The sequence below is a fragment of the Thalassophryne amazonica genome, chromosome 8 (assembly GCF_902500255.1).
Source record: "Thalassophryne amazonica chromosome 8, fThaAma1.1, whole genome shotgun sequence".
Classification (NCBI taxonomy): Eukaryota; Metazoa; Chordata; class Actinopteri; order Batrachoidiformes; family Batrachoididae; genus Thalassophryne; species Thalassophryne amazonica.
The window spans coordinates 73197400-73269488 of NC_047110.1; the positions used below are offsets into that span (position 1 = coordinate 73197400).

Genomic DNA, 72089 nt, shown 5'->3' on the forward strand with positions numbered 1-72089 from the left:
ACTTTAGAACCATTTTTCCTGACTATGTTGTTGCTCCACTAACTCAGCATATAAATGACTTCAAGAAGAAAGAAAATAAGAAAGATAAATATCAATATTGATTATGTACCATACACACTGCCAAAGCCAGGTTAATAGCCTCTTTGCAAAATGCAGTTGTGTAACAAGCCAAGTTGGCTTCATTTGAATTCAGAAGAGAAAAATTGTGAATGTTTGTGCATTCAAATAATGAGATAATACAATAGTGGCAGATTAAACTACACAGGTATATGGGGGAATCACAGAATGTTTTCTATCCAAACTCTGACTTGAGTGATGAGATTCAATTATCGTCACCATGGGGAATCCAAGTGAAGTGTATATGTGACGGTATTTATGAGCCTCATAAACAAGGTGATCATTATCTTTCACTTCAAAGGTCATGAAGCTGTTTAACTAGTGCACTGCTGTTTTTTTTTTTTTTAATTAAAGATGCAGTAGTAATCTAATTTACTAATGTAGTATTACAGCGTGTCATGTGTGTATGCATTGGCTCATTGCGCTGTTGTATTTTCTCTTTTATTACTCTACAAGTAAGACCATGATTAGACTAGCACAGGTAAGCTTGTTTTAAATGGGTGTTTGGCAAGCATGGCCTTGTTGAAATGGATCAAGGATCACCTCCATGTCCACAACAAGACAAAAACAGATTAAGAGTCCATCCAGCATCCATTAAAATATTCTCATTGACACTGAGCTTTCATCTCAGGTCTCAGTCTGTCCGTACAGATGGGACATGGAAAAGAAACAAGGAAGGTCTCGATCAGATTTTTACACCCGCCAAGGATGAAATAAAATCATCGACATTTATTTATTTGTCTGTCTGTCTTTTAGCAGGATTATGTCAAGACTACTGCACAGATTTTGACAACATTTTCACCACAGATAGATATTAGGCCATGGAAGAATACATTAAATTTTGCAGGTGATCCACGTCCAGATTCTGGATCAACATTTCTTTTGATATAGGCTTTGAAGGATTACGTCAAAACTACTTCACGGATTCTCATCAAATTTGCACCACAATAGATATTAGGGCATGGAAGACTCCACTGAATTTTGGAGATGATCCGGATCTGGATTGGCAGAAGTCGGAAACCTCAGATTGCTCTTGTTGAGTAAATGTCCCGTAGAGCAGCAGCAGTTGTATCTTGTCATTTGATCACATTCTTCCAGTGCACTTGCTTGTAGCTACAGGCGCCGGGACGTTCGGGCCTGATCGAGTATTCACTCTCCCTCCTCCAATCTCAGTAACATCGTTTCTCGTAACTATGTGTGGAAAAGTATCACATCGTGAGGTACTCTGAAAAACAATATCCTTGAGAAATGAATGAATGAAAGAAGGAAAAGGAAATGGTGGTGTGATGAGAGGATGGATGTACTTACACGGCACAAAAGAATATCTAATATGAGTGCATGGGTTACAAAAGGAAGAAAGAAGACTATGTAATGTTGCGAACAATCGATGCATTACATTAGATTGGCAGTAAAAAAAATGTAGAATAGAAGTGGAGCTTATTTATAAATTCTAGCTGCCTATGCTTCAAATGAATGCCTAATTTTTGGATTTAATACACAATACACTGCACCAATTTACACAATGTAAATAGAAGAAATAAAGAAAAGATGAAACATGAAGATGAATGATGACCCAAAGCTGGGAGTCTGGAACTAGACTTACGAATAGAGGCCATGGATGCCTCCCTCCATCTGGGCAGACATGGTTCTCTTTTCAAACTTCAGCTCTCCTGAATACATCATAGACCTGAAACGAAAACATGCAGATTATAAAAGTCAATTAACCACAAAAATGAGACCCAGAGTGTAATTTATGCAGTGACAATCGACTGAGGGTAGGAAGTACTTACCTATCAGGGGTCCTTACCTACGATTACTTAGCTAGTGCTCTGTGAGGCTAATGTTAATGTAATGTTTAGCTAGCTATTAATAGTTAAATTGTAACTTAAGGCCCTAGAGATTGCCTAATGTTAGCATTCATCTGTAGAGAGTAGACACAATCTAATTTAGATCCTTTGAAGGTAAGAACAAGCTTGGCATGAACATGAGAAATATTAAAGGATTATTAACCTCGCTTGTTTGGTATGTACGGGAAAATATCAGATGTAAGTACGGACCAAACACAGAGTTCTGATAATCCCGTATAGACTGAGCAATCAAGGTTAATAATTTGTTTATTATATGGCTATTTTATAGATAGATAGATAGATAGATAGATAGATAGATAGATAGATAGATAGATAGATAGATAGATAGATAGATAGATAGATAGGATAGATAGGATAGATAGGATAGATAGGATAGATAGATAGATAGATAGATAGATAAAAACACACAAACTTTTGGTATCACCTGAATATGAAAGATGCTGACGGTTATGGGCTCGTTGTCAGACCTGTTCGCTTCACTTCCATGAAGAACTTGCTAACAGACGGTCTGGTTGTTAGCTTTTAAGCTTTCAATCTGTGTGTTTTTTTATGATGCTGTTTAGATATTTATGAAGTATGCTCCTGTCCAACTTAGTTTTTCCAATCGTATTTTTAGCTTTCTGGTTTGTAACGAATGGGATACGTGTTTTAGACTGATTGCTATGGTAACCGGTCGGATATGGGAAAATGTCAGACCGGAAATCAGCCAATCAGAGTGTGCGTAGCATCACGGCCATATAATAAATAGTAATATTTACATTTATTTATATTTATATAAAATGTTTTGAAACACTCTTTTTCTGCCACCCAAGAAACTGATGTTTTTACCTCTTTTGGGGGGTGAGGGGTCGAAGTCTTAATTATGGGGACAGACCAGACCTTCCCATCCCCACCTAGGATTAGCTGCACTTTGAACTACAACAAGCCCTATCCTCTGATCGATTCTCTGTTAAGAAAATCATGAAGGCCCCTTGAGCAAGATCCTCAATAGCCAAGCTGCTCCCAGTGTACAGTTGAGTGACTTGCAGCACATTGACATCTGTGTGTGTGTGTGTGTATGAATGGAAAGAGGTGATGGACACTCCCTCTTCAACTCCTGATGTTTTGTAGAGATTCTTTCTGTGTGTGGACCCAGACTTATGACAGGCCTGCAGCAAGCTACCTCTAGCAGAACATGAGGCTGTTTGTGTTTAAAAGGCTTTGTTCACGTCAACGCACAGCTGTTTTCCCTCAGCTCACACTTTGATTTACTGCAAATGCATCAAGATTTACGCATTTACTACTTTCAAAACAAGTGATCATGTCAAGAAATCTGTATTTCAAACTATGATAATTTTGTAATTCATCCCAAATTCACTTATGTGCCACATTGCAAAGGGGGCGGTTCATATGCATGACAGATCAGCTATGATTGGTTCCACCACTAATTAAAACACTTACCGTAAAATCGACAAGCTTTTTGCTCCGATGTCCTGACAGCCATGCTGGATTCCCGCGATGAGGTAAGGAGCAAACTTATGGATGGAGCCTTTATCTTGCACTGATCCTGACACACCCTGAGCCACCTTCACCATATCACCCTCACTGCAAAATCACAGGCAGACAATCATTTACACATCGTAAAATATGTCGTAATCACATTGCAGCACACAGTGCAGGGTCTCTGAGGCCCACCTGAAGTAACGCTTCTGACTGTTGTTTTTCTCCATGGCATCCAAGGATCCCATTCCCCGGTACTTCTTCAGGCGCACACCATCTGAAAAAAAGTACTCTCCAGGTGCTTCAGTAGTTGCGGCAAGTAAGGATCCCATCATCACTAAAGGAAGAATGTTGTAGGTGAAACAAACAGAGATTACATACTAATCACACAAGGCAACTGTGATAGAGAAAGACAACAAAAATTAAGACAAAACATTGACAAAATTGACAGCTTCTGTGGTGAATAGTGGTCAAAAGACAAAAACAAATAAATAAAGTAGATAAATCAACACAGCACAGGCATGTAAGCAACAAACATGCGATGAAGTCACTGGGTAAAGCAAGTTATGCCAAGGATCAAGAGACGGTATACCCTGTTGTATGTGGTCCACACTTTCCATATAAGCTCATGGTACCTTCATGTGAATGTGCTTGTGTTGCTTTGGGTAAAAGTACATATCAAATGTTCCTGTATCCTTCTTGAAATGTATGTTTACAATCCTTCCATTGAATGATCCAACTTTAATTCACCAATATGACAAGAAATAGTGAGATACTACATTGCTTTAGTACCTGTAGATGCTCCAAGGGCCAGAGCTTTCACCACATGCCCAACAGTCTGGATGCCTCCATCAGCTATAACTGGTACTCCAAAACGTCTGGCATACTCTGCAACCTTGTACACTGATGTACCTTGGGGACGTCCACATGCCATCACTGAAGAACAAGAATATCTTCTGTGTAGAACAAGACTGTTACACAAACAGACTAGACTCCTCAAAGCACTTAAACAATAACTAATTTGACTTTGTAACAACTTGAATTTAAATCATGACTGTCATTTTTTTATGAAGCATTAGCATTGATGAGAGGTTTTTGTAAAGTTGAGTGAGTTTGATTTATGAGGTACCCAACAGGCAGCACGGTGGTTTAGTGGTTAGCACTGTTGCCTCACAGCGAGAAGGTCATGGGTTCTATTCCCACCTGTGGCCTTTCTGTGTGGGGTTTGCATGTTCTCTCTGTGTTTGTGTGGGTTTCCTCTGGGTGCTCCGGTTTCCTCCCACATCCAAAGACATGCAGGTTAGGTGGATTGTCTGTTTGTGGCCCTGCGACAGACTGGCGTCCTGTCCTAGGTGTACCCCGCCTTGCGCTCTATGACTGCTGGGATAGGCTCCAGCCCTCCCGTGACCCTTGATTGGACTAAGCAGTTGAAGATGAGTGAGTGAGTGAGAGGTACCCAACAGAGCGATTGCATGTATCAGTGCACATGCATGGAATTAGCCCTCACAAAATACATCATGGGATAGTCTGTATTCCTACAGCTGGTGTCCGTGGATGTAAACAAAGAGAGATGCAGTACTTTCAAGCCAATTTTGAACCCAGAAGATAGACCTGGAGTTGTTATTAACTCACCATTCCAGACAGAAACAGCAAAAAAAGCAAGTTTTTTCAGCTGCTCCCTTGTTTTCACTCGGGGTCAGAACAGCAGATGCAACATGGATCTATGTGCTGGTTTTGGCACAAGTTCCACACTAGACGCCCTTCCTGACGCAACACCACATTGCATGGTTAAATGTGGCAGTCATGGGGTTTGAACCAGGAACCTTCTGCACTGAAACCAAGTAAAATAACCACTTGTCCACCACCCCTGTCTTGGGGCATCAACAGTAGAAGAACTAAAAAATGGTTAAACTGCAGAACTACAAGTTGAAAAGGCAAAGAAAATGATTTGACAGAGAGATAAGTTCAGACTAACTTGCTTCTAGGAGTCAATGCCATGTGAGTGACGGGGTAAATTTCACATATTTAGAGGTTTTATATCAAATGTTCATAAAATGCTTAATAGTTGGCCTTTTTTTAAGGATAAAAAAATCTGTTGACATGGAAATAATATTGGCTATGAATCTTTGAGATCATAGTGTGCACTGCATCATCTCTGTGCCAAGCTACGCACATATTTATCTCAGTGAATGGGACTCTGAACCTCTGGGGACGGATGGATGGACAGACAGAAAGAAAGAAAGATAGAAAGAGAGTTGTTTCTGCACTAAAACACAGCAGAAGAAAGCTGCTCTTGCTGAGTAGGATTTCGGCAGGGATTTACTAAATTACACATCAAATGGCGGCCATGATTTTGACACAAGTTGTGGACAAAACTACTGTATAGGTGGTTTTGATTTTGAAGTGGTTTGAGTGGAAAAACCATTGGTGTGTCTACCATATAAGTTTTCTGGCTGCTGCATACTCAGAGGGTTGATGTCGGCTTGAACGTACTAAGCTTTCACTTATTTCCGGGCCTTCCAAAATTGTGAATCCGCTTGTTTCTAAGCGTGGCATTCTTAGGAAAAATACAACTTCGAATTTTTATTCCTAAAATGGTTACTGAAGCATCTAGGGACACAACAAGTAGTTGTCAAGATTCTGAGCCTTTTGTTTACATTCTGAGTGTTTGTGTGTCCTCAGCAGACACACATTTCCCACAATCACCTGTGCAACTAAAATCCAATATGGTGGGCAAGGTTGGGTAGGATTACTTTGAAATGTAATCCAAAAGTAATCAGATTACAAGTAATCCAAATGTATGTACATACATACATGTAATCCACATGTATTCTTTCAAGGTAATCCTACCCAACCTTGATGGTGGGTATGGAATCCCCTACTGACATCACCAATTATTCCCTGAAAAATAAATAAATCAACAAATCAATGAAATCGTGTTTCTTTAATTGTTTGGGATGGTACATTTAGACAGATAGTCAGAGGGTACTGTGCAAAAAATTTCAGGCACTCATCATTCCTACGAGAGCAGGAAGGTTAGTGGGGTCGGACTTGGCGGTACTAAAATGTCAGCCTGGGTTTGATTCTTGGTCACACTACCTACCTGTGCCCTAGGTCAAGACATTTGACCCAGTCCACCCAGCTTTATATGGGTACCAGCCTCAACTGGGGAAATAACCCACAATGGACCTACATTCCAGGGAGATTTCTAGTGAGTTGCACACTCTCATCATGCTCCAGAATTTGGAGATCCACACTAATAGCCCTCAAGGCCTATACTGTACTTCTTCACACGTCAACTGAAAATCTAATTTGAACTGTTCAATCATTTCCTATTTAAAAATAGAATGAGATTTAATTTAATATTTTATTTTAATGAAACAAAATTATCAATACATTTTTTAAAATACATAAAAATAACAGTAAACAAACACTTTCTTTGTTGATATGAAAATGTCTAAAAAAAAGAAATTTTTAAAACCTGATTAAATTTTAAAGGGGTTAAATTTACATTTCAGGAACATACTTGAAATAAATTATGTAGTTTTATCACTTACAAGTCATATTTTTTAAATGTGAAAATAGTAATGCAGATGAAAACATCCCTTTTTTTTACATGTTCAGTTGTTGATTTTATAGAGCCAATATGCACAAATATACAGTTTTGCTGACTTTGAGGTTGTACACGGTTTAATCTGGAAGCAGCAAAAACTAACAGCACTGCTCAGCATACCTTCCTGGGTGATACAGATGGAGCCGCACCCCATGCCCACCCTCAGGGCATCCACCCCAGCATCTATCAGGTTTTTAGCCTGAGCAGCCGTCACCACTAGAGAGAGACAAAGTTAAAGAAATTAGTCAGGTGAAAGTTAATGCCAGTAATTCAGAAAGAAGTTCTGATGGCTTACCATTCCCTCCAACTACCTGCAGGTCAGGACACTTCTGCTTTATATAGTTTATCATATTGATTTGATACACTGAGTTGCCTTGGGAGGAATCCTGCAAATCAATAACCCAGATAATTAGACTGAAGGCAGCTCCTGCATAAGTCTATAATGGCTGCTTTAGTTAATTAAAAAATATTAGCCAGCATAACCCAAAATTTATAATCATTGCTTCATCAAACCATATTTTATAAATATCTTATTTATGTGCTTTGGTAGAATGTAATCATAAACAAAAGATGTGATTATCAGTTGACACTCAAACCCACCAGCACGACCACATCCACACCAGCCTGCATGAGGAGTTCCAGTCTGTATTTATCATCCTCCCTGGTGCCGATGGCAGCGCCGCACAGTAACTGTTTGCGGGAGTCCTTGGAAGCCAGAGGATAATCTCTGTTCTTCTTCAGATCAGTTCTAGCAATGATCGCAACCAGCTCATCACTGTCATTCACGATGGGGAGCTTACCTAAAAGAATCCAATGAACAATGGGTTAAATGAAGGGCATCAGGATGCCGATGCCTACCCCGTTCACTGCACACCCCAATACAAATGTACAAGCAAATATGTATATGTTTTTAATGGTGTTTTTGACTATGTACGACTTTATCATGTGACTTTTGTGTGACTCATTTTGGATTCATTCACACCAATCAATCACAAACATGTTGCTGATCAATACATACTTTAGATCATCCATCTAGGCTTCTTGGTTTTTGATGTACACACAAATAAAGGGGTTTTCGGCCCATGTTTTCCTTGACCTTGATATTTGACATTTGATCAAAGTACTCCAAAAACTAATAATCTATTAATCTATAAATATCGAAGATCCATGCAATATTTACACCAAGTTTCATTCATCTAGGCTTTTTGGTCATTGGGATATACAAAAAAAACAAAACAAAAAAAAACAACAACAACAAAAAGTGTCGATGCTTTCCTTCACCTGGGCCTTTGACCAAACTACTCCTAAATCTAATAGCTTCTAAATATCTGTTCAAGTAATATTCTCCCCAAGTTTCAAGGAAATCTGTTGAACTATTTTTGAGATACCTTGTACAACCCCCCCCCCCCCCCCCCCACACACACACACACACACCACCTTGTTGACATGTAGGGCAGTAACAATGAAAAAAACCCTCTAACACATGAGTCCAGGTGCTAATTAGATCTGCTCTACAGTAGAGTGACGTACACCTGTTCAGCTGATCATTAAAGCAAATATCTAACCAGCCAATCATATAGGAGAAACTCAATGTTTTTAGGCATATTGACATGGTTGGGAGGAGCTGGTTAAGTTCAAACCAAGCATCAGAACAAGGGTTAAAGGTGATTTCACTGAACATGGCACAGTTACTGGTGCCAAGTGGGCTAGTTTGGGTATTCTATATTGTGCTGGTCTATGAGGATTTTTAGGCACAAGCATTTCTAGGGTTTGCATAGAGTGGTCCAAAATAGAACAAGCATCTAGTAAGTGGTGGTTCTCCAGGTCAGAAGTGTCAGAATTTGGCACAAATAATACAGAAACATGGATCCATTCATCAATCATCCATTCAATGACTGCTGCGGGTGGTGTAATGCCATTGTGCCATATGGACCAAAATCTCAGGAATGTTTCCAGCACCTTCTGTGTTTACATCAGGTCTGGGACCATGCACCGATACTGTGTGTTGCCACACTGACCACACCAAGGGACTACCTCAAGTCCTAGATAGCAACCACACAGGCAAATGACCAGTCCATCCTCACCTCTCGAAAGTAACCATCTATCTGCTCCTGCCAGATCAAATGTGAGTCCTCTTGGCCTTTTCCAGTTGCTTCCATCCTCAACACTGAGGCACCTGGATACTGGATCATTCGGTACTTCAGCATTTCACACAATTCCCCTGGCGGCCCCCTGCGCTTTCCAGAATGCACCGTGGCGCCAGCAGAGTTTCGCCATCTCACAGTGCATGTAAACAATGGCAAAGCAAGGGTGTGGATGCCATTGATTTAGCGAGTTCACGGGCGATTATGATGATGACATGTTCTCTCAAGTTGAGAGGGTTATCTAGAAGAGATGTAGCACCTGTAATGGACTTCTGCCATGCCCAATGTTGTCTTGTTGTCCATACTTCATGAGGTGTGTTTACACTGTGAGTGCTGAGCTCCTGACACTGGAACTCTGCTGAAACTGAACTCTCGTGTGAGTCACGGATCGTGAGACGGCATGAGATTCATAACTACAGAACACCAATACATCAGAGAAGCATGCCACATAGCCAAAATGTCATAGCTGGCATTCCCTCACCACGCAAGTGATACTCCTCATCTGAGTCTCCCTGTATAATATGTCATTTGACCCAAACTCATTTCACCTGTTCTGAAGGATTCTCCAAAAAGATTCAAAAGCATCCAGTTGTTACCTTAGGTCACTGGTGAACAGTCATGTCTCACAACCACAAAGCAAGCAGGAAGCACCAAGACCCTAAAGACATACTACATTGTTTTCCTGTTTATGGACCTCATGACTGCATAATAGCTTCCCAGAAATCTCTTGACCTCAGCACCTTGTAGCATAAAGAAATAAGGCAGTCATGGCATTGTGAAGGCATAAATGGGCCCAAAACCATACCAGCAAGGTTACCCTAATATAACCCCAATTCCAATGAAGTTGGGACGTTGTGTAAAATGTAAATAAACACAGAATACAATGATTTGCAAATGCTCTTCAACCTATATTCAATTGAATACACCACAAAGACAAGATATTTAATATTCAAACTAATGAACTTTGTTGTTTTTGTGCATATATTTGCTCATTTTGAAATGGATGCCTGCTACATGTTTCAAGAAAGTTGGGACAGGGCAACAAAAGACTGGGAAAGTTGATGAATGCTCAAAGAACACCTAATTGGAAACAGGTGAGTGTCATGATTGGGTATAAAAGGAGCATCCCAAAAGTCTCAGCCATTCACAAGCAAAGATGGGGTGAGGATCACCACTTTATGAACAATTGCATGGAAAAAATAGTTCAACAGTTTAATGTTTCTCAACAAGGAATTTAGGGATTCCATCATCTACAGTCCATAATATAATCAGAAGATTCAGAGAATCTGGAGAACTTTCTCCATGTAAGCTGCAAGGCCGAAAACCAACAATGAATGCCCGTGACCTTTGATCCCTCAGGCGGCACTGCATTAAAAATCAACATCATTGTGTAAAGGATCTTACCGCATGGGCTCAGCAACACTTCAGAAAACCACTGTCAGTTAACACAGTTCATCGGTACATCTACAAGTGTAAGTTAAAACTCTACCGTGCAAAGCGAAACCCATACATCAACAACATCCAGAAACGCCACTGCCTTCTCTGGGCCCGAGCTCATTTGAAATGGACAGATGCAAAGTGGAAAAGTCTGCTGTGGTCTGATGAGTCCACATTTCAAATTGTTTTTGGAAATCATGGACGTCGTGTCCTCCGGACAAAAGAGAAAAAAGACCATCCAGATTGTTATCAGGGCAAAGTTCAAAAGCCAGCATCTGTGATGGTATGGGGGTGTGTTAGTGCCGATGGCATGGACAACTTACACATCTGTGATGGCACCATCAATGCTGAAAGGTACATCCAGGTTTTGGAGCAACACATGCTGCCATCCAAGCAACATCTTTTTCAGGAACATCCCTGCCTATTTCAGCAAGACAATGTCAAACCACATTCTGCACATGTTACAACAGCGTGGCTTCATAGTAAAAGAGTTCGGGTACTAGACTGGCCTAGTCCAGACCTGTCACCCTTTGAAAATGTGTGGCGCATTATGAAGCACAAAATATGACAATGGAGACCCCGGACTGTTGAACAACTGAAGTCGTACATCAAGCAAGAATGGGAAAGAATTCCACCAACAAAGCTTCAACAATTAGTGTCCTCAGTTCCCAAACACTTATTGAGTGTTGTTAGAAGGAAAGGTGATGTAACACCGTGTTAAACATACCACTGTCCCAGCTTTTTTGAAATGTGTTGTAGGCATCCATTTCAAAATGACCAAATATTTGCACAAAAACAAAGTTTAGCAGTTTGAACATTAAATATCTTGTCTTTGTGGTGTATTCACTTGAATATAGGTTATAGAGGATTTGCAAATCATTATATTCTGGTTTTTTTTTTTACATTTTACACAATGTCCCAACTTCATTAGAACTGGGGTTGTAAGATGACTGGTGAGTGCATTGACATATTTACCTTTTTTGCTACGCTGTAGTATATCATTAGCTTCTTTGAGTGTGACTCCTGCTGGTGCAACAACTAAATCTTCCCGTTTTGTCATTGCCTGGATCATAATAAGGATCATATGTGTTAACCAATGAACAAGATAAAATTACAATTCATTATTTTTACATCATGTACAACAAAATGTAAAGAAAAAGTCAAATGCTTGCACCTCCTCCAGGGGTTTGTCATGGTCCTTCTCAGAGATAAAATCAATATCTCTGGAGGTGACTATCCCAACCAGCTTGCTTCCCATTTTGCCAGTCTCTGTAACAGGGATTCCGGAGAAGCCATGGCGTATTTTGGCCTCAAAAACATCCCCTACGGTGTGGTGAGGACTCATTACCACAGGGTCTGTAATAAAGCCCTGCTCAAATTTCTGCCAAAAACAAGACCATCACTGTAAGTAGAATGGCAAATGGGAATTTTCTTAATTTTACAATTATGTCTTATTTTGAGGGTATCATGTCAGTTTTTTAATCACTGTGGCAATTGTTTTTGCTGACTTTTCCAACGTACCTTTACTTTGCGCACCTCATTGGCCTGAAATTCTGCAGTACAGTTGTGATGAATTATTCCAATTCCACCCATCAACTAAAAAGATAGAAAACATATAATGTGCTGAGTTTTTTTTTTATTGCATATTTTTCAGTATGTGCAGCTCTGTCCCAAAACAGAATACCAAAATTACAGAAGTTACGAAATACAGTATTGTGCTGTTGCACTCACTGCCATGGCGATGGCCATGGATGATTCTGTAACTGTATCCATGGGAGATGAAATAAGAGGAGTTTTCAAGGTGATTTTCCTTGTCAATGCAGAAGTTAGATCCTGAAAATAGGGTGCAAAATGCAAAATATTTTAACGCAGGTTTGAAAACAGAACAGAGAATTTTTTTTAAAACAGAGTGACGACAAATGTGAACCTCATGGGGCTGTACTGGGTCCACTTCCTCCTCACACTTTCCACCTCAGAAGCCTACTATATCTCCACATGTTTTCATAAGAATAACAAGAGAGATTTGACACAGAGATTAAATATTTGGGTGTTATAACAACGACCTGAAGCTCAAGATCAGCAAAACCAAAGATTTGCAGAAGTCCTCATGCCATGCTTGTTATCTACGAAGAGGAAGTAGATATGTTTGACGCTTACGAGTGGGGGTTCCAATAAAAAAAATGAAAATCAAAATTTTCACGGCATATGTGGTATGCGCATATGCATCATCTGTAAACATCTGGGTCAAAGGAGAGGTAAAATAGTGGCAATATGTTGCATCCCAATTGCTTCCCAACTCCACACTCACTGGCACATACACCAGTAACAGTTGGGTAGTATATACTAACCAACGTTAAGTACGAGGTCTGTTAGAAAAGTATCCGACCTTTTTACTTTTTTCAAAAACCATATGGATTTGAATCACGTGTGATTGCATCAGCCAAGCTTGAACCTTCGTGCGCATGCGTGAGTTTTTTCACACCTGTCGGTTGCGTCATTCGCCTGTGAGCACTGGTCCACCGTCGTTTTGTTATTGCGAATAAATGTCTGAACGATTTGGAGCATTGCTGCATCAATTTTTTTCCAGAAACTGTGAGAGACCTCCAGGTGGACACCGTTCGGAAAATTAATATGGCTTTCAGGGACGATTTTATGGGGATTACACAGATTAAGGAGTGATCCAGATGGTTTAAAGACCGCCCACAACTGCTGAGAGCGCGCCGCGCTCCAAGCGCCGATGGACAGGCTCAAACCCCGCTGAAACAACCAGATCATTTCCAACGTGAAGGCTTTGTTGATCCGGGACGTCGTCTGACTTTCACAAAAAGGCAGAAGGCATGGACATCAGCACTTTTTCGGCACATTCCACTGTTACAGGAGTTTTTTCATGGAAAGAAAAGCGGAGGGACGCGCCACGGAGCCGTTCATGACGTGGCACAAAACCACCTCCGTGTTGGTCTTACAGGACGGCTTTCAGGTGGATTTCAGATGGCTGTCGGCTGCTTTTCAGTCGTGTGATTATCCGAGAAATTGAGCATGAGCTGGACATGCCCCAACATGTCCCGTGAGGCTTCATCACGGCGTTGCTTTGCGCCATGCGGCTCCACCGCGACGCGCGGAACTCCTCCGCATGTCTGTCTCAATGTGCCGAAAAAGTGCTGATGTCCACGTCTTTTCACAATTCCTGTGCTAGTCAGACGACATACCAGATCAAGACAGCGTCCAGTTTAGAAATGAACGGCACATTCCACTGTTACAGGAGTTTTTGTCATGGAAAGAGGAGCGGAATTCCGCGCGTCGCGGTGGAGCCGCATGGCGCAAAGCAACGCCAAGTGAAAAAGCCCTTTGCTCCATTGCCATATTCTCTCACTTCTATGCTTGCTCATATTTACTTCCCATTTTCTGACTAAAGCTGCTTTCCCCTGTTTCTGAAGTCTTGTCTTCCTTTTGTTTTGTTTTTTTTTGTTTGTTTGTTTTTTTGTCACCTGGTATGTTAATTAACTGTGCTTTGACCCTCAGCCTGTTTTTTGTTTTTTTGACTACAATTATTGCCAACTCACTCACAGATACTGCTGATTTTTTTTCACTGTCTTCCTGTTGCCAGAAACATTTGCTTTCAGCCACAGTTAATCCAGCTCTCTCTGTTTTCACCTGGAAAATTTCATGAATGCACTGTTTTTCCTGTATCCGTTCAACTGCCTTTTTGTGGCCGAAAATAAAGACTGCTTTATAAATCTGCTTTGTTCTCTACTCAGAGGTCTTTGACAATTCTGCCATACTATTCATTAATTAATTTTCTGCTGCTTATCTGGGTTTGGGACATGGTGACAGTAGGCCAAAGAGTTAAATGCACACTTTCCAATGCTTGGGCAAGTCCTAACTCTTCCTGGGGGATCCCCAACAGTTCCCAAGCCAGATCAAGAAATATAATCTCTCCAGCAGGCCCTGGGTGTTCCATGTGGCCTGCTACCTGTTGGACATGTGAGGAAGACCTCTTTAAGGAGACAACCAGGGGGTGGAGGAATCTCCACTTGTTCTTCAATCATTAGCCACAGTTTATGACCATAGGTGAGGATAGGAGCATAGCTTGACTGGTAAATCAAGAGTCTCACCATCTGACAGCTTTTTCTTCATCATGATGGTCTGGTACAGAGTCTTCAGGATATCACATGCAGCCTCAATCCATCTATCGATCTCTTACCCCACTCATGAACAAGATACTTGAGCTCATCCACTTGCAGCAGTTAACTCTCCCCTCACCTAGAGAGGACAAGCCACCCTTTTCCAACAGAGGATCACAATGTTAAAATAATCAGGGTGATTCAACTTAAAGACTCAATTGCTCAATTGCTGCCTTAAAAACACAAGTCCAACTCAACTTCAAGAAAAGCTTTTATTAAACTCAGGCAGGTACACTGAAAAAAGAGAATATTGCAACCAGCTTAAATAAATTGTTTCAATTGGTAAGGGCCCTGTCCCACTGGTGTTTAGGAGGATTTGCGCATGAAATGAGGAGACAAAAGCTGAGTGTCCGCAACAAAGATGGGCAGAAATGACAAATGTCCCAGGGTGGATCAGCGAATACATGAGGAAGAAAAGCGGATATAACAGGGAACAGAAGCGAAGGCGACTGCGGAGGCGCACCCATGAGGGGCACAGCAGCCGTGATGCACTCGCTTCATCTGTGCCTACTCTGTCTGCATACACAACATACCATTTGCGACCATGATGTGGCCGTGCTGGGCACGCGTCATATCTGTTTTGCACACTGGCCCGGTCCGCCGCCAAGCCGGCCAACCCGTCAGTTGCGGATATCAATCAATCAATCAATCAATCAATTTTTTTATATAGCGCCAAATCACAACAAACAGTTGCCCCAAGGCGCTGACAGGGGATATGTGGCACGTTGGTTGTGTATGCCCTGCGTATGTCTTCGGTATGTGTTCAGGCAATGATGCGGATCTCATCCGCAGCAGGATTTTTGAGCTGCTCAAAAATCCTGGCTGCGGACATGCGTGCCTCTGCGGATGATCACGGACGTGTTCGGATGGCGGCCGACTCATGCAGGAATGTTACACGGTTATTGCAGTTGTTTGGCAGATGTGGGCCACTTTTGTGCGCATTCCATCCGCAAATCCTCCTAAACGCCAGTGGAACAGGGCCCTAACATCTAAATGAATTAAGTTGTTTGAACTTACATTTGTAAGTTAGAGTTGATCTAACTTAACTTAAGTTCAGACAACTTAATTCATTTAAATGCTACCAGTTGAAACAACTTTTGAAGTTGGTTCTTTTTTCAGTGAATTTATAGAAGTTGCAAACTTATAACTTACCTTCCTGAGTTTAATAAAAGCTTTTCTTGAAGTTGAGTTGACTTGTGTTTTTAAGGCAGCAAATGAACTTAAGTTTTTAAGTTGAACACCCTGATTAGTTTTACAGTGCATGTTCTCAGATTTGGAGGTGCTGATCCTCATTACAGTTACTTCACATTTCAAACCTGCTCAGTGCATATCAGAGGTCACTGTTTGATGAAGTCAACAGAACCACATCATCTGCATAAAGCAGCAACCAAAACCAAAACTGTGATATGACTGAAAGAGCCAGTAATGTGCAGACTTATTTCATACTCCAAAATAAAGACAACAGCAAACACACTGTGTAGAATTGATGATGCAGCATGTACCTTTGCTACATTGTGCTACCCAAATGTTTCAGTCCATTTTTAGTCTTGCCAATTGACGTCTGATGTCCCTAAACGCTAATTTGAGGACCTTCAAGATTCATTGACGTCACCTCCTTAGTGTTAAATAATGCAATTGTAGACCTGTTTTGAACACCTGCTTTCCAATAATAACCTGGATTACCTCAGTGTAAAAATAATTTCATATCCCGGCAGAGCTTGCAAAGCCAAAAACAAACCTCAACAGTTAAAACACCACTGAGCTCAAGTAGTGTTTGTTTGAAAGAACAAAGCTGCAGATACAGCAGAACAAATTATTTCCAGGACTACAATGAAAATGGATGAGACAGCTTTTTGCTAGGCTTTGGAAAAACCTGCACATTCAAAGTAAAACGCAGTGAGTAAATACACTGTAAAATAATACAGTAAAAATACTTAATTGCCTTTACAGAAAATTCTAGAAATTTTACTGTATAAAATTACTGTAATTGGCAATTAATAAATAAAATTACCAAAAGGAGAGTGGCTGAAGGTAATCTAGAACATGGGCCATTCGGTTTAGGATGCAAGCACAAGTGTTTGTGCTACCATTTTTTTTTTCACATTGAATGAATTAGTCTGAAAATGTAATGAACTGCTGAATCTATATTATACTATTGATGTAAATCCCACTCAATACAAAACATGATTTCTTCCCAACTCCTCATATGAACAGTTTGTACAAAAACCTAAAAAAAATGGTTAAAATGGCAATATTATACACAATTAATTATATATTCAGTCATTCCTAGTGACAAATTTAGTGCACGTGTATGTGTTACCTTTAATTCTGATGTGTGCCATTATTACGGTAAACAAGTAATAATTGTGGACTAATTGCTGTCTGAGGTAACTGGAGTGTAAGCATAATTTCTCCTTTGTGAGATCAATAAAGTATATATCTATCTAATGGTTGCACAGTGGTGCAACCATTATTCATGCTTGTCTCCCAAGTAAGATATCCAAGGTTTAAGGGTATCTGAGCCCCTTTCACCTCATAGTGAGCTGGCTGGATTGACATACTTTTTCAAGCACTTATCCACCAGGAGACCCCAAACTTCCCTTTCCTGGGCCATACTAACCACTTCTGACTGGGGGATCCTGAGGTGTTCCCAGGCCACTGTGAAGATATAATCTCTCCACCTAGTCCTGGGTCTTCCCTGGGGTCTCCTCCCAGTTGCCTGGAACACCTCCCTAGGGAGGTGTCCAGGAGGCATCCTTGCCAGATGCCCAAGCCACCTCAGCTGGCTCCTTTCAATGTGAATGGGCAGCAGCTCAACTCTGAGCTCCCCACAGATGACTGAGTTTCTCACCTTATCTCTCAGGGAGACATGAGCCACCCTCCTGAGGAAACCCATTTTGGTTGCTTGTACCCGCGATCTAGTTCTGTTGGTCATGACCCCCTCATGACCATACAAGAGTAAGAACGAAGACTGACCGGTAGAGCGAAAGCTTCACCTTTGGCGCAGTTTCCTTTTCATCACAACAGTACGGTATAGCGCATGCAATACTGTCCCTGCTATGCACATTCTCTAGCCAGTTTCATTCTCCATTGTCCCCTCACTTGTGAACAAAACTCCGAGGTACTTGAACTCGTTCACTTGGGGAAAGACCTCATTCCCTACCTGAAGTAGGCAATCCATCAGGTTCCTGTTGAGAACCACTGCCTCAGATTTAGAGGTGCTGATCCTCATCCCAGCCGCTTCACACTCGTCTACAAACCGACCTAGTGAGTGTTGGAGGTCACAGGCCGATGAAGCCAACGGGACCACATCATCTGCAAAAAGCAGTGATGAGACCCTGAGCCCACCAAACTGGAAACCCTCCTCCCCCGACTACACTTCGATATCCTGTCCATGAATATCACAAACAGGACAGGTAACAAGGTGCAGCCCTGGCAGAGGCCAACTCCCACCAGAAATGAGTCTGACTTACTGCCAAGAACCCGAACACAGCTCTCACTTTGAGAGTACAGAGATTGGATGGCCTTGAGAAGGTACCCCCTCACTCCATACTCCAGCAGCACCTCCCACAGTATCTGCTGGGCAAGGTTGGGTAGGATTACTTTGAAAGAATACATGTGGATTACATGTATGCATGTACATACATTTGGATTACTTGTAATCTGATTACTTTTGGAATACATTTCAAAGTAATCCTACACAACCCTGCTCCTGGGGTACCTGATCATACGCCTTCTGCAAGTCCACAAAACACATGTAGACTGAATGGGCATGCTTCCAGGCACCCTCCAGGATCCTTGTGAGAGAGAAGAGCTGGTCGGTTGTTGGTTGGATCTGTGGGAACCATGTCAACACATGGACCCCATGTCAAACCTTATGTGGTGGCCCTTATTAGCAAAATGGGTGCAGCACAGCAAAATCTCAATGAATGGGGAAATAATTAATAATGATTAAAAAACATAAATTAATTTGGCAAAAAAAAAAAAAAGAAGGGAAAAACAAAAAGAAAAAAAGCTGTTGGACTTGCTGGTTTAAAACGTCTTATTTTGTACGTTAGAGCAACTCTATATATTAAGATCTATGTTTTTTCTTTGTTGTTTTTTTATAAACTGCATTGTTTACAGATTTATTCTGTCAACCCCAGCTGCCTGTTTTATCATAAAAACTATTTTTTTTACAGTATAGGTAGATAGATAGATAGAGAGCCATACCCTCCAGTTTGAATCCAAGAAAACTAAAACATTAAATGGCATCATATTGTTACTCACCAAATTACAGGGGTATATAATGAGGACTAAGGCTTTAAAATCTGGTGAACTTTGATGGACCAGATCAATCAAAAAGCAACTTTGTTCTGCTTTTACAATATCCAATATGGCAGCATCTTCATATGGATTTGAGTGGATGCTGGATTAATTAACATTAATTGTTATTTGCAATGCCAGTGACAGTTGCAGTCCTGCCAATGCAATACAGCACATAATCTCTTCCATCAAGCCAAACACATAAATCAATTCACAACATTTATGTAGCCACTGACATGCTGGATATTGTGATACGTACTCACCACTTCATCAGCAGTAAAATCTATGAAACCAGGGAGAATGAGGAAGTCACTAAGAGAAAAGAGTGACATCAGAAAGTAAAACTTTATGTTCTGCAATTCAAATGAAATTAAATATCAAGAAAGCGGCACATATCTTTCATATACAAAGTGTTAAGTATGTTTTCCACAAAAAAGCAAACCTTTTTATTTAACAAAATCTGCCTGTGTATCAACTCAAAGAAATGTGCCACATTCACTCTCAGTATGCTGGTAATAGCATTTCCATCAATCATTAAGAAATACAACCAGTAAGGTACTGTATGGTAAATCTGTGTCAAATATGCAGTTCTCAAAAACTGTGTAACCATGCTGGAGGGACACAGGTGAGGGAAGACACCAAGACAACTCTGAAGGCGTTATAGGCTTCTGTGGTTGTAGAAACTGCACAGTACATAAGTGTGGAAGAAGAGGAGTGAGGGAAGCCACCAAGACACCCAGTCATATCTGAAGGAGTTATAGGCTTCTGTGGTTGGTGTAGAAACTGTGCATAGTGCAGGATTTGTCTGTTGCATCACCAGTTCTACAGCTTCATGATGATGTGATATAAAGAAGGATTTTCTTTAAAAGAGTTGAAAATTTTCAACTGCAGTTTGTCAGAAGCCACATGGGAAACCAGAGCCTATCTGTTTTACTATTACTATTTTCTCATCCATTAATGCAAATGCATTAAAATCTCCAAATAAATCTGTGCATTATATTTCTTACTTGTAAGTAAGTCCATCACCAATAGCAAAGAGCTGCTGTGCAGTTAGTCCATCTTCAGGAACGTAGCCTGTGCCGCCACTTATCAAGTAGTCAGCAATGCTGAAATACAAAAGATATTCACACAAACCTATGTGAAATTTTAAAATCAAGCATGATATAATTTTTTTTATTAATAATTCCACAGTCCCTTGTGTGAATTTAGGTAAGCAGTTGCTTCTTCTTTTGTTGTTGTTGAATTCATATTTTATTTCTAACAAGCACACGTTTTGCTTTGGCCTTTTTCCAAGAAGATCCTGTTGTGAATGTTTGTGTGGAGACAGGAAATGCAAACTAAGGGCCCTGTCCCACTGGGGAGAGGATTAATTGTGCATGAATTGAGTATACAAAGTACGGGCGTTCGTTGTCGTCCACAACAAAAATGGCCAAAAATGACAAATGTCCCAGTATGAATTAGGGATATATTAATAATATATAGCAAATATATGATGAACAGTCACGGTTATATAACGCATGTAGTGAAGAAACTGATCTGACACATTGAGATTATCACGGCAGTATTACGGGTGTATTATGAATGCATCGCGCACGTGTTGCGCGTGCACGGCATCTGCATTGCGGTCATAAAAGAAGCGCACTCACTCCTTTCGTCATCACTATTCACACCAACAATACAGCCTCTGGAGCATTTGCTGGACTTGGACAAGTTGATCACAGAGTTAATGTTCATTTTGTCATGCGAGGGTTAACTGTTCATGAGTTGGGGGAGCGGGAGGGTGGAAGCCGCTCGTGGTGTGAGACAGTGGTTTTTTTGCGAGTGTCACAGAAAACAGACTTAAGAGTGAGTTGTGGCTAAACAGCAACTCTTCCTTTTGTTGGTGTTAAATAAAAGTCCTGGATTGCAGCAGCTATGCCTTTGTGGATCTACACAGCCAGACCGGCACTGACTGTCAGGTATGTCACTTTCTGCCACATATAATACTTTGGGTTTACGTGACGTGTTTGTTATGCATTCACAGATTGTCTGCAAATTAGCTGCAAAGCAGATGTAATAAAAACGCTTTATTCGTGGCCAATCTGTATGCAGTCGCTACAACATATTTTAGTTTGTGATGTGGACATGATGGGCACGATATATATCTGTTTTACACACTGTCCCGGTCCACTGGCAAGCCGCAAATCCTCTTCAGTTGCGGATATCAGTGGTTAACGGCAGATATACAGCACATAGAGTGAGTATGTATTGTGTATGAATTGAGTATATTTGGGCAGATGTTATCCGCATCCAAATTTTTGAGCTACTCAAAAATCCTGGCTGCGGACATGTGTGCCTCTGCGGATGATCACGGGCGTGTTCGGATGACGGCCGACTCATACAAGCATGTTACATGGATATTGTGGATGTTTGGCGAATATGGGCCAATTTTGTGCGCAATCCATACGCAAATCCTCCTAAACGCCAGTGGGACAGGGCCCTAAAGGAATATGTCCTTATTTTCGGAAGGCAGGAAAATAGGTAAGAGGATCTGGTTTGCTGCCTAGGTAGCTGAAAAATACGCTGGTGAAATCATACGGCTAATTCACCTACACAGCTGGAGAGTTCAAAGAAATCGCACTGGTTGTGGTGCAACATACAATTATATCATCAACAATATATGCAACTTTATCATTAACTGAGGTAACAAATGGGAATTATCCTTTAATGCTTTTAGCTGGTAAGTTTATTAGAATGAACAAATGTGGCTTCACGTATGGATAAATGGACTTATGTTCAGATTATGAGCTTGCAGTGTAACACTGACCTCTCTGGTTCATAACCAGCCTGGATACGTGTAGCACTGTAGCGTTGTGCTGCAGTCTCATGCCCATGCCCATGTGGAGTTTGAGGAGGGTAAGGATGGGGTTGTTCTCCGTCTCTGTTAGAAATTCGTGACCACGGTGGTTCCATGTCCCCTACAATCCTCCGGTAGTCAATTTGGTAATTTTCCCTATCTACTTCGCCGAACCGGCCATACCCATGTCCCTCCATCTCTGGGAAATCCAGTGCAACAGCCTCCACCAGCCCCAGCGCCTCACATACACACACACTTTTCAACCACTATTGATCTCGATCATAGAATTAAAAGAAAGCAGTGAACTCTGAAACTCAGTGCTCAAACCACTCAATTAAAATCACTTCACAGTTTTTGTCACTCAAAAATACATTGCGATCTCAGAGCATTTTAACACCTTGCACACACGGCCTCACCATCTGTTTTGTATCCAGCACATCATTTAAACTGCACATTTTCCATACAAGTGCACCGTGACAGAGCAGTAGTGTTAAGTTCCCCAAAGCTGTGTTAGATACCTCACACGTTCCAGTCTTTCAGACCTCATCCTTATGGTTTGAAGCCACTAAAGCCATTAGTCAGGAGATGATCTTGAGCACGTCTTGATGAAGTCCACTATGTTGGAGCACCATACTCTGTTCTATATGCTCGGAGGGACGAGCAGCAGCCCAGAGACTCCCTGGAGGGGAGGCGTGTCAGCTTCTGGTAAGGTGACAAATTGAGCTCCTCGAGAGGCATAGAATGTGACGCTGCTTTGCTGCTCCTCAAGCCCAGAGCGTCTCTCTGCTCTGTTCTCCCGGTGCCTGTTGAGCTAATCTCTGTTTCTGACAGCAGCAGACGTCACTTTCCCACAAAGAGGATTGGGATCAGTAATACAGGATGGGGTGGGGTGAGACAGGGTGGTACAAGGTGGTTGGGTTGAGAAGGGAAGGAAGGGTCAAGATGGTACTTGAACACACTTTCCCCTCAAAGGATTACCATGGTGTGAAGGTGTTTCTGTTTTCTCAGCGCTCAAGGAGGCCAAGCTGTGAATCAGACAAAGGTCAAATCCCAGTTAACCAACAGAGGAAAGACGTAAATGTCTAAAATAGAAGTCAAGAACATACTGTAATAGAATCTTTTTTGGTGGTTTGTATCGCACAGTCTGGTGTTTTTGTGATGTTCCACAAGTTACAAATTTTGAAGAACACTAATTATACTAAGATTATTTGGTTGATCAAAACTGAGAAAAATAAGTGCATGATATGGGTATTATTCAGTACATAGTAGGGGTGTAACAATCTGATATTTCAGATACATATTGGTCCTGTATTTGCCAAAATTACTGTTTCAGATATTGGAAATAAAAAAACAGAAACAAAATCCAATACTGTAGAAGCCAAATCTTCTCTTCTGCATCTGAGTCATGTTGTGGGCTATGTATGTCTTTCTTTAGACTAGAATAGTCTAAAGTTTCACAGTTTGAATTGTTGTTTTGTTAGAAGGGGAGGTCAGCAGATTACATCCAGATGAATATATTTATTCAGATCAGTTGTTTTTAGACAGAGTAACAGGTATGTGATTTAGTAGCGGTATCTGCAGATACTGAAGATTCTAGTATCGGTATTGTATCGAACATAAAAAAGTGGCATTGTGCCATCCCTAGTATGTAATGCATTATTCAGTGTCAGTGTTCTAAGCATTAAAACTGTATAATCAACGGGGACCATAGAATAAGTTTGTTGCCTTGGCCGTCATTGGCATCATCTGCAGGTGACTGACTGCTTGTGACAGATACAGAGGGATTGGACAAGAAAAGCCTCTTACCTTTGCTAGCCCTCTCTCTCTTTCTCTGTCTCTCTCTGTGTCTCTCTGTCTGTCTGTCTTTGTGCTCCAAAATAGAGAAGCATTACACCTCTATTAACACTGGCACAAAAAGTGCAATTCAGCTTTCCTTTTTTTTCAATCAAGCCAATCAATCAATCCAAAGTGCAAAATATGTTTATTTAAAAAAATTGCACAGTTGTTACACTGTAGAAATAAGCAAATTTATTGACAAAGTATTAGCAGAATCTACTCAATATACAAAATTGCGAGAACTGTGTCAAAACGGTAATCAGGCATAAAGAAGGAAGATCTGTCCTGGACATCTGAAATCAGCCACCTAGAAGGACAAATAACGGTAATTTTAAATTTGAACAACTTTTCAGTGACAAAGCTTCACTATTTTGGTAAGAAGAATTGCTACCTAGCCTCTCCACAAGGTAGGGCTCATGCTTCTTCAGGGCATCAAAGAAGGCTGCTTTGACCTTTACCCCTCCTGAGTGAAGTGTGTTGTTAAAGAGCAATCTCACTTTGGTCTGGCGTATCTTTTCTGCTTCGATCATTGAGTAGACTTCAGGATAAACCATACGTCCCAACTCTTCTGTTATGGCCATCACGTTGGAAATGTCCTGAATTAACGTTGCCCTTTTGTCATCCACAAACTTTGCTGTTTCAGATGAAAAGGTTAAGACATAAAAAAGGCATTTAGATGAACTGTGCACGAGTCTAACCCTTCAGAAATGCCATAGACCAAGATACATACACACATCATCAACTGCTTATCCAGGATTGGTTGATGGAGTAGACCAAGATAGCACATTTAGTTTATAACTGTCATATTATTTTGTCAGTATTATAATTGTATTAGGAGCCTCTCTGGGACCCTGTCAATCATAGGCCCCTAGAATTATTCTCCTTATTCTCCCCTTTTCGGTGCCCCTGCTACTACTACTGCTACTACGATTAATAATAATAATCACCTTTTTCCTCATCACAGATTTTGTGGGTAACCACATTAACAGGAACCTGTCAAGAAAGTAGAAAGTATTTTCAGTCTAATATGCGTAAGAAAATATTTAGTAAATGTATTAATATTAACTGGTTCAAAATGTTAAGCAAAACTGACTAAGAATCTCAATTTATACATCAGGGATAAACTTTGAAGTCACAATTACACATACCTGTTTTGAAGAACTTTGAGATTCAGCAAATATGGCATCCACACTATCATTCATCGCTGACTGTTCTGACAAAGACAATATTACATTACATTTTGCACTGTTGTGGAAACCACAAAGGAGTGTTACATCAATAAAAATTGATGTACTGTATTGTTCAAAATATAACATGGTGGTTTGTTTCTTGGTCATAACTAGCTTACAGTGCTACTTAATGATGATACAAAGTCATTGTCCTTAAAAGAATGTGGCTCAAATGTCAGGTAAGTTAACAAGCAATCAGAACCTGTGATGCAAACTCTAAAGTAATGGTGACAATTGTCATCGAGAGTCCATCATTGATGGACAAATGTAGCAGAATCATCAAACAACTCTCAAGCAGCCATGAAATATGTTGCAGCAGCATGTAATGTTTGAAGATCATGAGCCCAAAAAACCTGATTAAAATACCTGACAGTCAGAAAAGCTTACTGTGGTCCATAATACAACAGTGTGTTAGTATGTGGTTGAGAAATAAAATTTCATAAAATCTCATTTTATCAACATTATTTTCAAATACAACCATCTTCATTTTTTTTAAACGAAGGTTTTCTGATACATGGACAGTGAAGGGAATGCATGAGAATAAGTTGGATATGACACAAACAAGAAGGCTGAGATGGGTGTGTGAAATGACAAAGCTGGAGAGAATAAGAAGTGAGAGAACCAAAGGTATAGTGAAAGTAGGAGAAATAGCTAAGAAAGTGTGTGAAAGTAGTTTGAGGTATTCTGGACATTTGATAAGTAGAGATGAAGAATGTTTTGGTAAAAGAGTGATGGAAAGTAAAAAAGGGGAATGTCAAAAGTGGAGGTGAGTGGCCATTAGGTGAATTACAGCAGATGTAAAGACTTTTCTGAGAGATATAAGAGCAAGTGACTGTGATGATGGTTGCAGCAGACATTAACATGAACACAGTAGATTATAAATTTATATCCATTCATTGAATGACAGCAGACAGAGGAGGGTGAAAAACCTGTTTGCATTCCTAAAAACTCAGGATATGATGTTCTCCTCAAATAAAATATGGCCCTTATCTTCCTCCCTCCATGTGTGAGTCTTTCCTGTTGCCTGTCTGATGCAGAGTCAGGGTTTTTTTTTTTTTTTTGGTTGTTGTTGTTAACATGCACCCACCTGGAGTGTCAGTCTGCACCACCTGATCCTTGTAAACAACTGAAGTGAGGTGACGATTATGCCTTCATTGTCAAACTAGCCAACACTAAAATTGGACCGCCCCTTTATTCTAGCCTTAATAGTAAATGCGCTGAGATGGCCCAGAGCCACCTGAAATGCAGGGTTATAAAAATACTTAGCGCCATAATTTCTGGCAATGGCTAATATAGCTGCATTCAGGACAACTTTGACTACCCCATATCCTGACAAACACTTTTACAGTTCCAATTTAGAGAAATTTCAAACTAAAAGTCTCATGTCTGTTCTCTAATATAACCACAAGCATGAAACTTGAGGTACTATAAAAACACTTTGAGCTATAATTTCTGATAATGGCTGATATAGCTGAGTTCAGGATAACACTGACTAACTAAATCCTAAAAATTAATATTTTCTATTTTACCAATTTAGAGAAAATTCAAATTAAAAGTCCCACATCTATACTTTAATATGACAGCAAGTGTGAAGCATAAAAACACTTTGCACCATAATTTCTGGGAATGGATGATATAGTATCTGAGTTCAGGACAACTCTGACTACTCAAACAATTTAGAGAGATTTCAAATTAAAAGGCCCACATCTGCTATACAGTGATATGACAGCAAATGTGAAAACACTTCTGGCAACACTTCTGACTGTGTTCAGGATGTGACTGTAAAATGTAGTCTGTACTTTGTACCTGTTTCCTGAAAGGGAATGTTAGAAGCTGTACTTATCATCAGTTCATCAATAACTGGGGACTCCTGGAGCAAAGAAAAATAGATTTGTACCCATTTAGAAGTGTTTAATGCATTATGAATGAGAATCCAGTAATATTTCACATTTTTCTGAAATAATAATGAATCTTACCAGCTTTGTTAAGACTTGATGTACAGCGATGGGAATGTCCTTCTTGTGTCGAGAGAACACACTCTCAGTGATTACAAGACAGTCTACAAAAAAACAAGGAAAAAAAAAAAAGCAAAAAGCTTCACTTTAAAACACATTGTGTTACTTGGATGTGTGCTAACTTTATAACACAGCAGCTATTTCACTGTTTAAGGTTGGGGACAACCATCAGAAGATACAGCAATAAGAGACACCTACCTTTAAAAACAGGTCTCTTTGATGGATTCTGATCCCAGCAGCTTTTCATGAGGACAACCACTTCTTGTAGTCCATCTGCTTTCAGCTGCTCAATTTCCTCACAATTTGGTCTGTCTCCTCTGGGGATTCGTAACGCCACAATACTGTAATCCGCCCCTGCATACGATTGAATGTGGAGATGCATAAAAAACATGCACACACCTTTACATGTGTGTCCATGCAAAGCTGCTGTTTTAGCATATTAAAACTAATAATTTACTATACAGTAAACTGATTGAACAATTGATTTCTTACTTCCACCAATGAAGTTGGGCAAAGGTTATGTTTTCACCCTTGTTTGTCTTGTCAAAATCATTCAACAAGACTCTGTTGGTCTGTCTGTTGGTTTGTTTGTTTGTATACCTTAAATTTTGAGTATTTTTCATCTGATTGACTTGAAATTTTGTGAAAGCATACAGAGTAGCAGTGTCTGTAGGCCTATGTTTATTCATACTATTGGAAATGAAATAATTAATAGACATTTCTTTGAAATAATAGCACAAAAATATGTCAATATATGCCCTCTCAAGAATTAAGAATCCATCATAATCAATAGCATCTTGAAAAATTTACTTTCTCATTTGGCTTGAAGATGATGTGTGATCTTTGTTTGTTTGTTTGCTTGTTTTCTTCTACCTCATATCTAAATTTACAAATGTGTGTACTCCAGTTGTCATGTTTAATGTAATAGAATTATTTTGGTATTTTGTAGTTGCCCTGTTAATCACTTTATTAGATTTTGTTTAGAAAATATTATATTAAAAATAATAATTATTGTTGTTATTATTTAGAAAATGCAATAATAATAATAAAACTATTATAATAATAATGATGAAAATTATTATACTGCAACAACATTGCATAAAATGTTAAAACTAAATAACAGAATAAAAAAAAAGAATAATGAATTCCATACAAGAGAAAATAACCTTTATTTACCTTGATATGGCTCTTTACCAGAAATAATGGACCAGAGGAGGACACCATAGCTGACGAAGAAAGAAAACATTTTAAGTGACTTTTTTATACATTAACAAAGGTGCAGAGCTGAGTTTGTACCTGTATCTGTCTGCAGCACGGACAGGTTCATATGAGAGACTGAAAGCTTCTGGGGGCATGTACTTGTAAGATCCTCCTTTCTCTCCTATTATTTCACTGCTGTTGTTCAAAGCACTGGCAGAGATTCTGGCCAGACCAAAGTCTGCTATCTACAATCAAAATGAAACATGTCATTTATCAATCATTCAAACCACTACTAATTTAAAGTTCCAATCTCTAAGCTGCTTTGAGGTTCTCACATCATCAGAAACTGAGCGAAGTTGATTTTGGTATTTGGCTGTTACCACAGAAAGACAGCCAGCTGTTACCAAAAGGTAACAGAAAAAAAAAAAAAAAAAAAATTGTCCAAAACATCCACCCCTTTGTAAACATTTTAAATTTGAATCACCTGAATCATTACCACTGCTAGTATTTTGCGTTGATATACTAGCAGTGGCTGTGGGAAACTTCATTTTAATGGGAACATAAAATGACAGTAATAAACTATCTGTCTACAGTTCACCAAGAAAGTATTCACAGCACTGCACATTTTCCACATTTTGTTTATGTTACAGCCTTATTTCAAAACAGATGAAATTCATTTTTTCCTTAAAATTCTGCACACAATACCCCATAACGACAACATGAAGAAAAGTTTGTGTTTTTTAAGAAACCACATGTACGAGGTCTCTTAGATAATAAACCGACCCTTTTATTTTTTTTTAACTATATGGATTTGAATGACATGCGATTACACCAATCATGCTTGAACCCTCGTGTGCATGCGTGAGTTTTTTCACGCGTGTCGGTGACGTCATTTCCCTGTGGGCAGGCCTTGAGTGAGATGTGGTCCCGCCCTCTCGGCTGAATTCCTTTGTTTCACACGCTGCTCGAGACGGCGCGCGTTGCTTTATCAAAATTTTTCTGGACCTGTGAGGAATATCCGAGTGGACACTATTCGAGAAATTAAGCTGGTTTTCAGTGAAAAGTTTAACGGCTGATGAGAGATTATGGGGTGTTTCTGTCGCTGTAAGGACTTCCCATGGAGCGGGACGTCCTGCAGCGCTTCCAGGCGCCGTCGTCGGCCTGTTTCGAGCTGAAAACATCCTAATTTAAGGCTTAATTCACCCAGGACGTTGTGAGAGAACAGAGAAGATTCAGAAGAGGCCTGCATGAGGACTTTATGTGGACATTCCACTGTTTAAGGACATTTTTTAATGAAAGACATGCGCGCAAATTCGCCGAGTCATTTCCGTGACGACTCGGAAAATCTGTGTGCACCGCGACAGGAAAAACATCTCCGTGTTGAAAACCATTTGTAAAATTCAGGCGGCTTTTGATGGCTTTCAACAAGTGAGTAACTGAGAAATTGTTTAACAGCTTGGGCATGTTCCAACTTGCCCGTTAAGGTTTCCAACGGAGGTGTTTTTCCTGTCACGACCCCCCGCGGTCGGGTCCGGCCCGACATGCGACTCTGCAAGCACGTTCTTTCATTACAAAATGTCCGTTAACAATGGAATGTCCGAATAAACGCCTCATGCCGACTTCTTCTGAAAGTTCTCTGTTCTCTGACGACTTCCTGGGTCAACAGAGCCTGAAATGTGGAAGTTTTCAACTTGAAACGGCGATATGCTGCCGCGCAGATCGCCGTCAGGCGCTGTGGGCTGTCCTTACAGCGACACTACCAGACCAAAATCTCTCATCAGCCGTTAAAATTTTTACCGAAAACCAGCTGAATTTATCGAATGGTGTCCACTCAGTTGTGCCTTACAGATATGAAAAAATTTTGATCAAACAAAGCAGCAGTCTCATTCCTAAACAATGAAAAAAACAATGAGAGGGTGGGCCACTCCTCACTCAAAGACTGCCCACAGGCGAATGACGTAACCGACAGGCGTGAAAAAACTCTCGCATGCCCACGAGGGTTCAAGCATGTCTGATGTAATCACACATGATTCAAATCCATATGGTTTTTGAAAAAAATAATAAGGTCGGATACTTTTCTAATAGACCTCGTATTTAAGTATTCACAGCCTTTGCCATGAAGCTTAAAATTGAGCTCAGGTATGCCGCAATACAATCCTGTCTTGGAGGTCTACAATCAATTCCTTTGACTTCATGCTTGGTTTGTGCTCTGACATGCACTGTCAACTGTGGGACTTTATATGTAGACAGCTGTGTGTCTTTCCAAATCATGTCCAATCAACTGAATTTACCTCAGGTGGACTCCAATTAAGCTGTAGAAACATCTCAAGGATGATCAGTGGAAACAGGATGCACCTGAGCTCAATTTTGAGCTTCATGGTAAAGGGTGTGAATACTTATGTACGTGTGATTTTGTAGTTATTTTTTATTTGTAATAAAATTGAAAAAAAAAATGTTTCACATGGTCATTATGGGGCATTGTGTGTAGAATTTGAGGGGGAAAAAGAATTTCATCCATTTTGAAATGAGGTTGTAGCATAAATAATGTGGAAAATGTGCAGTGCTGTGAATACTTTCTGGATGCATTGTATGCCCTTTAAATCTGTTGAATTACAAGAAGATAGCTTTCATTGCTTATGAGGTATTGCTTTAACAATTCATCGTGTACATTCTGAAGTTTGCCAGATCTTAGGAAAATTAGCAGTCACATGAACAGTATTATAGAGTGAGACTTGAATGTTCTGACTAAGGTCAGTGAAATGGTGTTACCTTGGCATTGAGGTCATCATTCAACAGGACATTACTTGGCTTTAGGTCCTGGTGCAAAAGATTCCTTGAGTGGAGAAAGTTCATCCCAAGAGCCACTTGATGGGCCAAGCGGAAGACCAGAGGCCAAGGTGGCGGACCAGAAAGGTCTGTCAGCAGGGTCTGAATAGATCCTCTGTTCATGTACTCCATGACTATTCCCTGCTGACTGGAGAATCCACTCCCAGGTGGACAACCTTGGTACATTCCATAAACCCTCAGTACAAACTCACAGGATACATCATCCATGTGGTTTGCTTCTTTCCACAGTGCCTGATCCTTTGGTATGGAGCTGGAATTAAGCAAGGATTGGGGACATTAGAAGATGATTGATAAGAAACACTGTTGTTTAATTTCATCTGTGTCTTACTTAAAAATTTAAAGGGGTCATGTGATCCACTATTGCAGAAAATTAAGGTGTCAAATTTACAGTCAAAACTGTCCCACAAACACTGAGGCGATTAATCCTGAAGCAAAAAAAAAAAAATTAAATTAAATTAATTTAGGCCTCTAAAAATGGCTCTGTTGCTGAGAGAAATGAAAAATGAGGTGCTGTTGACCATGCCTCCTCTCCCTTCAGAGAGGAGTAACTTGTCCATTTTCTCCGACAGAAGGTATGAGGTGTCTCAGAGCAAACGGGAATCCTGAAATGGACTTCTCTTAAGGCCCCTTCACACATAAGACATAGTTGGGAAAATGAGGCCAAATAGGTCGAAACAGGCCGAATGGGCAAAACTTGAAAAATTCCAGCTGCAGTTGGGAGGGACAGATGGTCGAACAGCCCTGTATGGATGCCGTACAATCCTTTAGTGACAGTTTGGCGCACAATTGTGTGCACATGCACAAACACAGTGTGACCACTGTGAGAGGTGTGATACCACATTGCGCTGTCACAGCAGTGGAAGCAATAAAATGTTTATAAACCACCCTTTGAGCTGTCGCCACCTAGACCGCACCTCTACAGTGGTGTCCTGGGCACTACACTTGTGCTGGCCGTGCAAATGGGCTCCCATTTTCTAAGCACCCAGCGACTGCTGATGGAAGTCCAGGGGTGGCAACTCGACTATGGTCGAGTGTGGGTCAAATGGGCATTTGCCCGCAATTCATCCTCTTTCGGCCACTAGTGTGAAGGCTGGCTCGTTCACGACATTTGGCCAGGGTTCGACACAGCCGATCATTTCGTGCAGCCCCTCGACCACAGTCCGAATAGTCCGACCTGCATATGACATGCTGTGCGAATGTTGCGCCCACAGTCAGATAGCAGTGCAACCTCATCTCCATGCTGTTTGATTGGGTTTCCAGCACGAACGCGGTGCAAATGTGGAGTGCATGTGCTGTGATCAAATGGTTGTGCCGACTGCTGTACAAGACGTTCGAGTGCAGCTCCGATTTTTCATGTGTGCCATTCAAATCCTCCATGCGCCATTCGGCCTCATTCATGTTATGTGTGAAGGGGCCCTTACATATGTCATAGAAGTCTAAATCGAGCCAGTTCAGACATAACTTTTCTTTATATCAGGATCATTTCTACATGCAGTATCATAAGCCGTATTCACACTGATAAAAAGCATGTGAACAAAATCATTGAAAAAGTTCTGGTTTGTCTTTCTTGCTACCCATAAACATGTATTCACATTTTCAACTCCAATATTCAAATATATTTCAGGAATATATACTACAATCGCCAAAGATTAGGAGACTTCCACCAAGGCAAAATACAACCTCCAACAGAGTTGGGTCCAAAAGTAATTGCATTTGAAGTAATTGCAATGACAATTACTTTTTCAAGTAATTGAACCTGTAATCGATTACTTTTAATCCTGGGAAGTACTTGTAATTATAATTGATTTGTTTTTGAAAAGTTAATTTGGGAACAACTACTTTTTCTGTTACTTTTCAAATACTTTTGGTATATTGGACTAATGAATATTTTCATCAAACTTTCAATGTTGTGGAAAGATACATGTTCATTAACTGATTGTCCATTGTTGTTAGCACTGACCAACTCATTAACTGAGGCCTTGTCCACACGGAAATGGAACTTTCCCTGTCCAATTTTTTTCTTCGTGATTTTCAAAAAGAGTTCGGTACCATTTCAAGAAATATCTCCATCCTTATGAAAAGGCTCTAACTGCCTGAAAATGCTGTAGCACATATGCCAGGTCTGTATGTGGCACTGTAATACTTCCACAAAAAAATAAGGAAGAAGTCATTGAGCATGCGCATAACCGGTGTAAGGAGCTAATCAGTATAGCAGCAGAAGCTAGAACTTTACAAAGCAGCACACAGAGTAAATATAAAGTCTTTTATTCTGACCTGTTGAGTCCTTTCAGCCAGATTTATCATCGCAGCCTGCCAAAACTGTTATCCACATAAGATGCCCTTGCATTCAAAGATGACGTCTGGAAATACTTTAATTCCTTATCGTGGAAATTGCTTGTGAACGCAGCATTTTTAAAGACATCCCTCAGTGCTCGTCTGCAACAGGTGCGTACCTCAGCCTGAGCTGGAGGGCGCCGTCATTTTGTCCCACCACCAAGAAGAAGAAAAAATAACATTTTAAAAGCTGAAAGTCCTTTCTGCAATTATTTTATTTGCACCACAGTATTCCATTTATTCACTACTTCAGCATTCTGCTAGAGATGAAAATAAATCAAATTAAGAATCAAACCAGGACCAAAAAAGTATGTTAAATTACACTGTTAACAACATCATTCATTGTAAACAGCTGTGGTTAGAAAGGTACACATGAAAACACAAATCTGGCATTTTCAGCAGACCTGCTTTCAAAGAAAACGGTGTTTTTGCCCACTGTATACGCCGGCTCCATGTGCGCGAAATGTTAATATGATACAGAACTTTTGCGAATATGCCTAAACACTTCTGTGTGGACAGGGCATGAATTCATGGATTTTTAATTGAGTTCTTTTGTTTGTTGTTGAAACAAAGAATTTTGAAGACCTCTGGCCACTGCACAGATCTGCTCAAAGATCTGCTGTCATTGCTTTGTAATCAAGCCAACTGCAAAAGTGACTGATGTCTTAATTACCCGTATGAGCAGTTCCTGCTAACTGGTATCAGATGTTTAACATTAGCAAAAAATGTTAACTGCAAAAATAATTGTATGTTTAACCGGTTCCTCTTCCAATAACAACAGTAATTGTAAATGTAATTTTAATCAATGACTTTTTATTTGTAATCGATTGCTTTAAAAGTATTTAGACCCAACTTTGATGTCTAATTTTTGTTCAGTACATTTTTGCTTAGATACTCAGAGTATCGCTTCCAACACTTTCAGCAAGCATCACATTGCATTGTTGGTAATGACAAGACACCAAAAGTTAGCAATGTTCAGCGATAGATGCAAAGCACAAGGAAATATGGTGCAACAGACAGCTCTGGGGTGGAAAACATCTTAGGCTAGGCAGACCAAGGTAATGCCCACAGCACAAAACCCTGATAATGTGAAGCCATCTACAGTATTTGGACATTTTAAAAAGTGAAACCACAACCAGATGCACTATTTTGCACAAAATGACCCCTTTAAATGAAGTGCTCTAGGGAAGGGAGACTTTGCTGATATTTATTTACCCAACACCATCACGCAACAGCTTAATTGCCACATCAAAGCCCCAGTCCTTGTGTCTGGCCTTGTAGACGTAACCAAAGCCTCCATGGCCGGCCACGCTCCAGTTCCGCAGGCTGTCATCACCAACTGGTAAAGTCTTGTAGGTATTGTGCCTCCGCTGCGCCATCTCTTGCTGTACTACGGCAGGGCAAAGGTCACCTCAAATCTAGTAAAAGTCAAAAGAAATAATCACAGCAGCAACAATGACTGTTTAGGAATGTTCTTTTATACTTCCCGTTCTACTATTTACAAAAACCGACACAGACCTGTGTTTCTCTCTCATAGTCTTGTTAGAAATCTGGCTTGTACTCACCACAATATTCAGTTAAAGTGTCTGTATGAACAATCAGAATTTCTTCCTGATCATGCTTCTGGATCTGCAGAAAAGTGAGACGGTAGAAGCTCTGGTTTCCTTCCCCTTGTAATGCAAGCGCTTTCCTTCCATGAGGGGTGGAGCCTCAACATGCAGCACTTTCCTATTTGCACATACTCGTCAGTGTTTACTTTTTCCTATGGTGAAATTTTATGAACACTGTGGATGGGAGGAAAAGAAAGAAAGAAAGAAAGAAAGAAAGAAAGAAAGAAAGAAAGAAATATATATTTTGCAATACACAACAGTAAAATAAAATAACTCCAAAATATGTAGATAAATATATAAACAAATAATTAAGTTTTACTCCAGTAGTTTGGTGTTAAATCACAGTATAATTACTGTACTGGTCTGAACATAAAACAACCCCAATTGTAAGACGATCCTCCCCCCCACCCCGACCACTGCCGCCTTGTCAAGACATAGCCATTTATTAAATTCTAAATTCTTTGTTAATTTTTATAATTATATTAAAAATAATGCTAAGTAAAAGCACTTTGAGAGAGCAAGAAACCTGGCTAGATTACTTAAAGCATTAAGGTTTGATAATGTGATCGATGTTAGCAATATTAATGAAGTGCCAGACAATCATCACAGGGTACGACAACTTTCTGCCAAATCGTGTTAGGGAGAATGAGTAAAATACCACAATAAGGATGCTTCTCAAAAGCACATTTTTTTCTAAAACTAAAAAGATATCTCATAAGAGCACAAAATTTACAGGTGACAGATTGTGTAAGATGCAAGCTGTGAGCAAGTAGTGAAAATACTACAGTAATACTGTACAAAAACACACATGGACAGAGGTACACACATGCAGTACTGTGCTAAAGTCTCGTGCACCCAGTTGTTTCAATATAAATGTGGTTTATGGCATATTGTCTTCATAAGTATGTCAGGAAAACAAGAAATTTCTAAATGTTGATTTCAAAATACAAATGTTAGGGCCCCTTCAAACATAGTACAAATGTGGTCGAAATGTGCATGAAGTGCGCATGAAGCAGGAATCATATGCAATGTGTGTAAAATCAGAGCTGCCTCCGATGCCTCGTACACCTGTTGGTACAACTATTTGCACACACCAGCGGCTGAAAGAGTGTGCACTGTGAGAGCCCATTCGATTTGTCAGCCAAATTCCAGGGGACACGCACACACATCTAACACTGCTCGCTTGGCACTTAGAAAATGTGTGGCCATTCATGTTATTAGCGTGACAACAATCAGTAGACAATCACTTACGGCTGGCGGTGAAATTTGTTTTAGTGCCCCCACAAATGAGTACACGTGGTGACATGTGTGGATGTGTTTTGCACGCTCCTCCTGCTCCCCCCAACACGTGCGTGCGTGTGTGTGGTTCACCAACCCCCCCCCCCCGCAGGCGAGGTGCCTCATCTGATCACAGAATGACACCTTGGTCTGTGCGCTGAATGGACAGGGGGCGTGGCTGGCTGCCAACAGCAGGAGCTGTTGACATCTCTGGCCCTGGACATCACAGCTGAAGAACATGTACCATGTTTTGATGGACACTTACGTGTGTGTGTGTGCTTGCTGTCCTCACGTGGAAATATATAAAAACATATATTGCTTTTGCGATGGGCTGGAGAGTGCGCACATTGACAGGCTGCCCCAGCTGAAACAGACCGTCAGTTCATGTGGACATGCAGCAGGCGATCTGAATGTCACATCTGTCTGACAGGACATGCGTGTCCTGTGAGCACAGTGCCACAGGACTGCAGTATATTACAAGCCAACAATGCAAAAAATATGCCACTTTGTCATGTATCAGCAGAAGTACACTGTAACAGATGCCGTTATCATGGCACTTTTTTCTCTTTTTTTAAAAATATGTTTATGACCTTGTGGATTTCAGGCACTAATGTGATAGCAGCTAATTATCGAACCTAATGTTTTTGCTGTCAGATTAGCGTTTCAGATAAATTTTAAAACCATCATTGGAACAATTATCTTCCAGTAAATTTAGTTCCGATAACTTTCAGTCCGATAACTTTTTTTTTTGCTGATAAAGTGAGCAAAGTTTCACTGTCAGAAACATTTGTAAACCCTAAAATGAAACATTGTAGTCCGTTGTTGTGTGTTTGTAGCAGACTGGCTGCCTGTCGCTTGCTGATGACGTCATCATTCACTTTGGACGTTATAGTGACTTGTCCGGTAGACTCAAAAACAAAACGGAGTAATTTTAACATTAATTTATTTCTTTGTGGCTGTAATTTAATCACCAAGACTCAATGGGGGAAAGGAGCTCTCATGGTGCAGCTGTGTGTACAGAGGGAGAGACTTTTCTTCACGTTTAGACACTGTTTTGGATTTTTTTTTTAAAAAGTACACTTTATGTGGATTATTTATTCAGATGAATCCCACTGAAACTAACAGGTAAGAATTTATATGTACTATGTGTATTTTACTTTGCCAATCAATGCATTAATAGACGTATTTCAGTTGTTTAAGCCACAGGATTGATAGTGTTTAAAAAGAAGCAGCAGCTTTTTAGTTCATAAATGACATGTGTATAATAACGAGATAAACCATGATTTCTAATACTGTGTTTTACTGCTTTTGGAAGATGATGACAGTGTTTGGGGTTTTATTTTTTCATTTATTTATTTATTTTTTTGTGCGTTCTTATATGTTTGTGATCCTTGAATTTACCCAGCAGGGAAAAATGAAACTGAAACTGGTTTATCAGAAGCTGACAGTGCAATCTGATGTGGCCACTTCCGAATAAAAGTTATCTGTAATAAAGATACATTTTTTTAGCAGTTTATCGGTTTATCGTCATAAAAGATAACTTTTCAGTTATCGGATTAATGGTTATCGAAGCTAACTTTTCAGTTAGCTGTGCCCAGCACTGATTTCAGGCATTTTTCCACACCTTTTACAGGACAGTGATGGTAGCGCAGTGGTAAAGTTTCTGGCTGGCAATTGGAACTTTTGAAATTGCAGGTTCGAATCCTGTGGGTGGCATGTATTTATTTATTTTTTCACAGCAGCTGCGCAATGTGGTTGCACATGCTCCAGCTGCTCAATTTCAATTTATTTCATTTATGTAGCGCCACATCACAACAAAGTTGCCTCAAGGCGCTTCACTCAAGTAAGGTCTAACCTTACCAACCTCTCGCACTGTGTTCCCGCTGCAACAGTGTCGTGCACGCTTGTGCATGACACTATTGCATACACGAAACCGTCGCAGCAGGTTTGTTCACGCCTGCTCGTCGGCTCGATGTTTTCATAGCTTGCTCATATGAGCTGTTCCGCTGTGATTTGCCCTGATTTATACTTATTCGTACAACCCCACTTTCAATGAAGTTGGGACGTTGTGTAAAATGTAAATAAAAACAGAATACAATGATTTGCAAATCCTCTTCAACCTATATTAAATTGAATACACCACAAAGACAAGATATTTAATGGTCAAACTGATAAACTTTATTGTTTTTTATGCAAATATTTTCTCATTTTGAAATGGATGCCTGCAACACGTTGCAAAAAAGCTGGGACAGTGGTATGTTTACCACTGTGTTACATCACCTTTCCTTCTAACAACACTCAATAAGCATTTGGGAACTGAGGACATTAATTGTCCAATAACAAACGACCATTCAGGTTTAGATCGGAGAGGTCGTTCCTCCCAATCACACCTCTCCAGGTGTCTCTGTCATTGTCCACATGTGCATTGAAGTCGCCCAACAGAACAGTGGAGTCCCCCAGCGGAGCCCCATACAGGACTTCATTCAAGGACTCCAAGAAAGCCGAATACAGTGGTCCCTTGCTATAACGCGGTTCACCTTTTGCGGCCTTGCAGTTTTGCGGATTTTCTTGTGCAGTTTTGCATGCTTTTTTTTTTTTTTAACAGCGCATTGTGTTCCGGTTGTGGCACCGTTCGGCACTGCGATTGCTCTGCGCTTACTGAGTCTGCGGGCTCGGTAAACGCAGCAGGGGGCCACCCACACCGCCCTCCTGTCTGCTGCGCGGAGCTGCGCCAAATGTGGCAACAGGTCCAGACACTACACTCGCTGTTTTGATGCGGATGTTGACCGCAGCCGCAGAGCTCCGTAGCCACCGAGAGAGGACTTGGATTCTTTGCAGGTCCCGCATCCGTACCTCCGGAGGCAGTGAGCGAAGGGAGAGCACGCACATTGTGTGCTGCGTGTGTCTGTTTATAATCTTCTCGCCCAGAAGAAAAAAGAGAGTGTTTACACAAGAGAGAAAAGTGAGAAAATGTTAATGCCTGTTTGAGAAAAGTGTATAAAGTGTGTAGTGAGGGTTTTACAGCCTTAAAACATCTATAATAATTGCAAAAAATAGCGTTGACTACTTCGCGGATTTCGCTTATTGCGGGTTATTTTTAGAACGTAACTCCCGTGATAAATGAGGGACCACTGTTCTCCAAACTGAATTTGGTGCATACGCACAAACAACAGGCAGATTCATGAATCATGATTCACACTGTCCATGCAAAATCTGTTTGGGTGCCAAGTAGTCGTGTCATCATTACATGATCCCATCTCCAACAACATTAATAATAACAATTCACACAAAATTAATTCATCAACATGATGCGCTTGTAAAAATGTGAGATACCTTACCAGTCAAAGGTCTGACACTGATTATAAATAATTTGTTTTTAAAGGCAAAGGGAGCCACAGGGGAGAAGAATTATGTGCGTATACAGGTGCTGGTCATATAATTAGAATATCATGAAAAAGTTGATTCATTTCAGTAATTCTATTCAAAAAGAGAAACTTGTATAGTGTATACATTCATTCCACACAGACTGATATATTTCAAGTGTTTATTTCTTTTAATTTTGATGATTATAACTGACAGCTAATGAAAACCCCAAATTCAGTATGTCAGAAAATGAGAATATTGTGAAAAGGTTCAATATCGAAGACACCTGGTGGCACACTCTAATCAGCTAATTAACTCAAAACACCTGCAAAGGTCTTTAACTGGTCTCTCAGTCTAGTTCTGTCAGCTACACAGTAATGGGGAAGACCGCTAACTTGACATCTTGCCTTGGCTAAAGACAAAAAGGACTGGACTGCTGCTGAGTGGTCCAAAGTTATGTTCTCTGATGAAAGTAACTTTTGCACTTCCTTTGGAAATCAAGGTCCCAGAGTCTGGAGGAAGAGAGGAGAAGCACAGAATCCATGTTGCTTGAGGTCCAGTGTAAAGTTTCCACAGTCAGTGATGGTTTGGGTGCCATGTCATCTGCTGGTGTTGGTCCACTGTGTTTTCTGAGGTCCAAGGTCAACACAGCCATCTACCAGGAAGTTGTAGAGCACTTCATGCTTCCTACTGCTGACCAACTTTATGGAGATGCAGATTTCATTTTCCAACAGGACTTGGCACCTGCACATAGTGCCAAAGCTACCAGTACTTGGTTTAAGGACCATGGGATCCCTGTTCTTAATTGGCCACCAGACTTGCCTGACCTTAACCCCATAGAAAATCTATGGGGTACTGTGAAGAGGAAGATGTGACACGCCAGACCCAACAATGCAGAAGAGCTGAAGGCCGCTATTAGAGCAACCTGGGCTCTCATACCACCTGAGCAGTGCCACAGACTGATCGACTCCATGCCACGCCGCACTGCTACAGTAATTCAGGCAAAAGGAGCCCCAACTACGTACTGGGTGCTGCACATGCTCATCCTTTTCATGTTTATACTTTTCAGTTGGCCAACATTTCTAAAAATCCTTCTTTATTGATCTTAACTAATATTCTAATTTTCTGAGATACTGAATTTGGGATTTTCAGCAGCCAATCTGCTCTGTGTAAGCCTGATCCCGTCAGATCTCAGAAGCTAAGCAGTGCGGGACCTGGTTAGTACTTGGATGGGAGACTTCTTTGGAACACAAGCGGCTGTGTGTGTTCCTCCAGGTAACACTGGAGTTGCATCAGGAAGGGCATCCGGCGTAAAACCTGTGCCAAATATCAATGCGGATCTGGCTGTATCTGCTGTGGCGACCCCGAACACAAAAACGTGAGTAGCTGAATGGACATTAGTTGTCAGTTATAATCATCAAAATGAAAAGAAATAAACTCTTGAACTATATCACTCTGTGTGGAATGAATGAATATAATATACGTTTCATTTTTTGAATGGAATTACTGAAATAAATCAACTTTTTCATAATATTCTAATTATATGACAAGCACCTGTATAAGAATTTGGACAGTGAGACTAATTTTTTCTCAGATGTGTACACCAACACAATGGAGTTCAAACAAGATGTGCTGAGTAGTGATGCATGGGTCAAGGTTTTTTTTTTTTTTTAAAGCATCCATACCCACCCAAGCCATCATGGGAGCCAATTCACACCCCATCTGACCCAAAAAACGTATTTGCTGATTAATGACCCAACCTGCAAAAAAAAAAAAAAAAAAAAAACACTGCAAAAAGAAGCCAATGTGGTGATAGAATCCATACCATTGAGGGATAATATGATTTCTTGTTCAATCTTCATTATAAAAAGATACACTGGTACAAACAATGATTTGCACCATGCACTATGGAGGAAAAGCACAGAAACACCCCCAACTGAGGAAACACCAATCACTTGATGTTTAACAGCTTTTCATAATTTTTTTCAACAGCTATGCTTTATGATCTTTCTTTAAATTCATGGCTAATATTTGCCACAGTATTCCACAAATATGCAAATGTTCACACATGCACGCCATGGATGGACTGATATATTCCCAATATTTAAGGCTGCCATTCCTCCAGGCGTCGTGCATCGTTAAACATTTATCATGCATGCATAGACTTTGGTTTGCTTACTCACATCTCTGTCTGCATGCCAGACAAAAGCCACGCTCAAACAGCTTTCTGTATAAATTATTAATGCTCAATATTGGTTTAAAATAAAAAAAACACTTATTGTGCAATGTGTAGCGCATGTGCTTGTGGATACGATGATGTTAGCTGTAGATTTAAAACTACATGTGCACATCCATTTGTGTATATGCAGTCATCCATTTCATTAAGTCAGCTGAGGTGTATTTTCTCACATCCCATGCTCCCGTACTGTTCCAGCCGGCGTCGGTAGACACGGTCTGCGCTTGCTCTCTCCGTTTTACATTAATCTCTCCCCTCCCTCTTCTCCACCCACCTTTTATTTATGCTCAGCATAGTCTGGCACGCCGGTGGATGCGCTTCCATCTCCATCTCTTGGTAACTCACCCTCGATCCTCTTCAAACCATCTGCTTACCTCTTTACTCCTGACAGGGGATTAGTGCAAAGAGAGCTGAAGAGGTGAGCAGCTTCTGTCTTCGATCCCACCACTGCGGAGCAGCGATAGGACGAACTGGGAAGAAAGCGGAGAGCCAAAAACACCACGTGTACGCCTGGATGTGCTTTGTGGCAGCAGAGAGAGATGCACTTGTAGCAGTGGGTACCAGTGTTACGGGGGGTTAAGGGGAGGTGTGGGTGTGCGTGCAGGCTGTTCAGGACACGTTTTAAAGTGAAAGGGGTGAGTGAGGGCAGGGAGGGGGTCAGCTCTCCTGTCAGATCAAAGAACTGGATAAGAGGGATTGCTTTCCACAGAATCTGAAGAGTCACAGGATCTCCAGAGAGTGTGGCTCTAAAAGGGAATACCACACAAACACTTCATCTGGACTGAGGTGAGAGAGTGGGAAGAAGAGGAAAACGATCATTCGAGGAAATTCAAGACCGTCCCTCTTCCCAAGGAGGACCGCATCATGGCTGTCCAACTTATTCCCGAGTCAGCCGTATGTTTGCTCATGGTGAGTTTTGATCTTATTTCCCTTCTCTGACCTTTAACCCTCAGTCTTCACATACCCATGACCCCCCGAAAGCAGGTATTGAACTCCCCATGTCCTGCTGATTGCTCCTCTTCTTTACTGCTGCCTACCACCCAGAAATCTTCCACGTTCATCTTCAGAGAAATGTACACCCAGCTCTGAAAAAGTCAACCTCTTGCTTTTGTCCTGTGCTGCTACCACGTGCACAAGTACTGCAGTGGTCAGATGTGCAAGAAATCCCTCACGGATAAGTGGAGTAGTGGGTTGAGGGTGCACAAGCACGTTTGTGCTGTTCAGTAACTGGATTTTTTTTTTTTTTGAGAATTATTTGCATTTTTAAACAGAATATTTACGGGTCTTTACTAACTTTACTGTCCCTTGTGGACTTGAAGCAGATCGGGCCGGATCAAATCTGACCTTGTGGACCGATGACACACAAACACAGGATGTGCTTAAATCCCCGTTCGCTTCCATCCAGCCTGCACGCTGTAACAATGGCAGTGTGGCTTTGCTGTGGAATACAGATGAGGCGCGGACGCTTCCCGTCATGAGCTGTCAATGAAACATACACGACATACGTAGGAGACGGCCGGACGAGAACAAGCACGCCCCGTTCATTCTCATTCTACAGTGCCGGCATTCCGCAGTCCCAGGGGGAGTCATGCATTGCAGCACTACCTGCTTTCTCCACCTGTCATGGCTGTCTGTTACTATGGCGATAGGCCATATGCCCTGCTCAGGGGAGATGCAGCAGAGAAGGGTGCAAGAAGAGTGCATGAGATGATGAACAGGGCAAAGGCAAGAAGGAGAAAAAAAGATGTGAGTGACGAAGAAAGCAGGCAGGTTTTATTTTGTTTTAACACTAAATATTAATACAGGCTGCTGTTCTCTGTGACAATTTGTGGGATCCTCAAGAAGTTACTGGGCATTGTAGGCAGCTTATATACAGATACTGTGAGTGCTTATGGAGGGGAGGCAAAGACTGAATTTTTGTCATGTTGTCATGTATTTTTCTTGATCCTACACTTCAGTCCTCACATGGGCTGGGTGTTGGGTTGGGTTATGGATTTAGATACAACCCCAATTCCAATGAAGTTGGAATGTTGTATAAAATGTAAATAAAAACAGAATACAATGATTTGCAAATCCTCTTCAACCTATATTCAATTGAATACACCACAAAGACGAGATATTTAATGCTCAAACTGATAAACTTTCTTGTTTTTGTACAAATATTTGCTCATTTTGAAATGGATACCTGCAACACATTTCAAAAAAGCTGGAACAGTTGTATGTTTACCACTGTGTTACATCACCTTTCCTTCTAACAACACTCAATAAGCATTTGGGAACTGAGGACACTAATTGTCTTTGTGGTGTATTCAATTGAATATATGTTGAAGAGTATTTGCAAATCATTGTATTCTGTTTTTATTTACATTTTACACAATGCCCCAACTTCATTGGAATTGGGGTTGTACCTTTTTTTGGTGAGGAAAGGTTTATTAACTTTGACTTTGTGGATGATGCTGTGATCTTTGTGAAATCAGTGGATGCCCTGATTGTAAGTGGAGAATCAGAGCCTCTGGGTTTGTGATTATCCTGGATCAAGACTAAGATCAAGGTTTTCATTTACTTCCTGGTCTTGGCCATCAAATAGTGTATCTGTATGCAGACCGGCTGCAGACCAGCCTGACTGGAGGCTCCTGAAGTGTTCACTCGCTTCCAGAAGCACTGTTTCTCTCCGATCATATAAAAGGGAAAGTGTGTGTCAACCCCTCGCAAGTTCTGAGTCACACAGATGACGTGATGAGGGGTACGAGATGCCCGCATGAAGATTTGGCGAGGGAGTCCCCTCACCTCAGTCTCGGGGACGGTGAACGGCTGTGAACCTCACACCGAACTGATGCCGTTAGTAGGCTGTCCCAGCCCCGTGAGGTATTACCTTTAGGTAAAGCTGGAATAACTTTGTTTCAAGCAACCAGTTACTTTGGGAGGTTCAGAGCAGTATCACATACATTGTAAGGAATGATTAAACAGAAATTTTGGCTATATGGCACATTTCTCTGTGCATGATGCAGCATGCAGACGCCTCAGTTTTGAGGATCCCAGAGGCTACACAGTAAATTTTGCAGAGTAATTTATACTCTGCCACGATAACATTTGGTCCCAGTCCAAACAGAGTTAAATACACTCAGCTCCAATAAGAGTCATTCACAGCATGATTTTACACTGTGATAGAATTGATTTAGCACTGTGATAGAGTATATTTAACTCTATTTGGACTGGGACCAAATTTTATCCTGGCAGAGTATATTTTAGTCTGCAAAATTTACTGTACAGAGAAGACCAAGAGGATGCCCGAGCTTCACCTGGCTGCAGCAGATGGATGTTTACTTCTGAGAGGTGGGCATGCACCAGTTGTCAGCCTGAGAGGTTGTCATCCAGGATGCAAACTGGTTCCATGGTGTGGTGGATGAAGAGCTTTTTCTTATCTTGCGCCGCTCTGTGAACGGTCTTCCTGTGACTGTGAGCAGAGGTGTCAAGTAACGAAGTACAAATACTTCGTTACTGTACTTAAGTACACTTTTAGGTATCTATACTTTACTCCATTACTTATTTTTCTGCCTACTTCTGACTTCTACTCATTACATTTTCACACAAGTATCTGTACTTTCTATTCCTTACATTTTTAAAACAAACAGCCTCGTTACTTTTCGCTTCAGTTTAATGTTTATATATATATTTCACGTCATGTGCGCCTGTAATCAACTTTTCTGCAGCACGGCTTTGCTGTGAACCGTGAACCAATCGAAGCAGTGGTTCGCAGATTGAAGCAATGCTACGACCATTGCTTCGTTTATTCTTTCTTTCTTTCGCTTAATTTTCCCCCGCTAAAACCCTAAAGAGCATACTTATGTGAGTATTATTTACCTTTTCTATGTTAAACTGACCTGTTATGGTCTTCTGAAACAGTTGATGGATGTATTTTATAACTTAAAAACGGGAGCGATGCTAACGCGTTAGCATGTCTATGGCATTTTCAATGTTAAAACTTAGCATTATGCAGTTGCAGCTGTCATCACGTTCGAGTGCATTTGTTTTCAAATTGTAATATTTCTTAAATTTATTTTTGTTTATCTATTAATAATCTAATGATTATTATATACAATTCTAGAGAAAGAGGCAAAAAGAACCTGAATAGAAACACAACAGAAAATATAAAAGCAACTAGCAATGAACATACATACATAAATAAATGAGTGTTTCCTGTTAACACCTAGTGATTCTTATACCTCCACTTCATCCCTGTCTTATTTAATGAGTTTGTTTCGGTCAAACCATATTTTAAATTTGTTAATTTCTTCAGTGATTTCCTCCAGAACTATCTGCCAAACTAGAAAACTGCTACATCCTAGTAAGAGCAAAATACTACTGGAATGAATTTGAATAAGGAAAGTTGTGTTTTTTGTTTGTTTTTTTTCCCCCTTCACTAAATGGATGCTGCACTCACTGCAGTTTATTGTCTGGAATAGTCCCAGATTGCATTTCAGAGCTTCTAGAATTGAAACATTTTCGTGCAGGTGGTGTTGGGGGGGTAATTTTGGGTTTTGGGTCTTGGGCCACATGTAGAACGAATCAGTTTTTAAATTAAGCTTTCAATTCATATAGTGGCATCTACCTTTTTTTTTTTTTTAAAGGTTACTTTATACTTTTATACTTTAAGTAGGTTTTGGAGCACATACTTTTTCACTTTTACTTGAGTAAAGAGGTCAAGTTGATACTTCAACTTTTACCAGAGTGTTTTTAAACTGCAGTATCTATACTTCTACTTAAGTAACAAATGTGTGTACTTTTGACACCACTGACTGTGAGGCACTCGGACTCCGTGGACATTCCAATAAAGCGTCACAGCAGGAAAACAGTTAATATCACTTGCTTTGATTTTGCATAGTCGCTGCATAGGTTTGCACTCTCATAAAGGAAGTTCACGTACATGAGCTTAAGCTACAAAAAGCCATAAAAATGCTGTCATTTCTGGTCATTCAAAGGAGACGTTCACTGTTTTACAACCTTACTCTCATTTAAACACTTAAAATATCAGCCTTCTTTGGCTCCAGTATGGGGAACTTGCACTGGGTTGTCTCCAGTTTGTGCTCTGGTGGTCAGTGACGAATGGGGAATTAGTCCACTCTCTCTGTGAAATTTTGGGTCTTGGGGTTCAGACAGTGGACCTGTGTGCTGTATCTAATGCTTGCTGTGCTGCTTTTGCTGCTTTTGGGCTGGTTGGATGCACCCTCATGTTTTCTGAACTATGTATTTTGGAAGTGGTCATGAAAACAAGTAAGGTCTACAAAAATCAGACATTTGACCCCAATGACTTTGGCCTTTATCCAAATGATTGCCCAAAACTTGATCTTCCCAGGTCAATTCTGGAACCCACCTCAGTGTGTGACATATTTGGGTCAAATCAATTTGAAAATCCAATTACTTGATCTTGACATTTGCCCATATTAATTCTTTCAAAGCAATTTGGGGGTCAATCTTCACTGATGCACTAAGTATGGTAGAAATCAGCAAAATGACCTGGGAGAAGTCGAACAATAAACAGATAAGCAGACATAACGTTGGCCTCAGTGATTGACCTTTGGCAAATTAAGCCTCACTCGGGCAATTCCAGAACACACTTCCATATGTATAGCAACTTTGGTGCAAAATGGTATGAAAAACTTAATTTTTGATCTTTGAGCCCAAGAACATTGACTTCAGTGATTGGTTGGCTGTTGATAAATTTGAGCTTTCCTGGGCAATTCCAAAGCCTACATATTTATGTTTGCCACATCTGCTGGACATTGGATTGGTCTTTGACCCAAATGACCTTGATCTTGGTCAATACAAACCCTTTATGGGTAATTCTGGGGTTGACAGGTCATCTACACATCAAGCTTGAGACAAACAGATGCACAGACAGATTACAAATTACAGTGTGATGTGCAAAAGCCAGTGAGTGAATGCTGTTCTAAGGTGAATTTTCCATTAATTACGCACTGAAAAAGACTGACATTGGATCAGTAATTTCAAAGCTCTGCGATGCGTCCACGGCATTTACATTTACGCTGACACTTTCAAAGTTTCAACCTATCTTAATTATTAATGCGAGTTTAAGCCGTGTGTGCGACAGTCAGAGATTAATATTGATCAGCTTCCCGCCTCTGTGTATATCAATATTTCAAGTGAATAGATGATTATCTGTTGCAGTGATTACAGGAGCTGCTTCAAATAATTCTCACTGCAGCACAACAAATAATATAAGGCAGATTTCACACAAGTGACAGACACAGAGGCTGATGCACGGCTCATACAAATGAATGCTGCATTGTGCTTTAGTTCTCCTCAGGGCTTTAATGGGCTGGAATGAATGCGACTGGCCTGCACTTACTCCGGCTCAGCTATAAAACTGAATGATCTCACGTCTGTTACAGAGATGGGATCAAGTGGCCGACACAGTTATAAAATATGTGAATTATTGCCCCATTTATCCTGTTATGAAATGGATTACATCATTAGAATAATACATGTATGCCAGTATTAATGATGAGGTCAATAACAAATCTGCCTCAAAATGAATAGATTCAAATGATTTCAGGTTATAGCTGTACTGCAAAAATCGTCATAGACTGTACACAGCGGTGGGAAAAGTTCAGCTAATCTGCTAACGGCTAATTAGCAAACTTTACATTTTTGCTTTCAGATTAGCATTTGAGCTGAAGAACATTAGTGGACCAATTAGCTTCCAGACGATTTAGTTCCACTAACTTTAAGTCAGCTATCTTTAAAAAAAGAACTAAATAAATAACAGTCAGTATTGATTGTAAAGCCTATAATCAATGTTTGTTGGTGTTGGAGCTTATACTGTATACACTATTCCACAAAGGTTAGTGGTTAGCGATAGCATCACCTAATGTTTTAATGTTTTTAGCATTATCACATTTAACTTATCATGGTTATGAAAGTTAATTGTTGGATTAGCTGTACCCCACCACTGACTGTTAGAGGTGGGGGGATCAAACCTAATATCGATAATATCAATACCAACGCTGGTATTGATATTGAACGATCCTTGTGTAAAAAGATTGATACTCAAGCTTTTTTTCCTCTCCTACACACACTGACTGCTGCGCACGCAGATTCATCAAAGTCTACTCTCTGTAAGAGCAGCGCTGCGCTGTGTCACACAACACAGAGCAGCGCACCCTCCCCCCTCTGATCTTTTGTTGTTGCGCCGTCATGTGGCTCAGCGGCGCCAGCCAACAGCCATGCAGGTAGCCTCAGCCTGGCCCACCCATTCAGTTGTGTTGAGTGATATTTATTAAACAAAAATGTTGCTTTACCTTAGTCACCTTAGTATTTCTTCTGTTTTTCTTGTTGTTTAATGCTGGCAAATTATACAGTATTTGTTGTCTTTCTGATACCTGACTCTGTTTTTTCTCTGTTTAAGGTGCAGCTCCATCCAGAGATGGGAGTTGTATTCGTGTTGGCGATCCTCCTATCCTGTGCGCCGATAGCATTTCTTGTATATTCGTCCGTGAATTGTTCTGTGAATTGTTCTGTAATTTATGTTTGTAGCATGGCCCAAGCAGGGGGTCACCCCTTTGAGTCTGGTCTGCTTGAGGTTTCTTCCTCAGAGGGAGTTTTTCCTTACCACTGTTGCTCTGGGGGTTGGTAAGGTTAGACCTTACCTGTGTGAAGCGCTTTGGGGCGACTCTGTTGCCCCAACTCTGTTTGTTGTGATTTGGCGCTATATAAATGAAAAGAAATTGAAATTGAAATTGCTTGTAATAATAAAGTATTTTGTTGTCATGTACAATGTTTGGCGAAATTCTGTCAAAGGTCTTTTGGATCCTTTGGATCTATGAAGCTTAAATATGAAAAAGTATCGGTATCGATATCGGCGATACTGGGCCTGTATTTACTTGGTATTGGATCAGTACCAAAATTCCCGGTATCACCCACCTCTACTGACTGTACATAACTTTGTTTTGTAGATTTATTTCCAGCTAAGAGTCTGCTTCTTGTGTTAGTGAAGAGGGTTAATCCATGTTGATCCTGAATTTCCTGTGATAATGTACAACGATTTCTTTCGAAATAATGTGTACTGTTTGACTAGTAGTAAGCTACGGCCCTGTCGGACATGGAGCCTTACTGCTACTAATAAATCAGCCAATGAGCCAAGACAGGCAGCAAGGGGCACCACTGGACCCCAGGCAGCATCAAATGACCTGCCCACTTCATGTATCCTGTGTGGGGTAGTCAGAACCCAGCTGATAAAAGAAATGACATCAAAAGGAAGAATGAGCTCCCCACAACTGGAACGATCCACTAGTCCTAGGATCCACTAGTCCTAGTATTAAAGAGAGCATGTTGAAGTTGTTTTTACATTTATGGTGGGCTATATGTTGCACAAGAAAGTAGGTTAAGTAATATGCAAAAGTGTGACAATTAAAAAAAAACATTTAATTATGGTGAATTACCATTATTTGTTGATTTTGAATTCGATAGATTTATAGACAACAGTATGATTAAAGGTGATAAATGATGTACATGAACAGAGTCATATGTTTTATTTTTGTAAACTGAACAAAACTGGATCAAGTATTACTTTTATTTGTGAATTTTAAAATCAGTTTGGGATTGCAATATACACCATCAAATAATATAAAGAGGTTAGGACCAGTGGACCCCCCCACCCCCCACAACAACACCTGTGTGTAACATGTGGAACGAAAATAATGTGATTAATGTGAGTTGTTAGTGTAACGTGTGTGATCACAGTTTTATTGCAATATTGTCTAAATTGGGAATCAACTGCTGCAGTTTGGCAGTAATTGTGATTATAAATACGATATCATAGTTTGGTGTTAGTTTTTGTCCACCTTTTGCTCTGTGTCCTACCTGCCTTTACTGTCACAACGTATTCAGACTTCAAACAACTTTATTGATCCCAAAAAAGGGCAATTATGTTTACACTCCAATTACCTCAGACAAGATACAGCAATTAATCCACAATTATTACTTGTTTACCGTAATAATGGCACACATCAAAATTAAAGACAACACATATACATTTGACATTGTTTATGTGCACTAAACTTGAAGCAGTCCGTCATCTGAATGGAGGCAAAGTGGGTGAAGGCCGCTGCAACTATAAGTCGCGCCGCCAGGCAAGCTTGAGAGAGGACGAGGCCTGCCGCAGGGAGGGAGGGGCAGAGAGTGATAAGAGGAGCTGGAGCATGCTTTGGTCCATGTTTAAGTCTGTCAGTTTGTTGTCCTTGTGGGTTGAGATAAGAATGGAGCCAAATAATCTCACCAGAGCCTGGATAAATTCCACTGGAGGAAAAACAGTGGGCAATTGACCTTGATGCTAGATAGCCTGTAGTGTTGCAGCCGAGCAGTGAAAAACACTTTTTATAGTTTCCCCACACTCAGCCAAATCCCAATGATAAATTAAGAATATTCCTAACTTTGAATTAAGAATATTCACCGGCCTCCGAAACCTTCAGCTTCAACTGCAAGGCACGCATCAGCTCCAGGGTGTCATCCAATTTGCAGTCTGAGAATGCACTGCCTTGCCAACCTCGTTAATCATGACGGACAAGCGAGGGCTCGTGGTTCTTGATGCCGCCGTCTTGCAAATTTTCTGGTAGATCAGGGCAGCACATAAGCCAAAAAGTACCAGCCCTGTTACCATAAGACCAAAAATGAATAGGTCCTCGACGTCCTCCACAGAGAAAGGCGCCAAGCATGCCACACGCCAGGAACTCCAGGAGTTGAGGACATAGCCCGCAGGATACGTTCCATCTGGGCAGGCAGGATCCCCCGGTCCTGACCTTCTTGTAGAAAAAATTGTGTCAATAGCGTTCAGAGACCAGCTGATCAATTCCATGGTTAATCCAATAGTAGTCCACTAGATCCAGAATCCAATATAGTTTTGAGGAATTCACAAGTCTGGTGAAGTAGGGACTAGAAGGTTAAAGCAGAGAGATAAGGGAGAGTGGAGGAGATGCGACCGCCCTCGTCGGAGTCCCAAGCAAAAGATTCTCATGAAATATTCATTTTAAAATGTTTTCAAAGTAATGCATAATAATTCAAATATAACCTATGTAATCATCAGTAAACAAGATGTGATCACATGACCCAAAAAGGGGGAAAATACTCTTATTCTTACTCTTACTGTAAACCCAACCCTCACCGTTCTAAACAGTTATTGCAAAACCCTCATTCCACATGCACATGAAAATTCCTAGGATGATGCACAAAATTTTGTGCATTATTTTTGTAACATATATATAATTTGATTCATGAAAATATGTAGGTCGCAAGCTGCTGACAGGCACCAAAAGCACAGATGAGTGATGACAGTGTGTGGCAACTGGTAACACGGCTGTGGTTAATATGCAAAGGGTCATCAAATTGAGTGAATATTTCCAAAACTCTGTGGTAACCCTGCACCACCTTTTGCAATTTGATAATTACCTGTGACAAGCAATGTGATTACTGAATGTATGTTTATGTCAAATAAAAACAGGCTTTTTGTTACATGTGAGAGCAGGAAATAAGTGTGAGATAACCTCTACTGAAACTCTGCTGACTCTCTTTAGCCTAGGTTAATGAACACGTAGGCACTACTTAATGGAAAACAAAATACTTGCAAGTGAGAAAACCTATGGCCAAAATGGACTACCAGTTAGTTCTCAGAAATCAAATCACAGAATGAATTTTTACCATCAAGTCTGTCAGAAAGTTGTGGAATGGAATCAAGCAGAAAGACTAAACTTAAGCGATCTTGCAAGCATACATACATACAAATAGAATGAATGCTTCATATAGACCATTGTTACACCCAAGACCGAGGCGATAATGAGGTTGAACTGTGCACAGGTATGACAAATTCAATCATTTATATAAGTAATAAATGTACAAACTGTATAATATCTGAAGACCAATTTTACCCCAAGGGTATAATAATAAATTGAATCTTGAATCATGACAACATGGTTATTTCTTGCTCTGCGTGCATTGGTTGTCTGTTTCTACATACTAGGTCAATCACTCCTTAGTGTGTCTCTTCCGCTGTAGTGATGCTTAAGAGAAAAAGGAGGGTTAGTCTGTATCTTGACACACACAGAAGCTAAATGGATTATCATCATTTTGCTGAAGGGCTCTGCTCTGCATACTGGCCCAGTGATTGGAAAACAGCACACATATGCAGTATTCCTCTGACACACTGACATACTGGGCATGTTTGATTTCATTAGATGCCTTCTGTGTGTTTCCTGAATGAAAAAAGTAGGATGTGGTGGGTGACATCACTGAACTCCTGCCAAAGCAATGTCAGTGTGTGTGTGTCCAACAACAATCAAATGACTTCCACTGCAGATGTTTAGCCCCGACTGCATTCCTTATACCAAAAATGAGGAAATCAGGTGTGATTTCCGACAACAGGAGTCTAAAGTTGTGTATCATATTCTTATGCAGCAGCAGGTTAGTGCAGACTATAAGCAATTTTAAACGCAGCCTTATGACGTGCACACAGTGGTGGCGCCAGGAAATTTTTGTTGGGGAGCTGAGGGGGGGCTGGGTTAAAAGTTGAAGGGGCTCCACAAAATGTCATTGAAATGAACAATATATAGTAAATTGCTTTATAAATACCAAGGTATATGCTTTAGTCACCCGTGCTCCTCTAAAATGTGGTATCAATGCACACACACACCACTTAGAATGATTGCAAGTTCAGTAAACTTGCACATAGGTATAAATAAAGATAAGTGAAGTTTTAAGAGTGGCCGTAATAAATATTTAGGAAACCTAAATTTGTCTCATTAATACCTGCAAATGCACAGAGGGTGATTTACAAATATCCTTTGTAGTGCAGCAGATAAGTGAATATTTACTGAGGGATCCTTCAAATGGTGATGCAAGCACCAAATTTGGCACACATACTCCTTAGACATTACTTTTTTAAAAATGCTGGGTATCCATGTGAACTTTCAATAAGCGGCCAAGAAGGGGTCAATTGAAGTATTACATAGGGGTCAAAATTTAAAAATGCTCCAATCATATTGAAAGGTATTCCATATTATTTGTCTGATCATAAAGATTCCAAAAAGGTATAGTTTGGACTATCTGTGAATGAATGTTCCGGAGTTATGGGGTAAAAACAGCAAGAACAGTGACAAAGGTCAAAAAAGGGGTCAAAAGTTAAAGTTGCTCCAATTTTGGTAAAAAGTTATGCAAATTATTAGTTGGGTGAATATGGTTTTAAAAAGGAATAGTTTGCATCATGTATCATGCTTAGTTATCATGTTACGGGGTAGCATATGTCACATGTCATAGAATCCAATGGATGCTGATATTGTTTAACCTTCACTTTGCAAACCAAGCACGCAACACAGTCAAAATTATTCCATTTATTAATCCTATTAGCTCAACCAGTAATTTGCACCACTTTTTACCAAAATTGGAGCAACTTTAACTTTTGACCCCTGTACAAACTGAAATGGACCTTTCTCAGTGTTCTTGCTGTTTTTACCCCATAACTCCGGAACATTCATTCACAGATAGTCCAAACTTTACCTTTTTGGAATCTTTATGATCAGACAAATAATATGGAATACCTTTCAATATGATTGGAGCATTTTTAAATTTTGACCCCTGTGTAATACTTCAATTGACCCCTTCTTGGCCGCCTATTGAAAGTTCACGTGGGTACCCGGCATTTTTAAAAGAGTAATGTCTAAGGAGTGTGTGTGCCAAATTTGGTGCTTACATCACCATTTGAAGCATTTTTTTTTCAGTTATCTGCTGCACTATTGATTTGTACATGCGCTTTGTGATCCACAAACACAAATTTCTGATTTGTAACTTGTGTGTGGATTTTTACAAACAAATGTTTATTTGCAAAACTGAAAATTCTGTTTGTGAAGGGTGATTCAGCATTGGTGGATCACCAAACACACACATTCATCACTTTGCTCAGTTAAGCAATATTGAGACATTCTCAGTGCAAAACTGCAGTTGAGATCCACAAATATGTCAGTCGCTATATTCACATTATTGGCAGAATTATTGGGCGGCTGAGGGAGGGCTTGACTCATTATTGGGTGGGCTTAAGCCCCCCCCCCCGGCGCCACCACTGTGTGCACAACACAGTGCAATTATGAGCTAAATATTCTCTGTACTTTTCCACAGAGCTAAAATAAACTCTTGCTGAAGAGCGTGGAATGCTTTTGATGGGATTATGAACATATATTATATTTACAGAGGAGATTTAAAGAGATCAGATAACAGTTAATCTTTGAATGCACCACCCTGCACACACACTTTGACCACAGCACTCTGCTGCCCTGGTCATTTTCATCCATCTGCAATGAAATCGGCCATCGCAGAAATGGCATAATCTGCATTATATTTTAATTTTAGTTTACACTGTAGTTTGGCATTAAAATAACCAAGCAGCCGCATCCACATGCAAGCAGAAATGATTTATTTCAAGGGATACTAAAAAAAACAAAAACAACAACAACAACAAAAAAAAAACAAACAAAACAGAGCCATCTGTAATGGTGGATGAGGTGCTGTATCTGCACCATCACATCCAACTACTCACTGTTTTTAATCACAATGTGTCTCCACAGCACAAATATTCTATTTAAAGCCCTCCTAATAGCTCAAAATTAGTCACAATGCTACGTTTACCACCTATCATCACCTATTACACTCCATTTCAAGATCTGATTTGGGTTTGCACCACAAACATTACCAAACGTGTGTTACAAATTGACAATGGGAGGAGACCAGCTTTACATTGCTCAGACCTTCCGATGCCCTTCATGTTGTCGACCATGTCTCTTCATTACCATTTCTCATTCAATTATCCTGTTCCTAACAACGGAGACCAGATGACTGTGTGATCGAGCCAGTGGATTCATTCAGCGTTAATCAAATCTATGACATGATGCACGCCGCACGCATGCAGCTTTTCTTTTTTACCATTTGTTTATGGCAACATGTTTGTTTATTCCTAAAATGGGGGGGAATGTGAGCAGAGGAGTCCAAAAAATAAATTAGTTATTATTATTATTATTATTATCAGTGGCTGCAGAGGGAACAGGATCAGTTTAATTCCTGATCTGCTGTACACAACAAAACAGCAGCCAGTGCATGGACAGAGGAGAGCTGCACAGTGTTGGGGGAGGGATCGCACAATGACATCATAGTGAGATAATTGATTACTCCCCGATAACAATGGCAAAGGTGGAGCGGTAGATGTGTGCATGTGCATGTGTGTGCCACTGCCTAATAAAACGTAGTAGTACTGACTGATTTGAGCTTCAAATCAGTGATGTCGTCAGCAAGGGCGTAGGTTTGGTCTCAGCTTTGGTAGGGACAATACCACACACCCCCCCGGCCCCCCTGCTCAACACCATCACCCCCTAACCCACTCATACCATTAGACGCACAAGTACAGCATAATACATAACATATGACGACATAATGCTGAATAATTTAACACTTTATTTACAATATTAAGTGTGTAGGCAAACAAACAAATAGCTTAAATAACAAAATTGCACCCAAAATCACGAATCTATTCTATAGGCCTACACCTGAGAGAACAAGACAACAACAAAAAAAAAATACTTATGGAGCTAACAAAAAAAAAAAAAGTTTTTGCAAACAAGATGTATAATCTATTCTCTTCATCAATAATGCAGTTGTAGGTATCTGGCAACTTAATTTGCCAAAAAAAAAAAAAAAAAAGGGATTTCCAATGATATATATGGTGTATTACGGTAAACGTAAGCCTGTGATGTCATAACGCAGAGGAAAAACACGGAAGTTTCACACTAGTGCGCCGCTGATTCTCATTACCGTAAGTTCTCATGTAAGCCCTCACTCTGAAAAATTTCAACACTGACAGCAAGCCAAGAACCCGTGCTTTCCAACAGTATGCTATATGTTGCATATATTATGGTAAAGTGCGTTCGGTGACTTTTGAAACGAGGGAAAAGTATGAAAAAGAGCGCAAAAGTGACAGAAAAGTACATAGACAGACAGCAAACATAAATTTAGTATTTTTTGAGGAAAAGGCAGGGTATTAGTGTCATTTGTGAAGGTGTGTGCAGTTTATTTTAAGTGTGGCGCACAGTATTGTTCGCAACCCCTCCCCCCCGCCCTTCTTGTTTTTCTGCACCGGAGCAGTGTTGCCAGATATGAAATATGAAACTATCGTACCAAAACCTCAAAATTATCGTATTTTGGGAGAAATTATCGTACACAAACAAAACGCATACAACGTAGCTATTTTAGCTTTTTTTTTTTAATTTACAAAGAATTTTATGTCACATTTTTAAACAGTAATTATAGTAATGGGGAAACTATGGCACAAAAAGAACGCAAATGCACAAGCAAGACTGTGAAGTAACACAAACGTGTTAATTACCAGACTAGAAAGAGTCGAATTCAACCTCGAGGTCGCTGTCGTCATCCGATGCCATGGCCACTTGTGCAGATTTTGTTGAACACAGAAAAAATGTTGACACCTCCATAAGGAACTTGAACTTTTTTTTATTTTTCTTGTATATCTCTTTGCTCTTGTGTTTTGTTCGTTTGTTATTGCATTTGTTGAAATACAGTTTCGAAAAAAAAAAAAAAAAAAGATATTGGTTGGGGAATCTTCCTGTCCTGCAGAGATTGGATGGGAACTCATTGCTTTGTATGGAGAGGGGGCGGGCTTTCAAATGACTGTCCCGGCAGCCCAAAGCCAGCAGCAGCCCTGTGTGTGGTGTGTCTTTGATGCCGCCTGAGCGCAACGCCTGCAAAATGATTCTTGGGTGTCAGAGAGAGATGCGTGTTTGGGCAACCAATTGAAATTATCGTACATATTTGGGTTTTTTCCCATTATTGATCGTACATCGTACAGAGGGCAAAACTATCGTACAAATACGATAATTATCGTACATCTGGCAACACTGCACCGGAGCCACCCATCCTCTGCGCTCCGGGACCTCCCACTTTACAAATTAAGCACTGCCTGCCACGAGATGCGCTTTGTTTACGTCCGTGTGAGAAGAACGTGAGCCAATGAAATTGCAACATGGTAACCCTGTCACTCTGGCACATCGAAAACACAAAACGTGACGACTAAAATTATAGTATAAAGTTCGCAAAAAAATAGTGAATGATTTTGTTATATAAACAAAAATGCTAAATATTGGTAGGGACTATTTTGCCATCCCAAAATATTGGTTGTGACTTGTCCCTATGGTCCATATGCAAACCTACGCCCCTGGTCGTCAGCAACAACATCTTAAACATCCTCAAAGAACTTAATCTTGTGATGTTAACCTAATTAAATAATGAATGAGTGAAGTTTGTGGGCTTTTTTTCACATTTGCATTATGGTTGTGTTTGTAATTAGGATTTTTTTGAAGCAATTTACCAAATCATCAATTCCTCCTGGCTCTGCTGAGAAATGGACTGCAGAACGGTCATGCCTGAGTGATGTTAGCCGCAGGTATTGCTGATGTCAGCTAAGCAAAGTTCAGCATTTGCTGCAGTGCAAAGACAGACTTTTGCTTCAGAAGAGCAAAAGTAATTCCTTTGAACTGCTATGCAGCATGCCAGTTCCAGCTTCAGTGGGTTTGCCTGTGGCTATAGACGTGTGTGATCATTTAGCCGTGTGAGTGAGAGAATTTACTGTAAATGCGCAAATGCATTTTAAAATATACTCAGTAATAGTACCTGTGGGCATGAAGGCACTAAGGGTGAAAACAATCTGACATTCAACCCCAATTACTTTCACCTTCACCCAAATGATTGAACTCTAACCGTCCCAGGACAATCCTGGAAAACTTCACCACGGCAATTTCGGGGTCAGTGTTCATTGACATGCAAAGATTGGCTGAAGTCATCAAAAGATCCTGGATCTTAAGTGAATGAATCCTGCAGAACACGTTTAACAGTAAAAAACACTTAACTGTTGAAAATAGTGTCATTACATATTTTGCCCTGCAAGAGGGTGTTCTGACAGCATTGTTGCGTCTGCCAAGGACGTAATAAAATCAACGCCGTTTATTTATCTGTCTGTCTGTTAGCAGGATTACATCAAATCTACTGCATGGATTTTAACAAAATTTTCACCACAGATAAATATTAAGTCATGGAAGAATCTATGTTTTCTGTAATTTATGTTTGTAGCATGGCCCAAGCAGAGGGTCACCCCTTTGAGTCTGGTCTGCTTGAGGTTTCTTCCTCAGAGGGAGTTTTTCTTTACCACTGTTGCTCTGGGGGTTGGTAAGGTTAGACCTTACTGGTGTGAAGCACAGTGAGGCAACTTTGTTGTGATTTGGCGCTATATAAATGAAATTGAATTGAAATCGAAATTGAAAGAGTCCATTAAATTTTGGAGGTGATCTGGATTCTGGATCAAGATTTCACTTTAAACAAGCTTTGAAGGATTCCATAAAAAAAAAAAAAAAAAAACTTCACGGATTCTCACCAAATTTTCACCACAGATATCCACTCCACTCAACTCCTTGCAACACAGCTGTGCATCAGGAGCAATTTGGGGAATGATTTTCCAGTCTGACTGAGATATGAGCCCAGAATGCCAAGTCCATCAATTTAACTTCTCAAACAACGCCTCCTGACACCTCTTTGTATGTGTTTTGTCTTTGTGTACTCCTTGTGCTGAGTTCTGACAGTTATCCCTGATCACAGTGTTACTGATCACCTAAAGTGATCAGTAACACTGATCACTTTAACACTGTAACACTTTTATATTACAGTGAAAAATGATTTGTAGAGTACGACGGCGTTTTAGGGCCACATTGAATTTGTTTTTTTTTAGACTTCAAGATTAAAGTCGTAAATTATGAGAGTAAAGTCGTAATATTACGAGAATAAAGTCGGAATTTTTAGACTTCGGGAATAAAGTCGTAAATTACGAGAATGAAGTTGTAATATTACAAGAATAAAGTCATAATATAATATTTAGACTTTTTTCTTGTAGGCTAATATTACGACTTTTTTCTTGTAAAATTACGACTTTATTCTCGTAAAATTCCGAATTTGTTCTCATAATTTACAACTTTATTCTTGTAAAATTACGACTTTTTTCTCGTAATATTACAAATTTATTCTCGAAATCCCCCCAAAAAAGAAATTCAATGTGGCCCTAAAACTCCATTGTAATAGAGGGATGTGAGAGGCAATAAATTTATGTTGAGCAGGAGAGAGTGAGAAATAGAAGGAAAACAAACACAGGGTTTGCGTGTGTGTGCGATCACACTACGTCTTTAAATCTTCTGAGCTGTTTACATCATGGAAATATAGACCTGGAATGGACGCGCGCGCCTCATTATATTAGTTTCGCTCAGGACAGGAAGGCGCCATTACTAAGGGTGGAAATGTGCAGATCATCAATAATAAACTGACCGCTTTTTTTGCACTAGCGTCGCTATTTCTTAACGGATTTTAATAAATGTAGGCTTGTTTTAAAGCCCTCTGAAAGCTCTTTCCAATGAACCTATGCATGTGTGAGTGAAAAAAAACTTTTATGTAAAATGCAGAAATTTGGGGAAATTATGACAAACTGTGCTGCTTTTCTCTCTCGATTGTCGCTATTTAACAGATTTTAATAAAAGTAGGCTTGTTTTAAAGCCCTTTAATTGCTCTTTCTAATGAACCCATACATGCCTGGGTAGAAAAAAAAATGTTTTATGTAAAGTGTGGAAATTTGGGGAATTTACCGTGTGTGTGTGTGTGTGTGTGTGTGTGTGTGTTTTTTTTTTTCCTGTCATCATAATTCTTGATGGATTTTTATAAATGAAGCCTTGTAAGTTGTATTCATGCTGAATAAAACCTCGGATAAAAAAATCCTTATGTATTAAAATATAAATCTGAAGTATGCCTTGCCATTGTGGTCATTTACCTTACTGCTTTTTCCACTGACCAACATGATTTTTTTACTAACATTTTATTACAAGTAGATATAAAGCCATTCACCATCCCTGGTTCTCAAGACCAGACACCTAAGTGGCTCTACTCTACTCTTTTCTACTCTCCTATTTTACTCTTCCTTTTTAGATATTTAGATATACCTTTATATACTAGCATAGTTCCACCTTACAATTGGAATATAATATATGATATACCTTACTGAATTTTCATATATTAAACAACAACTGCAAGTGTATATATATATATATATATATATATATATATATATGTGTGTGTGTGTGTAAACATTTTTGTTTCTGTATTTGTATGCATGTGAACTTAATGAAAAGAACTTATGGCGTTGAGTTATAATCTCAGTATATCGATATTAAATTGTGACATAACGACTTTAAAATAGACACTTGTTTTACATAATTACATTAAAGCTATTGCACAGTTCATTTTAGTATTCGTTTTTGTAGTTGGTGCAGTTGATGGTGAAGCACTGGCTGCCTTTTTTCCCCTCATTTCACTTCTGTTTAAATGGCTCAAGGTGCTCTCTCCACCCTTAGTAATGGCCGCCGTGCGGCACGCCGCTAGTCACGTGACGTCCATTCCCGTCTCTATTTCCATGGTTTACCCTGCAGCCTGATGAAAGGCAGTTGATGAGCTGCAGAGGTGAGGGCGCCCCAACTCTAATTGACTTCATGAGAGTGTCTGCTCGCTCAGCTGTGATCATTTGTGTTTGTGTGTGATATATTATATCTGTGCAATGATCAGCGTATCCCCTCCTGCATTTGAATATGTGCTGCAGTTTTCAAGTGGAGTATGGCACCTTCCATTGCTTGCTTAATGTCCTGAGATCAGGAGAGGAAGGCATTAACGAAGCAGCCAGGAATGAGCAGAACGTGACCCAGCATGTGCACCCTGGCAGATGCTCATCTCAGCTATAAGCTTTTTTTTTTTCTTCATTAGTGCTTTATATGCATTCTGTCGACAGCTGCGAGTGCATTAAGATGCACTGAAATTGAGAATGCAAATTATTTACAATGTGCAGGTTGAAAGTATTTTGCATTCACTGTAAGATGACACTGTAGCCATTTCACTGATCGAACAGCAACATGAGAAGAAGGCATGTTCTTTTTCCTACACTCCTACACATACTCCCACACTTAAACTGGGGTTGGACACTAATGCTTGACCTATATGGTGGAGTACATTAATGACTTCAGAACAAACAAAGTGTCTGTACTGATTTCGGTATGTTTTAAAGGGTCCACATAGTGCTCCTTTTTGTAAAATATATCTGATATAATTAAATATGCTATCAGCCTTACATTCAATGTACCTAAAATACCACACTTTATGTAGAAACGTCCCCACTATATCCAAAATTTTGCACTAAAACAGCTTGTTTTGGCTGCTGTGACATATGTCACAGATGCCAAAGCAGACACTATGGAGGTGCACCCCACTGAAAACTCAAATTTGCTGAACTTGATGCAAACACACAGACCTTTTAGGCAGAACCAGTGAGTGTAGAATAGGGCGATGATTGTTCTCACAGTGCAGGAGAGGCTGAGGCTAAGGGTAACTGCTAACCGCTACAGATCTGCTGTTTTACACTGGATTGCCCCCCCAATGCAGCTGTATTTCTATATGGAGAAACCTGTTCACACCTTCTCTAGTGGTCTCTCAGCCAAGTACAAATTAGGATCTACTCTTCTTCACTTTGGAGATTTGGTGGGATGGCTACAGCTAACGTGATTAAAATACATTTCAGAAATTTCAGGAATGTACAACAGTGACTTTTTTTTTCCTGTTGAAACCAAAGTAAAAACACAAAGCCATGTGAGGAAACATGTGCTTTCAAATGCAGCTGTCTGGTTTGTTACAAAACTAGCTTAAAATCTGAAATAAGTGAAGCTAATGTTGTCAAACACATGGTTGCTAGAAATGTTTAGGAATGGGTTGCAAAACACAGCAAACTTGCACAGGAGTATAACTCACATTAGGGTATACAACACATGTATATATTTATATTTTACATATATTTCAAAAGAATTCAGTAAAAAACATTTTGTAACAAGAAGATTCAGTCAAACACTATCCTAAATAACAGGCTACATATCTTTAAAATTGTGTTTCTGGTTTTCACAGTACTGAAAACCGAATCGTGATTTTTGCATTCCGATTCACCCCAAATGTTTTAAATATATAAGTCCCTTCAGAATAAAAGTTGAAATACATTTCAATACCTCACTAACTAGTAAAAACCCTATGACCTATAGTCTGGTATAATTCACCAAGACGAGTCAGAATAAAAGTTGCAATACATTTCAATACCTCCCAAACTAGTAAAAACCCTGTGACCTATAGTCTGGTATAATTCACCAAGACGAGTCAGAATAAAAGTTGCAATACATTTCAATACCTCCCAAACTAGTAAAAACCCTGTGACCTATAGTCTGGTATAATTCACCAAGACGAGTCAGAATAAAAGTTGCAATACATTTCAATACCTCCCAAACTAGTAAAAATCCCTGTGACCTATAGTCTGATATAATTCACCAAGACTAGTCAGAATAAAAGTTGCAATACATTTCGATACCTCCCAAACTAGTAAAACCCCTGTGACTTATAGTCTGGTATAATTCACCAAGACTAGTCAGAATAAAAGTTGCAATACATTTCAATACCTCCCAAACTAATAAAACCCCTGTGACCTATAGCCTGGTATAATTCACCAAGACTAGTGGGATGATACAGATCACAAAACAGTGAATATTCCTTGAAAACAAGATGGAAGAATGCTTCATGTCCGAATGGCAAAATGGGTGTGGCACTGCAGCAGATTCTTTACATTTAAAGTGACAGGCAAAAAAAAAAAAGGTAATTTATCATAGAGCTCAAAATGGGATTGTCAGAGATACATCCCTTCATTGTCTCTGGGGGTGTTTTTGGCTGCAAAATTGAATCAGTGTTTTGATGACATATATATGCTTGTTGACTAGGTGTTGTGTTTTATTTGACTTGCTGTACATTATGAGCAGCTAGTTGTAAGATACAATATGGGTCTCCACCACCAGATGGTCAGGCTACTGTAAACCTGTCAGGAAAGATAGATTGCAGTGTGTTGTCAGCTCTGCGGCATTGATACACACTAAGCACAGTGTCTTCAAGTTTAATCAATCACGTGGGAAGCCTGTTTACAGAAGGTGCGCTGCGTGTCCCAACACAAGGCGCCTCTTGCACATGATCTCTGTGCACTGCTGACTGAGTGAGGTGAAGTCATCACATTTTGGTTTTCTGTTTGCACTCCATAAAATGTTTTCTGGTGTCAGTGACAGACCGTGTCACATTTGCGAGGTGCCCCTTGTCATGTTGGCCAGGTTGCAGGATTTGGGGAAGGGTGGCAGGGTGGCACGGGAGGTGGAGAGTAGCACAGGCACCAGGCGGTCTGATTGGTTCGCCATCTGTCTCTGGGACTGAACAGATGTCTGATTCGAAAGACCGGTAGCTCTTTGCTGCCCAGGTTCTCTTTCTCGCTTCTTTTTTGTGTGTGGTTGTGTGAACGTGTGCATATGTGGTTGTACATTTGTGTGTGTGTGTGTGTGTGTGTGTGTGTGTGTGTGTGAGAGATATTTCACACCCGGGCTGACACAGGTCCCAGTGGGGCTTATTGTCTTCCATACAGGATGAGTTAACAGCGAACACGTCCTTGTCATAATGAAGAGCTGTCTTGTTAGCGAGGCTGACACAATAGACTAGGAAGCTGATCTGACCCGTGAATCACTAATCCACTTCTGCTGTATTATACATTTAGTTTTAAAGGGGGCCCTACATTGAACAGAACAGGTTATTGTTTACCTTTTACAGCTAAATATTGTTAGCATTTCATATCAAGTTTTCTCAAAATCCCAATTTTATGCCTGTATGTAGAAACTGCAATAACGCTGGCCAGAAATGGCTTGTTTTGGACTTTTGTGACATATGCCACAGATGTATATATCAGAATTCCTGCTTGCGATGTGAGATACATCCACAAAACCTATGCAACCAGTGTTGAAAAAAAACAAAACAAAACAAAAAAAAAAAAACAGGCTTTCTGAAATGCTATTTAAAAATTGCTAGATTACATGATGATGATGTAATCATATCTAATTTGTATACGACGGGAAGCTAAACAGCATCCTCTTTATTTTTTTTTTAACCTGCTGCTGTTTTGTGGGGTTTTTTGTAGTGGAGAAGGGGTAGGGAAGTTGGGTGGCACCTATAGAGCTGTATTTTGTTGTTTATTTTATTTTGCTGTTTTTGTAATATTAATATAACTAAGGCAAAGCCTTGGATGGAACATCAACATAGGTTGATGTAAATATATCATGTCAACTGTATGTGATACACCATAGTTCAAAATTGCTTGAGATGAAGGTCCTTAAAATAAACCCTAATTCCAATGAAGTTGGGACATTGTGTGAAATGTAAATAAAAACAGAACACAATGATTTGCAAATCCTGTTCAACCTATATTCAATTGAATACACCACAAAGACAAGATATTTAAAGTTCAAACTGACAAACTTTATTGTTTTGTGCAAATATTTGCTCATTTTGAAATAGATGCCTGCAACACATTTCAGTAAAACCTGGGGCAGGGGCAACAAAAGACTGGGAAAGTTGATGAATGCTCAAAGAATACCTGTTTGGAATATTCCACAGGTGAACAGGTTAATTGGAAACAGGTGAGTGTCATGATTGGGTATAAAAGGAGCATCTCCAAAAGGCTCAGCTGTTCAAAAGCAAAGATGGGGTGAGGATCACCACTTTGTGAACAAATGTGTGAAAAAATAGTCCAACACTTTAAGAACAATGTTTCTCAACGTTCAATTGCAAGGAATGTAGGGATTCCATCATTTACAGTCCATAATATAATCAGAAGATTCAGAGAATCTGGAGAACTTTCTACACGTAAGGGGCAAGGCTGAAAACCAACATTGAATGCCCGTGACCTTCAATCCCTCAAGCAGCACTGCATTAAAAACCAACATCATTGTGTAAAGGACCTTACCGCGTGGGCTCAGGAACACTTCAGAAAACCATTGTCAGTTAACACAGTTCGTCACTACATCTACAAGTGCAAGTTAAAACTCTACCATGCAAAGCAAAAGCCATACATCAACAACATCCAGAAACACCGCTGCCTTCTCTGGGCCCGAGCTCATTTGAAATGGACAGAAGCAAAGTGGAAAAGTGTGCTGTGGTCTGACAAGTCCACATTTCAAATTGTTTTTGGAAATCATGGACATTGTGTCCTCTGAACAAAAGAGGAAAAAGACCATCCAGATTGTTACCAGTGCAAAGTTCAAAAGCCAGCATCTGTTATGGTATGGCGGTGTGTTAGTGCCCATGGCATGGGCAACTTACACATTTGTGATGGCACCATCAATGCTGAAAGGTACATCCAGGTTTTGGAGCAACATATGCTGCCATTCAAGCAACATCTTTTTCAGGGACATCCCTACTTATTTCAGCAAGACAATGCCAAGCCACATTCTGCACATGTTACAACAGAGTGGCTTTGTAGTAAAATAGTGCAGGTACGAGACTGGTCTGCCTGCAGTCCAGACCTGTCACCCATTGAAAATGTGTGGCGCATTTGAAGAGCAGTTGTACATCTTCATGACGAAGTGGTACAGAGGAGGATTTTCTTAAAAAGAAGACCTGAAAGTTCAGCTATAATTTGCCAGAAGGTACATCTGAGATGCAAGCCTACATTTGATGTTTTGGTGAAAGAAAATCTTTCTTGATGGAAGGACAGATTTTCAAATAGCATATCGTAAGATCATATTAATAAAGGTATGCCAGATATTGAACAATTTTGGACACAACCAAAACATGTGGGTCAAGTCACAGGGGGTCCAAGAACATCCCTCATGTAGTTTGTCTGGGTAGAGCTTGGTGAGTCTGGCCTTACGATTGTGAATTCTGTGTAGTACTTTGAATTGTATTAAGAGTACTTCGAATTGTATTAAGCTAAGTCTAGCACAGCTGAAGGAGGAATGTCCCATTTTATTTCTGCAAAGATATCCTGGTCCATTGAGATGAGCTGAGACTCACAGTGGCAGATTTTAATCAGAAAAATGCATAGATTCATTCATTAATTTTCTGTACCCACTTATTCCAGGTAAGGGTCACGAGGGGGCTGGAACCATAGGGTACCCTATTAGACTGTGATAGACCACCTATAGGCTATAGGCGGTCTGTCACAGTGGCACATATGGACAGACAAACTCATTCACACCTACGGCCACCAATTCACCTAACCTGCATGTCTTTATTGCCATGGTTTCCATTTAATTTCTATCCCTGTGTCAGAATAAATTTGGCCAAGAATGCACATTGCTTGAGTCTTATTGTGCCCCTGTTCTGTAAAATGATCTCCCTGCATCAATACAACAGTCAGATTCTGTAGAGACTTTCAAGTCCAGACTAAGGACGCACTTATTTTCCCTTTCGTATGGCTAGCATACTGGCATATTATGTTACTATGCTTTTTACCCTTTTAAATTCATTTTATTAGGAAACAGAGTGGGCAGCGGCCTCAACTTTATATAAAGTCTGGGTCTTTTAGTGACGCTTAGGGCTAGTGGCCGGCGATCACCTTAGTATTTCTTCTGTTTTTCTCATTGTTTAATGCTGACAAATTATACTGTATTTGTTGTCTTTCCGATGCCTGATTCTGTTTTTTATTTTTTTCTCTCTCTGTTTGAGGTGTGGCTCCATCCAGAGATGGGTGTGATGTCTGTTTCTGCAACCCTCCAGTCCTGTGCACCAGCAAAATTTCCTGTATATTCATTTTGTAAATTGTTTTGTCAGTTGTGTCGGTAGCATGGCCCAAGCAGAGGGTCACACCTTTGAGTCCGAGGTTTCTTCCTCAATTCATCAGAGGGGTTTTTTTTTCTTACCACTGTCACCTGTGTGCTTGCTCTGGGTAGTTGGTAAGGTTAGACCTCACTTGTGTGAAGCGCCTTGAGGCAACTTTGTTGTGATTTGTCGCTATATAAATCAATCAATCAATCAATCAATTTTATTTATATAGCGCCAAATCACAACAAACAGTTGCCCCAAGGTGCTTTATATTGTAAGTCAAGGCCATACAATAATTACGTAAAAACCCCAACAGTCAAAACGACCCCCTGTGAGCAAGCACTTGGCGACAGTGGGAAGGAAAAACTCCCTTTTAACAGGAAGAAACCTCCAGCAGAATCAGGCTCAGGGAGGGGAAGTCTTCTGCTGGGACTGGTTGGGGCTGAGGGAGAGAACCAGGAAAAAGACATGCTGTGGAGGGGAGCAGAGATCAATCACTAATGATTAAATGCAGAGTGGTGCATACAGAGCAAAAAGAGAAAGAAACACTCAGTGCATCATGGGAACCCCCCAGCAGTCTAAGTCTATAGCAGCATAACTAAGGGATGGTTCAGGGTCACCTGATCCAGCCCTAACTATAAGCTTTAGCAAAAAGGAAAGTTTTAAGCCTAATCTTAAAAGTAGAGAGGGTGTCTGTCTCCCTGATCTGAATTGGGAGCTGGTTCCACAGGAGAGGAGCCTGAAAGCTGAAGGCTCTGCCTCCCATTCTACTCTTACAAACCCTAGGAACTACAAGTTAGCCTGCAGTCTGAGAGCGAAGCGCTCTATTGGGGTGATATGGTACTATAAGGTCCCTAAGATAAGATGGGACCTGATTATTCAAAACCTTATAAGTAAGAAGAAGAATTTTAAATTCTATTCTAGAATTAACAGGAAGCCAATGAAGAGAGGCCAATATGGGTGAGATATGCTCTCTCCTTCTAGTCCCCGTTAGTACTCTAGCTGCAGCATTTTGAATTAACTGAAGGCTTTTCAGGGAACTTTTAGGACAACCTGATAATAATGAATTACAATAGTCCAGCCTAGAGGAAATAAATGCATGAATTAGTTTTTTAGCATCACTCTGAGACAAGACCTTTCTAATTTTAGAGATATTGCGTAAATGCAAAAAAGCAGTCCTGCATATTTGTTTAATATGCGCATTGAATGACATATCCTGATCAAAAATGACTACAAGATTTCTCACAGTATTACTAGAGGTCAGGGTAATGCCATCCAGAGTAAGGATCTGGTTAGACACCATGTTTCTAAGATTTGTGGGGCCAAGTACAATAACTTCAGTTTTATCTGAGTTTAAAAGCAGGAAATTAGAGGTCATCCATGTCTTTATGTCTGTAAGACAATCCTGCAGTTTAGCTAATTGGTGTGTGTCCTCTGGCTTCATGGATAGATAAAGCTGGGTATCATCTGCGTAACAATGAAAATTTAAGCAATGCCGTCTAATAATACTGCCTAAGGGAAGCATGTATAAAGTGAATAAAATTGGTCCTAGCACAGAACCTTGTGGAACTCCATAATTAACCTTAGTCTGTGAAGAAGATTCCCCATTTACATGAACAAATTGTAATCTATTAGATAAATATGATTCAAACCACCGCAGTGCAGTGCCTTTAATACCTATAGCATGCTCTAATCTCTGTAATAAAAGTTTATGGTCAACAGTATCAAAAGCAGCACTGAGGTCTAACAGAACAAGCACAGAGATGAGTCCACTGTTCGAGGCCATAAGAAGATCATTTGTAACCTTCACTAATGCTGTTTCTGTACTATGATGAATTCTAAAACCTGACTGAAACTCTTCAAATAGACATTCCTCTGCAGATGATCAGTTAGCTGTTTTACAACTACCCTTTCAAGAATTTTTGAGAGAAAAGGAAGGTTGGAGATTGGCCTATAATTAGCTAAGATAGCTGGGTCAAGTGATGGCTTTTTAAGTAATGGTTTAATTACTGCCACCTTAAAAGCCTGTGGTACATAGCCAACTAATAAAGATAGACTGATCATATTTAAGATCGAAGCATTAAATAATGGTAGGGCTTCCTTGAGCAGCCTGGTAGGAATGGGGTCTAATAGACATGTTGATGGTTTGGATGAAGTAACTAATGAAAATAACTCAGACAGAACAATCAGAGAGAAAGAGTCTAACCAAATACCGGCATCACTGAAAGCAGCCAAAGATAACGATACGTCTTTGGGATGGTTATGAGTAATTTTTTCTCTAATAGTTAAAATTTTATTAGCAAAGAAAGTCATGAAGTCATTACTAGTTAAAGTTAAAGGAATACTCGGCTCAGTAGAGCTCTGACTCTTTGTCAGCCTGGCTACAGTGCTGAAAAGAAAGCTGGGGTTGTTCTTATTTTCTTCAATTAGTGATGAGTAGTAAGATGTCCTAGCTTTACGGAGGGCTTTTTTATAGAGCAACAGACTCTTTTTCCAGGCTAAGTGAAGATCTTCTAAATTAGTGAGACGCCATTTCCTCTCCAACTTACGGGTTATCTGCTTTAAGCTGCAAGTTTGTCAGTTATAACAAGGAGTCAGGCACTTCTGATTTAAAGCTCTCTTTTTCAGAGGAGCTACAGCATCCAAAGTTGTCTTCAATGAGGATGTAAAACTACTGACGAGATACTCTATCTCACAGAGTTTAGGTAGCTACTCTGCACTGTGTTGGTATATGGCATTAGAGAACATAAAGAAGGAATCATATCCTTAAATCTAGTTACAGTGCTTTCTGAAAGATGTCTAGTGTAATGAAACTTATTCCCCACTGCTGGGTAGTCCATCAGAGTAAATGTAAATGTTATTAAGAAATGATCAGACAGAAGGGAGGTTCCATACCATAAGTCAGAACAAGATATAAGATATGATTAAAGTGGTGGGTGGACTCATTTACATTTTAAGCAAAGCCAATTGAGTCTAATAATAGATTAAATGCAGTGTTGAGGCTGTCATTCTCAGCATCTGTGTGGATGTTAAAATCGCCCACTATAATTATCTTATCTGAGCTAAGCACTAAGTCAGACAAAATGTCTGAAAATTCACAGAGAAACTCACAGTAACGACCAGGTGGATGATAGATAATAACAAATAAAACTGGTTTTTGGGACTTCCAATTTGGATGGACAAGACTAAGTGTCAAGCTTTCAAATGAATTAAAACTCTGTCTGGGTTTTTGATTAATTAATAAGCTGGAATGGAAGATTGCTGCTAATCCTCCGCCTTGTCCCGTGCTACGAGCATTCTGGCAGTTAGTGTGACTCGGGGGTGTTGACTCCTTTAAACTAACATATTCATCCTGCTGTAACCAGGTTTCTGTAAGGCAGAATAAATCAATATGTTGATCAATTATTATATCATTTACTAACAGGGACTTAGAAGAGAGAGACCTAATGTTTAATAGACCACATTTAACTGTTTTAGTCTGTGGTGCAGTTGAAGGTGCTATATTATTTTTTCTTTTTGAATTTTTATGCTTAAATAGATTTTTACTGGTTGTTGGTGGTCTGGGAGCAGGCACCGTCTCTACAGGGATGGCAGGGGGAGAGAAGCTGCAGAGAGGTGTTTAAGACTACAACTCTGCTTCCTGGTCCCAACCCTGGATAGTCACGGTTTGGAGGATTTAAGAAAATTAGCCAGATTTCTAGAAATGAGAGCTGCTCCATCCAAAGTGGGATGGATGCCGTCTCTCCTAACAAGACCAGGTTTTCCCCAGAAGCTTTGCCAATTATCTATGAAGCCCACCTCATTTTTTGGACACCACTCAGACAGCCAGCAATTCAAGGAGAACATGCGGCTAAACGTCACTCCCGGTCCGATTGGGGAGGGGCCCAGAGAAAACTACAGAGTCCGACATTGTTTTTGCAAAGTTACACACCGATTCAATGTTAATTTCAGTGACCTCCGATTGGTGTAACCGGGTGTCATTACTGCCGACGTGAATTACAATCTTACCAAATTTACGCTTAGCCTTAGCCAGCAGTTTCAAATTTCCTTCAATGTCGCCTGCTCTGGCCCCCGGAAGACAACTGACTATGGTTGCTGGTGTCGCTAACTTCACATTTCTCAAAACAGAGTCGCCAATAACCAGAGTTTGATCCTCGGCGGGTGTGTCGTCGAGTGGGGAAAAACGGTTAGAAATGTGAACGGGTTGGCGGTGTACACGGGGCTTCTGTTTAGAACTACACTTCCTCCTCACAGTCACCCAGTCGGCCTGCTTTCCCGGCTGCTCGGGATCTGCCAGAGGGAAACTAACGGCGGCTAAGCTACCTTGGTCCGCACCGACTACAGGGGCCTGGCTAGCTGTAGAA

The 72089-nt window shown here is 40.2% G+C and overlaps 2 protein-coding genes across 4 annotated transcripts; both read right to left on the bottom strand.

Annotated features, from left to right (window-relative positions):
- Positions 1 to 1136: 1136 nt before the first annotated feature.
- On the bottom strand, positions 1137 to 22791 carry impdh1a (IMP (inosine 5'-monophosphate) dehydrogenase 1a). 3 transcript variants are annotated; one of them, XM_034176644.1, is made up of 16 exons: positions 21951 to 22791; positions 20152 to 20250; positions 19408 to 19456; positions 12390 to 12491; positions 12180 to 12254; positions 11833 to 12039; positions 11634 to 11721; positions 7678 to 7877; positions 7373 to 7463; positions 7198 to 7293; positions 4257 to 4400; positions 3660 to 3801; positions 3426 to 3569; positions 1721 to 1804; positions 1426 to 1442; positions 1137 to 1308 (listed from the first exon to the last, which is right to left on the bottom strand). In XM_034176644.1, exons 1-16 carry the CDS (start codon positions 22175 to 22177, stop codon positions 1202 to 1204), a joined length of 1872 nt encoding a protein of 623 aa, XP_034032535.1. In that variant the 5' UTR covers positions 22178 to 22791; the 3' UTR covers positions 1137 to 1201. The 3 variants fall into 3 exon arrangements, with proteins under 3 accessions (XP_034032535.1, XP_034032536.1, XP_034032537.1); XM_034176645.1 differs by lacking the exon at positions 1426 to 1442 and having other exon boundaries at positions 1169 to 1308; XM_034176646.1 differs by lacking the exons at positions 1137 to 1308; positions 1426 to 1442; positions 1721 to 1804 and adding an exon at positions 3099 to 3235.
- Positions 22792 to 23578: 787 nt separating this feature from the next.
- On the bottom strand, positions 23579 to 35145 carry LOC117515880 (receptor-interacting serine/threonine-protein kinase 3-like). The gene is made up of 12 exons (XM_034176647.1): positions 35007 to 35145; positions 34657 to 34859; positions 31030 to 31357; positions 28357 to 28505; positions 28237 to 28286; positions 27259 to 27414; positions 27022 to 27104; positions 26852 to 26915; positions 24965 to 25029; positions 24764 to 24809; positions 24208 to 24450; positions 23579 to 24123 (listed from the first exon to the last, which is right to left on the bottom strand). Exons 2-12 carry the CDS (start codon positions 34818 to 34820, stop codon positions 24116 to 24118), a joined length of 1356 nt encoding a protein of 451 aa, XP_034032538.1. The 5' UTR covers positions 34821 to 34859; positions 35007 to 35145; the 3' UTR covers positions 23579 to 24115.
- Between the last annotated feature and the right edge of the window lie 36944 nt (positions 35146 to 72089).

What these genes read in the sequence shown, in the direction of transcription:
- impdh1a (XM_034176644.1), bottom strand. Translation starts at nt 22,177, where the DNA reads ATGGAGGGACATGGGTATGGCCGGTTCGGCGAAGTAGATAGGGAAAAT. An exon ending in CCATGGCCATCGCCATGGCA is followed by an intron (nt 12,255 to 12,389) that starts GTGAGTGCAACA and finishes CTATCTTTTTAG; the next exon opens with TTGATGGGTGGAATTGGAAT. An exon ending in ATGACAAACCCCTGGAGGAG is followed by an intron (nt 11,722 to 11,832) that starts GTGCAAGCATTT and finishes ATTATGATCCAG; the next exon opens with GCAATGACAAAACGGGAAGA.
- LOC117515880 (XM_034176647.1), bottom strand. Translation starts at nt 34,820, where the DNA reads ATGGCGCAGCGGAGGCACAATACCTACAAGACTTTACCAGTTGGTGAT. An exon ending in CTGTTGCGTGATGGTGTTGG is followed by an intron (nt 31,358 to 34,656) that starts GTAAATAAATAT and finishes GCTTAATTCCAG; the next exon opens with CTCCATACCAAAGGATCAGG. An exon ending in AAAGAGACCTGTTTTTAAAG is followed by an intron (nt 27,105 to 27,258) that starts GTAGGTGTCTCT and finishes GTTTTTTTGTAG; the next exon opens with ACTGTCTTGTAATCACTGAG.